Source organism: Salmo trutta, chromosome 16 (genome assembly GCF_901001165.1).
Source record: "Salmo trutta chromosome 16, fSalTru1.1, whole genome shotgun sequence".
Lineage (NCBI taxonomy): Eukaryota > Metazoa > Chordata > Actinopteri > Salmoniformes > Salmonidae > Salmo > Salmo trutta.
The window spans coordinates 8996532-9062998 of NC_042972.1; the positions used below are offsets into that span (position 1 = coordinate 8996532).

The 66467-nt window shown below is 43.5% G+C and overlaps 1 long non-coding RNA gene across 1 annotated transcript; it reads left to right on the forward strand.

Annotated features, from left to right (window-relative positions):
- Window positions 1-41807: 41807 nt before the first annotated feature.
- On the forward strand, window positions 41808-42983 carry LOC115149841 (uncharacterized). Its single transcript, XR_003866971.1, has 2 exons — window positions 41808-41860; window positions 42285-42983. It is a non-coding gene; the product is annotated as an uncharacterized LOC115149841 (long non-coding RNA).
- The last annotated feature ends 23484 nt before the right edge of the window (window positions 42984-66467 follow it).

Consider the following 66467-nt stretch of genomic DNA (forward strand, 5'->3'; position numbering starts at 1 on the left):
ATGGAATCTCTAGAATGGACATTTCCATTCAATTGGAATTATCCATTATTCTAGTCATTCCATGTTCATTTGTTAAGGATTCTGCTGATATCAGAGTCTGAATAGAGCCTGTTCTCTGTTAAGGATTCTGCTGATATCAGTCTGAATAGAGCCTGTTCTCTGTTAAGGATTCTGCTGATATCAGAGTCTGAATAGAGCCTGTTCTCTGTTAAGGATTCTGCTGATATCAGTCTGAATAGAGCCTGTTCTCTGTTAAGGATTCTGCTGATATCAGAGTCTGAATAGAGCTTGTTCATTTGTTAAGGATTCTGCTGATATCAGAGTCTGAATAGAGCCTGTTCTCTGTTAAGGATTCTGCTGACATCAGAGTCTGAATAGAGCCTGTTCTCTGTTAAGGATTCTGCTGATATCAGAGTCTGATTAGAGCCTGTTCTCTGTTAAGGATACTGCTGATATCAGAGTCTGAATAGAGCCTGTTCTCTGTTAAGGATTCTGCTGATATCAGAGTCTGAATAGTGCCTGTTCTCTGTTAAAACTTGTTGGGGCTAGGGGGCAGTATTTGCACGGCCGGATAAAAAACGTACCCAATTTAAACTGGTTACTACTCTTGCCCAGAAATGAATATGCATATAATCAGTAGATTTGGATAGAAAACAATCTAAAGTTTCTAAAACTGTTTGAATGGTGTCTGTGAGTATAACAGAACTCATATGGCAGGCCAAAACCTGAGAAGATTCCATACAGGAAGTGCCCTGTCTGACAATTTCTTGTCCTTCTGTTGCATCTCTATCGAAAATACAGCATCTCTGCTGTAACGTGACATTTTCTAAGGCTTCCGTTGGCTCTCAGAAGGCGCCAGAAAGTGGAATGACGTGTCTCCTGTCTCTGGGCGAAGAACAGCAGGAGATTTTGTGAGTGGTTAGGCTGGGAACAGTGACACTGGAGATGCGCGTTCATGAGAATTCTCAATTTTTTTTCTTTCAGCCTTTGAATTAATACAACGTTGCCCAGTTGGAATATTATCGCTATTTTACGAGAAAAATAGCATAAAAATTGATTTTAAACAGCGTTTGACATGCTTCGAAGTACGGAAATTGAATGTTTAGACATTGTTTGTCACAAAATGCGCTCGCGCATCACCCTTCGGATAGAGACCTGAACGCACGAACAAAACGGAGCTATTTGAATATAACTATGGATTATTTGAAACCAAAACAACATTTGTTGTTGAAGTAGAAGTCCTGGGAGTGCATTCTGACGAAGAACAGCAAAGGTAATCCAATTTTTCTAATAGTAATTCTGATTTTAGTGAGCGCCAAACTTGGTGGGTGTCAAATTTGCTAGCCTGTGATGGCCGAGCTATCTACTCCGAAAAGCTATTTTAAAATCTGACACCGTGATTACATAAAGGAGTTTTGTATCTATAATTCTTAAAATAATTGTTATGTATTTTGTGAACGTTAATCGTGAGTAATTTAGTAAATTCACCGGAAGTTTGCGGTGGGTATGCTAGTTCTGAACATCACATGCTAATGTAAAAAGCTGGTTTTTGATATAAATATGAACTTGATTGAACAAAACATGCATGTATTGTATAACATAATGTCCTAGGAGTGTCATCTGATGAAGATCATCAAAGGTTAGTGCTGCATTTAGCTGTGGTTTTGGTTTTTGTGACATATATCCTTGCTTTGAAATTGGCTGTGTGATTATTTTTGGCAGGGTACTCTCCTGACATAATCTAATGTTTTGCTTTCGCTGTAAAGCCTTTTGAAATCGGACAATGTGGTTAGATTAACGAGAGTCTTGTCTTTAAAATGGTGTAAAATAGTCATATGTTTGAAAAATTGAAGTTTTAGCATTTTTGAGGTATTTGTATTTCGCACCGTGCGATTCCACTGGCTGTTGACTAAGTGGGACGCAAGCGTCCCACCTAGCCCAGGGAAGTTAAGGATTCTGCTGACATCAGAGTCTGAATAGAGCCTGTTCTCTGTTAAGGATTCTGCTATCAGAGTCTGAATAGAGCCTGTTCTCTTTAATTTCCTGAACAAACCAGATATATCTATTTAATCATCGACACACAAAGAAGAATAACAATGCAGTATGATCTGATCTGAGGATAGATTATGAGGAAGGAGCATTTAGCAAGAGACATTAATTAAATTGTGGTAATGTAATGTAGCTAAGTGGTTGAATCTACAGTACCACTGACCTCACTGTAAACCCTTCTCACATTTTCCTCTGGCTAGTCAAGGTTTTATGGTAGAAAATTATTAAGGAGAGACTAATAGAGGTTTTATGGTAGAGAAACACAAAGGAGAGACTACATCACCTCATTTCCCCTTTAAATGGATTGCACCTGAGAAGCATCTCCACTCTCTGTGTGTATCCCAAATAGCACCCTAGTCCCTATATTGCGCACTGCTAGGGCTCTGGTCAAAAGTAGTGTACTATATGGGGAATAGGGTGTCAATTGGGAGGCCTCTCTCTCTCTCTCTCTCTCTCTCTCTCTCTCTGTTGTATGCACATTCTTCCAAGGTTTTTATTTGCTTGCTGGAGTAATTATGACAAAATACAAGACAAAGGAATTTCTGGATGATCAAATACTATCAATAGATGCAACACACACACACACACACACACACACACACACACAGACACACACACACACACACACACACACACACACACACACACACACACACACACACACACACACACACACCACACACACACACACACACACACACACACACACACACACACACACACACCATCTGAGATCAGTAGTCTAGATTGTCCTGCTGAGAAGAAAACAATTATAGTTGCCATAGAGATGCAGCTCCCTTAGTCCCTGTTCCGGTTCAAAGAAGGAGGCTCTGGGGTGCAGACACACAGACACACACACAGAGACACACAGACACACACACACACACACACACACACACACACACACACACACACACACACACACACACACACACACACACACACACACACAGAGACACACAGACACACAGACACACACACACACACACACACACACATACACACAGAGACACACACACACAGAGACACACAGACACACAGACACACACACACAGAGACACACAGAGAGACACACAGAGACATACAGCCACACACATACGCACACACACAACTAGGCAGCATGTTAGCATCACCGCTCGATCTGCAAGGAGATAATTCAGCCACGTCACACGTGATACAAGTCAGTATTCGATGCCCATCCATGTCTGAGGATGCCGGAAGATGACATGGAACCTGGTCACTAGGGGTAACAGTGGGCGCTGTTACCCTCACCTAGCTTTCGGTTTCGCTAAGGGATAGAGGATGGGTGTAAGCATCTGCCTCTGGTGAAAAAGGTTACACGTTTGAATCCAGCGATAGAAAGTTGATTTAGAGATTTTGGTTTAATGCCTATCCCAAAACATTAACCATGACCTTAACCATTAATGCCTAACCTTAATATTTCAGACTTAAGCTTAACCTTAAACACTTAACCCTTAACCTTAAAATTTGACGTTTGGAACAACTTTGAAATTTGACGTTTGAGAAACATGGATGAACGTCTAATTGTGACGTGAGACTCTGAGAGCTAGTTGGATAATTGGCTCTATTAACAAACAACTAACCTCTACATACACATACACACACACACACACACACACACACACACACACACACACACACACACACACACACACACACACACACATTGTAATACTTTATTGACTCCATAGAAGGGTCGTTGATGTATGGACTCTCACAGGAACAAAAATCACCTTCTCCTCCAAACAGTCAGGCTGACCATAACAGCTGAAACAGAGCAGTACCTAGCCAGCAGCCTTGCTGTGGTCTTAAGCAGGCCTGCAATCTGGAGGCCACGTACAGTAATCCTATGTAGGTGCCACCGACTGCCAGACATCAACACCACCAACCTGCATCTGTATCCCAGGCTGACTAGGCGTGACATGAGGGGTTGCTATTTGAGGAGCTTGTCTGCAAAAGCCTGCTCCATTTAACAGTCCAATGAGCAGCCCACTTCCTGCATCAGCACCTCCCACTGGCCTCCCCGTCACAACAACATCTGGCTTATTCGGCATACAAGAAAACACATTATCATCTACATCAAACCAGGCTCCTCTGACAAGATAATGTTTGTGTATATGTTCTGTTGGTGAGAACATCTGTCTCACCAGCTACCAGGTCGACAAGGCGGTCATGTCTAGCAATAACCACTTTGGGGAAAGTAGAAGAAGCTTTTTCAATCACTCCCTTGAGTGCTGTGGCCACCCTTTCCTGCTGTGCTCTCAGGTCGTTGTGTGTTATTATGTGGCTGGGTGTGTTATTATGTGGCTGGGTGTATTATTATGTGGCTGGGTGTGTTATTATGTGGCTGGGTGTATTATTATGTGGCTGGGTGTACTATTATGTGACTGGGTGTACTATTATGTGGCTGGGTGTATTATTATGCGGCTGGGTGTATTATATGTGTCACGGTTGTCGTAGGGTTGAGACCAAGACGCAGCGGGAAAATGTACACTCATCTTCTTTTATTTATGTGAAGAAGGAAAAACACCAAAATCGTATACAAAACACAAAACGAACTTGACAGTCTTGTCAGGCACACATAGCTAAACAAGAACAATCTCCCACAAAATACTAACACAAACACATACCTATTTATAGGACCCTCAATCAGAGGCAACTAGAAAACACCTGTCTCCAATTGAGAGTCCAACCCCCAATTAACTAAACATAGAGATACAAAATAACTAGACTAAACATAGAAAAACATTAACATAGAACAGTGCCAAAAACCCGGAATAATAAATCAAACACCCAACTACTAACACAACCAGCCCGAACCACATAAAACAAATATCCCCTGCCACGTCCTGACCAAACTACAATAACAAATAACCCCTTTTACTGGTCAGGACGTGACAATATGTGGCTGGGTGACCCTAGTTGGTCCTCAGACAGAAGGTTTAGGGCGCGCTGGGTGTGTTCAGGAAAAAGTTTATTCTCTTGTATATATTTCCTGTTTGAGTCCATAAGGAGTACAATCTGCGGTTTGTGTATGTCCTCAGTGGGTGTGGGAGGGTTTTCAGGAGGGTTATCAGGGTGACTGACTGGGGGGGGGGGGTGCTCAGAGGGGGTGGGGTTCCCTGGGCTTGGGGTTCTTCATTTGTCTGTCCTGCTGTGATGTCGGGGCTATGGTCAGGGTCTGGGGTGTAGATAGTGCAGATATGTCTCTCTCCACCTCCAGCACTCCGGGTCTGGTTGAGGGGGTATTGTTGAGCTGGACTATTTTTTGTGCTGACTGGAGTGTGTTCAGCTGCTGTTCCAGCTCCACCTGCTTTACCTCCAGCTGGGTGAATTTATCCTTCATTTCAATGTGCTGGGAGGTTGACTTTCCGCTTGGGGTTGCTCGTCTGTGGGTTTATGTAATGAAGAGGTCTGGTCTGACCCGCCCACTCGTGGTGGGGGTATCTTTCTCAAGAGAGATAATGTGAAAGTCCAGCTGAAACTGTTTAGGGTTGCCCTGTACCATTACTGTTCCAGACTTGTAAACGTTAACATTGGCTGACTCAGAGTCCTTGTTGTCTAGTATCCTGAGTTTCCACCCCTCGTTAACAACCCCCCCTCTTAACAGAGGGGTAGTGTGTTAATATAGCACTGTGCCATGCCAGGGGATGGTCTGTATGGAAGATAAGGTTACTTATGTTCCCATTTTTATAACAGTCAGCAAAAAGTGTCTCTTGATTTTCCATAAGGACCTCATTTTTGTACTCTTTTCGTGCCATCATTTTTTACATCCAGAGGGTACTGTATTGTAATGACCTCTGAACAGTGGGAGGGGGCTTCAAAGGCCTCTGAATTCGGGTGGAGGAGGCTGTGTTGTTGGGCTCAAGGGCTTTGACACCTCTCACGTCACACCTCAGTGTTAATTGAAGTTGCAGTCAGATATGTTCTGTGCTAGCAAGCTTGGTCGCCTTAACTTAGCATTCAGTCCTTATAAAGTAAAAAAAAATCATAGTAATGTATTTTCCTTACTCACTCAGTTCCAGGTCGGATGGTGTTTTCAGGTTTCTGTTGTTTATTTGCCTCTTTGGTAGTAGGAATCCTTCCAGGTCATTTTGTCCAAAATCTGGTTGTAGGCTTGGAGTTTCGATTTGGAGTGACGGTTATGTTGTGGAGGGTACTATCCTATATTTAAAGAAGTCTTTGTATGAACGGCAACCATTAACAAGATGTGCAACAGATTCCATTACCTTTAACTCAGGGTGTAAAATACAGAAGCGATCACGGTTTACAGGGTACCAGGTTATATCTTGTTAGGAAAACTTGCAGTCCTGCCTTAACAGTAAAGGTGAGAATGTCCTGGCCAATGGCAACATTCTGGTACATGGAATGGGAGACAGAGGGGTAAGTACAGCCTCAGAACAGTGACTTGTCCCTGCAGCCTCAGAGCAGTGAGTTCCCCTGCAGCCTCAGAGCAGTGAGTTTCCCTGCAGCCTCAGAACCTGAAGCCCAGGAAGTTATTCTGGGTGTCTGTGGTCAGTGGGACCTTCCTCCTGAAGCCCAGGAAGTTGTCCTGGGTGTCCGTGGTCAGTGGGACCTTCCTCCTGAAGCCCAGGAAGTTGTCCTGGGTGTCTGTGGTCAGTGGGACCTTCTTCCTGAAACCCAGGAAGTTGTCCTGAGTGTCCGTGGTCAGTGGGACCTTCCTCCTGAAGCCCAAGAAGTTGTCCTGAGTGTCCGTGGCCAGTGGGACCTTCCCACCTGAAGCCCAGGAAGTTGTCCTGGGTGTCTGAGGTCAGTGGGACCTTCCTCCTGAAGCCCAGGAAGTTGTCCTGAGTGTCCGTGGCCAGTGGGACCTTCCTCCTGAAGCCCAGGAAGTTGTCCTCAGCGTCCGTGGTCAGTGGAACCTTCCTCCTCCGTAGGTCCAGAAAGAGGGAGGCTCTGGCTAACTCCCCAACATCACTGTGGACCATGTTCAACAGGTGAATCAGTCTGGTAGCAGTATAAATCCCCAACACCCCTCTCTTTGGTGTTGTGTGTTGAAGCATAGCCACTTTCTCACCACTTGAACCACTTTTGTTATTCATTTGCCTGGGAACATTCTAAGGGATATGCACATTTACAAACAGATGTTGAATCTTCCCAGGGCCACCTCTCTCACAGCCTCTAGCTTCATGACCACAGGCGGAGGGGAAATGTCAGTCATGTCAAGCCCGGTAGACTACTCATGGCCAAGATCCTAAACTTGTTCCCCCCACTCGCCAGAAACATTAAACCTATGTCCCAGATAGCTGTATGTTTCGTGACAGGAGTACACTCTGATTTGTTTGTTCATCAGTGTAGATGTTGAGGGCATATCAGTTTTAGACTTATAGCGTACCACACATTTTGTGTCTTTCAAACACGCACTCACACACACACTCTTCCATGCCTCCAGCTAACACGCCACCACTAACGCATCATCCTCCCAACATCCCACAGATGGATTCTGCATGATGTCATCCTGTCCCGGTACAGATTCCTTTAACAAGGCCTAACCACTAGAAAGCCTGTCTGCGTCCCAAATGGATCTATAGTCCCTATATAGTGCATTACTATTGACCAGAGCCCTAAGGGTCAAAGTGTATGTTTAAAGTATAAAACAAGTGTTCTTATATCCTGTGTGGTGTTTTGAATAATTGTTTTATACCCTGAAACAAATGATTGTATTTCAATCACAAAGAGTTAAACGTGTTTTGAATGCCTGTGTTTATGAAGTATTACCCATGAAATACAGTTGAAACAAGATGAAGGTGCTTTCAACTTCAAAGACTGTTACAGCAGTTGCTTTATATTGATTTATATGTTTGAGTCAAAAGTAGATGTCACAGGCGTCGTATTAAAGAGACCAAGGAGCAGTGTGGATAGTGCTCATTCTGAATACTTTAATGAGTAACACTTACAAAATAACAAAAATGACAAACAGTTCTGTCAGGTATAATAACTAAACGGAAAACAACCACCCACAAAACCCAAAGAAAAACAGGCTGCCTAAGTATGGCTTTCAATAAGAGACAACGAAAGACACCTGCCTCTGATTGGAAACCATACTTGGCCACACATGGAAAATGAAACATAGAAACAGAAAACTAGAACCAATTCTCCTAGAAACAAACCAACCCCAAAACACACAAAACAACCCCCCCGCCACGCCCTGACCATTCTACTATGGCAAATGACCCTTTTCACTGGTCAGGACGTGACAGTAGAAGAAGGAACGTTACGTGCATGTATGTATTTTATATTGCTCAAATGTTTTGTTATAATAATGAGACTTTTCACCCTATTCCCAAAATAGTGCACTACTTTTGGGCCCCTGGTAAAAGGTAATGCATTATACAATACCAGTCAAAAGTTTGGATAACTACTCATTCAAGGGTTTTTCTTTAACAGCCCTATGGGAATAGGTAGCCATTTAGGTCGCACATCACTTGATCACCTTGGCCACAGAAAAACTGGTGATAACATTTATTTTTGTGATCAGTGCTTATCAGTGGTTGCTGTTCTCTGGGTGGAAGTGCTGTATTTTTTGTATTTTTATATACAGTACCAGTCAAAAGTTTGGACACACCTACTCATTCCAGGGTTTTTCTTTATTGAATTTACATTGTAGAGTAATAGTGAAGACATCCAAACTATGAAATAACACACATGGAATCATGTAGTAACGAAAAAAGTGTTAAACAAATCAAAATATATTTTATATTTGAGATTCTTCAAGATAGCCATCCTTTGCCTTGATGACATTTTTTTCCTTATTAATGCGTTTGAGCCAATCTGTTGTGTTGTGACAAGGTAGGGGGGTATACGGAAGATAGCCCTATTTGGTAAAAGACCAAAAAGACCAAAGACCAAAAGTCCATATTATGGCAAGAACAGCTCAAATAAGCAAAGAGAAATGGCAGTGCATCATTACTTTAAGACATGAAGGTCAGTCAATATGGAACATTTCAAGAACTTTAAAAGTTTCTTCAAGTGCAGTCTTAAAAACCATCAAGTGCTATGATGAAACTGACTCTCATGAGGACCGCCACAGGAAAGGAAGACCCAGAGTTACCTCTGCTGCAGAGGATAAGTTCATTAGAGTTACCAGCCTCATGAGGACCGCCACAGGAAAGGAAGACCCAGAGTTACCTCTGCTGCAGAGGATAAGTTCATTAGAGTTACCAGCCTCATGAGGACCGCCACAGGAAAGGAAGACCCAGAGTTACCTCTGCTGCAGAGGATAAGTTCATTAGAGTTACCAGCCTCATGAGGACCGCCACAGGAAAGGAAGACCCAGAGTTCCCTCTGCTGCAGAGGATAAGTTCATTAGAGTTACCAGCCTCATGAGGACCGCCACAGGTAAGGAAGACCCAGAGTTACCTCTGCTGCAGAGGATCAGTTCAATAGAGTTACCAGCCTCATGAGGACCGCCACAGGAAAGGAAGACCCAGAGTTACCTCTGCTGCAGAGGATCAGTTCATTAGAGTTACCAGCCTCATGAGGACCGCCACAGGAAAGGAAGACCCAGAGTTACCTCTGCTGCAGAGGATAAGTTCATTAGAGTTACCAGCCTCATGAGGACCGCCACAGGAAAGGAAGACCCAGAGTTACCTCTGCTGCAGAGGATAAGTTCATTAGAGTTACCAGCCTCATGAGGACCGCCACAGGAAAGGAAGACCCAGAGTTCCCTCTGCTGCAGAGGATCAGTTCATTAGAGTTACCAGCCTCATGAGGACCGCCACAGGAAAGGAAGACCCAGAGTTACCTCTGCTGCAGAGGATAAGTTCATTAGAGTTACCAGCCTCATGAGGACCGCCACAGGAAAGGAAGACCCAGAGTTACCTCTGCTGCAGAGGATAAGTTCATTACAGTTACCAGCCTCATGAGGACCGCCACAGAAAAGGAAGACCCAGAGTTACCTCTGCTGCAGAGGATAAGTTCATTAGAGTTACCAGCCTCATGAGGACCGCCACAGGAAAGGAAGACCCAGAGTTACCTCTGCTGCAGAGGATAAGTTCATTAGAGTTACCAGCCTCATGAGGACCGCCACAGGAAAGGAAGACCCAGAGTTACCTCTGCTGCAGAGGATAAGTTCATTAGAGTTACCAGCCTCATGAGGACCGCCACAGGAAAGGAAGACCCAGAGTTACCTCTGCTGCAGAGGATAAGTTCATTAGAGTTAAATGCTTCACAGCGTTCAAGTAACAGACACATCTCAACATCAACTGTTCAGAGGAGACTGTGTGAATCAGGCCTTCATGCTCGAATTGCTGCAAAGAAATACCCACTACAGGACACCAATAAGAAGAAGTGGGACTATCATTTTTTAGTGGGACTATCATTGTTTTTTCAACAGGACAATGACCCAACACATATCCGGGCTGTGTAAGGGCTATTTGACCAAGAAGGAGAGTGATGGAGTGCTGCATCAGATGATCTTGCCTCCACAATCACCCGACCTCAACCCAATTGTGATGGTTTGGGATGAGTTGGACCACAGGGCGAAGGAAAAGCAGCCAACAAGTGCTCAGCATATGTGGGAACTCCTTCAAGACTGTTGGAAAAGCATTCCGGGTGAAGCTAGTTGAGCGTGTGCAAAACTGTCATCAATGCAAAGGGTGGCTACTTTGAAGAATCTCAAGTATAAACTATATTTAGATTTGTTTAACACTTTCTGGTTACTACATGATTCCATATGTGTTATTTCATACTTTTAATGTCTTCACTATTATTCTACAATGTAAATTAAATAAAGAAAAACCCTGGAATGAGTAGGTGTGTCCAAACTTTTGACTGGTAGTGTAAATTGTAGAGAATAGGCCTGGTGTGCACTGTGCCTTGAAGAGCTCAGGTTATCCAGGGCATAGAGATCACCAGCAGACCACATCACAGCAGTGGATGACACAGTGTCATTGAAGGTGACATGTCTGACATACTGTGTACATGCTGGCAGTGATATATACAGCACAGAATGTCAACGCATGCCACGGCCGTGTTTCAAGACCCGACACTCTAATCCACCAGCATTCCAGTTCCAAGAGCTGTGAGTGTGAGGGGACTGACTACGTGTGAATGCAGCTCTGTCCACTGAGACATTCCAGTTCCAAGAGCTGTGAGTGTGAGGGGACTGACTGCGTGTGAATGCAGCTCTGTCCACAGAGACATTCCAGTTCCAAGAGCTGTGACGGTTCCTGAACGCTAGCCACTGTAGCTCTGACCACTCTTACTACAGTCACTGGCATGGAGAGGGAGGGTGCTACTGAAGTGTGTCTAGAGTGTATGACTTACATTGTGATTGTACAGTATATCACGTAGTATATTATATTTTCATATGATACAATACTCCAAGTATGACCCTGCCAGATGGAATCTTGTCGAAGTCAAAGTTGACCATAGGATATCTCTGCCAGGACGTTGACGTCACAGCATTGGACAGCTGAGATACTTGGCTGCATCTCAATAGTTTGACTAACTTGGCTGCATCTCAATAGTTTGACTAACTTGGCTGCATCTCAGTCAATCAATCAAATGTATTTATATAGCCCGGGAAAGGCAGGAACTTAGGAAGAAACCTAGAGAGGATCCAGGCTCTGAGGGGTGGCCAGTCCTCTTATGGCTGTGCCGGGTGGAGATTATAAGAATGCATGACCATTTAAGGCCAGATAGTTCTTCAAGATGTTCAAACGTTCATAGATGACCAGCAGGGTCAAATAATAATCACAGTGGTTGTAGAGGGTGCAACAGGTCAGTACCTCAGGAGTAAATGTCAGTTGACTTTTCATAGCCAAGCATTTAAAGGTCGAGACAGCAGGTGGGGGTAGAGAGAGAGAGAGAGAGAGCAAGTAGAAAACAGCAGGTCCAGGACAAGGTAGCACGTCCGGTGAACAGGTCAGGGTTCCATAGCCGAAGGCAGAACGATTGAAACTGGAGCAGCAGCAGGACCAGGTGTACTGGGGACAGCCAGGAGTCATCAGGCCAGGTAGTCCTGAGGCATGGTCCTAGGGCTCAGGTCCTCTGGGAGGGGAGGGATAGAGGGAGAGAGACAGAAGGGAGCATACTTAAATTCACACAGGACAGCAGATAAGACAGGAGAATTACACCAGATATAACCTCTCTAGGGTAGGGGGCAGTATTTGCACGGCCGGATAAAAAACGTACCCGATTTAATCTGGTTATTACTACTGCCCAGAAACTAGAATATGCATATAATTGTTTTTATTTGGATAGAAAACACCCTAAAGTTTCTAAAACTGTTTGAATGGTGTCTGTGAGTATAACAGAACTCATATGGCAGGCAAAAACCTGAGAAGATTCCTTACAGGAAGTGCCCTCTCTGACCATTTCTTGGCCTTCTACACTCTCTTTATTGAAAACTGAGGATCTCTGCTGTAACGTGACACTTCCTACGGCTCCCATAGGCTCTCAGAAGGCGGCAAAACGTTGAATGATGACTTTGCAGGCCATGGCTGAAAAACAGTAGCGCATTTGGATAGTGGTCGATCAGGGCACGAGCCGACACCATGTTTTTATTTTTTCGTCTTTGAACGAAAACAGGGTTTCCCGGTCGGAATATTATCGCTTTTTTACGAGAAAAATCGCATAAAAATTTATTTTAAACAGCGGTTGACATGCTTCGAAGTACGGTAATGGAATATTTAGAATTTTTTTGTCACGAAACGCGTCGGGCGCATCACCCTTCGGATAGTGTCTTGAACGCACGAACAAAACAGAGGATATTTGAACATAACTATGGATTATTTTGAACCAAACCAACATTTGTTATTGAAGTAGAAGTCCTGGGAGTGCATTCTGACAAAGAACAGCAAAGGTAATCCAATTTTTCTTATAGTAAATCTAAGTTTGGTGAGGGCCAAACTTGGTGGGTGTCAAAATAGCTAGCCCGGGATGGCGAGCTATCTACTCAGAATATTGCAAAATGTGCTTTTGCCAAAAAGCTATTTTAAAATCGGACATAGCGATTGCATAAAGGAGTTCTGTATCTATAATTCTTAAAATAATTGTTATGTTTTTTGTGAACGTTTATCGTGAGTAATTTAGTAAATTCACCGGAAGTTTGCGGTGGGTATGCTAGTTCTGAACGTCACATGCTAATGTAAAAAGCTGGTTTTTGATATAAATATGAACTTGATTGAACAAAACATGCATGTATTGTATAACATAATGTCCTAGGAGTGTCATCTGATGAAGATCATCAAAGGTTAGTGCTGCATTTAGCTGTGGTTTGGGTTTATGTGACATTATATGCTAGCTTGAAAAATGGGTGTCTGATTATTTCTGGCTGGGTACTCTGCTGACATAATCTAATGTTTTGCTTTCGTTGTAAAGCCTTTTTGAAATCGGACAGTGTGGTTAGATTAACGAGAGTCTTGTCTTTAAAATGGTGTAAAATAGTCATATGTTTGAGAAATTGAAGTAATAGCATTTCTAAGGTATTTGAATATCGCGCCACCGGATTCCACTGGCTGTTGAGTAGGTGGGACGATTTCGTCCCACATACCCTAGAGAGGATAAATATAATCAAATAAAATCTCACTTTATTTGTCACATGCGCAGAATACAACAGCGAAATGCTTACTTACAAGCCCTTAACCAACAATGCAGTTTTAAGAAAAATAAGTGTTAAGTAAAAAATTGATTAGTACATTTTTAAAAATAAAAGTAACAAATAATTAAAGGGCAGCAGTAAAATAACAACATCGAGGCTATATACAGGGGTACCAGTACAGAGTCAATGTGCGGGGGCACCGTTTAGTCGAGCTATTTCAGGTAATATGTACATGTCGGTGGAGTTAAATTGACTATGCATAGATAATAAACAGAGAATAGCAGCAGCGTAAAAGAGGGTGGGGGCAATGCAAATAGTCCGCGTAGCCATTTGAATAGCTGTTTATGAGTCTTATGGCTTGGGGGTAAAAGCTGTTAAGAATTCTTTTGGACCTAGACTTGGCGCTCCAGTACCGCTTGCCATGCGGTAGCAGAGAGAACAGTCTATGACTAGGGTGGTAGGAGTTTTTAAGGCCTTCCTCTGACACCGCCTGGTATAGAGGTCCTGGATGGCAGGTAGCTTGGCCCCAGTGATGTACTGGGCCATACGCACTACCCTCTGTAGTGCCTTGTGGTCGGAGGCCGAGCAGTTACCATAACAGGCAGTGATGCAACCAGTCAGAAGGATGCTCTCAATGGTGCAGCTGTATAACATTTTGAGCATCTGAGAATCCATGCCAAATCTTTTCATTCTCCTGAGAGGGAATAGGCATTGTCACGCCCTCTTCACGACTGTCTTAGTGTCTTTGGACCATGTTAGTTTGTTGGTGATGTGGACACCAAGGAACCTGAAGCTACCAACCTGCTCTTCTGCAGCCCCGTCGATGAGAATGGGGGCGTGCTCGGTCTTCCTTTTCCTGTAGTCCACAATCATTTCCTTTTTCTTGATCATGTTGAGGGAGAGGTTGTTGTCCTGGCACCAAACGGCCAGGTCTCTGACCTCCTCCCTATAGGCTGTGTCGTCGTTGTCGGTGATCAGGCCTACCACCGTTGTGTCATCGGCAAACTTAATGATGGTGTTGGAGTCATGCCTGGCCATGCAGTCATGAGTGAACAGGGAGTACAAGAGGGGACTGAGCACGCACCCCTGAGGGGCCCTTGTGTTGAGGATCAATGTGGCGGATGTGTTACCTACCCTCACCACCTGGGGGCGGCACGTCAGGAAGTCCAGGATGCAGATGCAGAGGGAGGTGTTTAGTCCGAAGGTCCTGAGCATAGTGGTGAGCTTTGAGGTCACTATTGTGTTGAACGCTGAGCTGTAGTCAATGAACAGCATTCTCACATAGGTGTTTGTTTTGTCCAGGTGTGAAAGGGCAGTGTGGAGTGCAATAGAGATTGCATCATCTGTGGATATGTTGGGGTGGTATGCAAATTGGAGTGGGTCCAGGGTGTCTGGGATAATGGTGTTGATGTGAGCTGTGACCAGCCTTTCAAAGCACTTCATGGCTACAGACGTGAGTGCTACGGGCCGGTAGTCATTTAGGCAGGTTACCTTGGTGTTCTTGGGCACAGGGACTATAGTGGTCTGCTTGAAACATGAAACATTACAGACTCAGTCAGGGACATGTTGAAAATGTCAGTGAAGACACTTGCCAGTTGGTCAGCTCATATGCATGTCCTGGTAATCCGTCTGGCCCTGCGGCCTTGTGAATGTTGACCTGTTTATTAAAGGTCTTACTCACACCGGCTACGGAGAGCGTGATCACACAGTCGTCCGGAACAGCTGATGCTCTCATGCATGTTTCAGGCTCCAGTGCTTCCCACAGTTGTGTCAAGTTGGCTGGATGTCCTTTGGGTGATGGACCATTCTTGATACACATTGGAAACTGTTGAGCTTGTCAAACCCAGCAGCGTTGCAGTTCTTGACACAAACTGGTACACCTGGCACCAACCGCCATACCCCGTTCAAAGGCACTTAAATTTTTTGTCTTGCCCATTCACCCTCTGAATGGCACACATACACAATCCATGTCTCAATTGTCTCAAGGCTTAAAAATCCTTTAAAGGCTTAAAAATTCTTCTTTAATAACCTCTTAGATGTAATGGCAAAATGTTGATTTCCGCTTAAATAGCCATACCCAAAAGTAACTGCTATCAGTGGGTAATTACATGATTCTGACATGCCAAAACTTTGTATATTTGGAAAGAAGACATCTGGGAGATTATGAGGAAATGATCAGAAAATAGATAGGAGTTACATAGTTCAGAATACACAAGATCAACCACACACAAAATAACCATTTTTTTTATTTTGAAAGTAATCTTTCATTGACAAGCTATAAGTGATTTATTGATTCCCAGAGCTGGAAACACATCAGATGGCTTCCACAACATGTCAACAATATCAGAAAAAAATGGGATTGATAGACCTAACAACTGGAAATGGGCAGATGTTTTAGTAAGTTGTGTCAGGTGTGGTCACGGGTCATTTCCAAGTGTCCCTAAACCTCTCCAGTGGCATATGTCTGTAAATTAAATAATTCCAGTGCTATTACATATTTGCAATCCCTAAATGCTATTTGTTCAGTATAGAAACACAATGTCTACTATATCCTGTTAGGGACAGACGTTCCGCTAGCGGAACGCCTCACCAATATCCAATGGTAGAGCGTGGCGTGAAATACTAATACCTTAATAAAATGCTATAACTTCAATTTCTCAAACATATGACTATTTTACACCATTTTAAAGACAAGACTCTCGTTAATCTAACCACATTGTCCGATTTCAAAAATAATTTTTATTATACGCATATTCTAGTTTCTGGGCAGGAGTAGTAACCAGATTAAATCGGGTACGTTTTTTATCCGGCCGTGAAAATACTGCCCCCTATCCCAAACAGGATATCAACCTCACTCAAACATTGTGGTGGTGTTAAGGGGTATCGAGGGTACATTCAAGTGTCCTTTCAACCTCTCCAAAGTGTCCGAATGTGGTAATTGCACTGTTTTTACACACTGGATGTGCCTAAAAGTTATTGTTCAATTTAAAAACAAAATTTCTACTACACCAACCTCTCTCAAACATTGTGGTGGTGTCTGGGGATATCCAAGTGTTTTTTTGACCTCTCCAAAGTGCCTGAACGTTTAGCCTAGGCATATCCAATGTATTGGTCTCACATACAAATGAACTGTTTACAAAAACAATATAAAAGCAACAGATATACAATAAAAAAAATATATAACAATGTCTTGTTTTACACAAACTTGGTTACTCACGTGTCCTTCACTAAAAAAGCAGAAAATAAATAAGCTGAGCTATTTACGAATGGCATTCGTGTTTGTTTTACATCCCAGGTGTTTATTTTTTATTTTATTTCACCTTTATTTAACCAGGTAGGCCAGTTGAGAACAAGTTCTCATTTACAACTGCGACCTGGTCAAGAGAAAGCAAATCAGTGAGACAAAAACAACAACACAGAGTTACACATAAACAAACGTACAGTCAATAACACAACAGAATGTACGGTGTGTGCAAATGTAGAAGAGTAGGGAGGTAAGGCAATGAACAGGCCATAGACCTTGTTAAGGGGCAGAATGACAGATTTTTACCTTGTCAGCTCGGGGATACAATCTTGCAACCTTCCGGTTACTAGTCCAACACTCTAATCACTAGGCTACCTGCCTAGATAAGGCGGGGCTTTACCTAGCAAACTTATAGATGACCTGGAGCCAGTGGGTCTGGCGACGAATATGTAGCGAGGGCCAGCCAATGAGAGCATACAGGTCGCAGTGGTGGGTAGTATATGGGGCTTTGGTGACAAAATGGATGGCACTGTGATAGACTACATCCAGTTTGCTGAGTAGAGTGTTGGAGGGTATTTTGTAAATTACATCGTCGAAGTCGAGGATCGGTAGGATAGTCAGTTAAACGAGGGTATGTTTGGCAGCATGAGTGAAGGGGGCTTTGTTGCAAAATAGGAAGCCAATTCTAGATTTAATGTTGGATTGGGGATGCTTAATATGAGTCTGGAAGGAGAGTTTACAGTCACCTAGGTATTTGTAGTTGTCCACATATTCTAAGTCAGAACCGTCCAGAGTAGTGATGCCAGTCGGATGCCATTCGGGTGAGGGCAGAAATCGGTTGAATAGCATGCATTTAGTTTTACTAGCATTTAAAAGCAGTTGGAGGCCACGGAAGGAGTGTTGTATGGCATTGAAGCTTGTTTGGAGGTTTGTTAACACAGTGTCCAAAGAAGGGCCAGATGTATATAGAATGGTGACATCTGCGTAGAGGTGGATCAGAGAATCACCAGCAACAAGAGCGGCATCATTGATACATACAGAGAAAAGAGTCGGCCCAAGAATTGAACCCTGTGGCACACCCATAGATACTGCCAGAGGTTTCGGACAACAGGCCCTCCGATTTGACACACTGAACTCTATCTGAGAAGTAGTTGGTGATCCAGGCGAGGCAGTCATTTGAGAAACCAAGGCTATTGAGTCTGCCAATAAGAATCCGGTGATTGACAGAGTCGAAAGCCTTGGCCAGGTCGAGTGCACAGTACTGTCTTTTATCGATGGCGGTTATGATGTCGTTTAGGACCTTGAGCGTGGCTGAGGTGCATCCACGACCAGCTCGGAAACCAGATTGCATAGTGGAGAAGGTACGGTGGGATTCGAAATGGTCGGTGATCTGTTTGTTAACTTGGCTTTCAAAGATTTTAGAAAGGCAAGGCAGGATGGACATAGTTCTATAACAGTTTGGGTCTAGAGTGTCTCCCCATTTGAAGAGGGGGAAGACCGCGGCAGCTTTCCAATTTTTGGGGATCCTTGACAATACGAAAGAGAAATTGAACAGATTAGTAATAGAGGTTGCAACAATTTCGATGGATAACTTTAGAAAGAGAGGGTCCAGATTGTCTAGCCCAGCTGATTTGTAGGGATCCAGATTTTGCAGCTCTGTAGAAAAATGCTTATTGAAATTATCGATTATTGTAGCTTTTATCGGTGGTGACAGTGTTTCCTAGCCTCAGTGCAGTGGGTAGCTGGGAGGAGGTGCTCTTATTTTCCATGGACTTTACAGTGTCCCAAACCTTTTTGGAATTAGTGCTACAGGATGCAAATTTATTTTTGAAAAAGCTAGCCTTAGCTTTCTTAACTGACTGTGTATATTGGTTCCTGACTTCCCTGAAAAGTTGCATATCCTTGGGGCTATTCGATGCTAATGCAGTACGCCACAGGATGTTTTTGTGCTGGTCAAGGGCAGTCAAGTCTGGGGTGAACCAGGGGTAGAGGATGATTAGATTTCACTTTCACCATAGCTTGTTCATGTCATGATAGTCTTTGAAGCAGTCCCTCTCTGCCAGGAAACAAAAAGCCAACTGGCATTTCGGACAGAAGATCTGGCACCCACCCTGTGTTTTGTGCAATGCTTGCTGTTCTTCCTTTTGTCTTTTGGCATGTGTGTTGGATAGTAGCGCTCACCTTGAGTGGGGGGTCTTATGATGGTTGTGAGGTTGCTTTTGGCCCCCAATTCAGCCATTTCCAACAACAGCTGCTCTAAGAAGGCCAACTGGAAGGGAGCGGTTTGACCTTTTTCTTTGTCCATCTGCTTGTGGAGAATGAAAGCATTTACTGTAGCAATGTACACAAAGTTGTAACAAAAAGTCTTATACCACTTCCTGGTCTTGTGGAGGACCTGGTAGTGGCCTATCAGAGCATCAGATAGGTCGACACACCCCATGCTGGCATTGTAGTCCATCACAGAAACAGAAATAGGGACATTCTTCCTCACCCATGCCCATTGGCATTTTTCACCCTCCTTGAGACATGGGCGTTATTGAATGCCTTATGCTGTGTGGTGAGCATGGTTACTTCCCTATTGTCCTTCCATTTCACAAAAAGCAGCTTGTTAGTCCTGATCCAACGTATGGTCCCCCTCTCCTCTGTCTTTGTCATGTTGTTTACCTTGGTCTTGGGGAAACCAATTCTGTTAGGACAAATGGTCCCACAAGCCTCTATTTTGTTTTTCAAGAGGTCTATGATAAAAATTGTCCACAAAGAGCTTATACCCACTGCCAAGTAAGGGGAAGTCCATCAGCTGCATGGCAGAGTCATAACTAAGGCCCTTACCAGTGGGTGTGATCACAGAGGCTGAATCGGCTAGCACAAAGAGCTTGTAGCTCCATTTGGTCGGCTAATTTTTTATATATTGCTTCACGCCAATTCGAGCCTTTGAGGCAACCATGCGCTCATCTATAGATAGATTTTGAGCAGGTTGGAAGTAAGTTTTGCATGCCTCCACCATGTCATGATACAGGGGCTTGACTCTAGCAAGACAATCATACACTGCAGTCCCCTTCTTCTGGTCATTATCCAGATCCTTTTGTGGGTCACTCTTGTGAAGAGTACGTTGGATGGCCAAGAATCAGTTTTCAATCATGATGGAGGTGGGGAACTGGAACCGATAGAGTGGGGACTTGATCCAGTTGTCAACTAGTCTTGATACCTTTACCAGTCCCATGTAAATCACAAAGGACATGTAGTGGAGCATGTCACCCATGGTAACAGGTTTCCAGGACATCTTTCTTTGCCCCCTGCAGCTTCTTGTCCCCATACTTGTTGGAATTACTCATTTGTGTTCCAGGTACAGAGGTGGTAAAGTAGAGCTGAAACAGCTGTAAAGGGGTGTATGTTTCATTACTAACCAACTGTGGGCTTTCAGGTCGTTTGGGTTTAAACCTAAATTGTTCTGGCGCCTCATCATCTTCATGGACCGTATGCCACCTGTCCTCAGTTAAATCTCCCTCTGCCTCTGCCTCTCCCTCTCTCTCTCTACCTCTCCCTCCCTCTTCTCTGTTGAGGCCTAGATCTCCTCCCTGGCACTGCACCTCCAGATGAACTGGCAGAGAGGGGAGTGGTGCCAGGGCCTGCAGTGAGGTGGTTGAAGAGGAGTGGTGGCAGGGCCTGCAGTGAGGGGTGGTTGAAGAGGAGTGGTGGCCAGGGCCTGCAGTGAGGGGTGGTTGAAGAGGAGTGGTGGCCAGGGCCTGCAGTGAGGGGTGGTTGAAGAGGAGTGGTGGCCAGGGCCTGCAGTGAGGGGTGGTTGAAGAGGAGTGGTGGCCAGGGCCTGCAGTGAGGGGTGGTTGAAGAGGAGTGGTGGCCAAGGCCTACAGTGGGGGTGGTTGAAGAGTAGTGGGGTCTTTGTTGAGTTGTGGATGTAGAACCATCAGACAGGGTGATTGACATAGCAGTGGGGGGTGAAGACCTTGACCGGCGGGGGGCGTTTGCTGGGAAGCGGTGGCTCCCAAACATCATCATCCACATCATCGGCATCCTCCACTCTGTGGTGAATGAAATTGTTGTAAACTAAATCTACTAAATTTACTAAACGACATTACTGTGAAGTAAAAACACCAAGCCTAAACTTTATCGGTACAGTGACTCGCATAGAAGGTGTGAAGCAAACAGTAACACTTTGGAGACAAAGATAGAGGTGAGAACCACAAATAAACAATGGCCATGAGAGTTTAGCGGCCTCTCCAAAGTTACAAAGATGAAACTTAGAACAGCAAACAGTGAATTAACATGAAACAGAGACAATAACTACTTTGGAATGACGTAACATTGAAATGACTTGTTACATAGGCCTATGTCAACTAAATCCAAAGCACAAAAAGCAGACAACTTATATAAAACAAAATACATAGAGTAAATGAGCTATATAATGTCCTGAAAATAATTTATTTACAGATCTAAAAGTGGATCCAGTCTGTCTAGAAAGCATTCTTCATCGGCTGTGTTGAAATCCTTGTCCAAATCGCTCCCCTGATCCGATTGCGACGTTAAAGCATCTATGTCGATATACTTATTCATAGCTGTCTTCTTTTTAGCTTCCTGTTCGATAGTCTTAGTTTCAACTGGCCAAGTTTCAACTGGCCCTGATCCGAAACTGGCCAGTTTCAACTGGCCCTGATCCGATTGCGACGTTAAAGTATCTATGTCGATATACTTATTCATAGCTGTCTTCTTTTTAGCTTCCTGTTCGATAGTCTTAGTCTCAACTCTTTTTTTCTCCCCTTGAGTTTTGTTCTAAAGCGATGAAATGAAAGTGATGAAATCTGTTTACGTGTGTTCCATGCGTCTCGTCTCTGAGCCAGATAGCAATAGTTCACATTACGCATAAAAGGTTATAGACCTTGCTTTGTCCTACCCAGGTCAACTGCATATCCCTGGAAAGCTTATCTCATTGGCTACTAGACTGTCAAGGTGCCATAGTAGCCAATCCCTTGTGTAATGAAAGCCTACGGCGCGTAAGCAGGCAACGTCCTGTTTTTCATGCGCCAAGATATAGTCACCCCGTGGACATTCGATGTTGCCGTTAAGTCATACATCAGATAACATTGGTAATAGGCTAGATTTGTTCCTACCAACCTAAGGATTCATTTCATACCCCCCATGTAACTATAGCTCAAACACAGACTAAATGGAAACTTACCTTGTAAGATGTTTGGTGTTTGGTGAAAACATTGTGTAAACATTTCACTCTCGGGGCTGGTGATCAATAACGGTTAATTTTGTTTATGCTTCACAAAGCTAACCGGAATGTAGGTAGCAGCCATCTTGAAATGAAGTCATTGGCTCGGCCTGCCCTTATACATTCGTATGCCCATACATTGTAGTAAGTCACACCAAAGATTTTAAAGCACAGGTCAATAGCCAAGATTCTCAACTTTCCGCAGACACCCTGCTTTTGCAGATAGGGACTACTGTTCTCATACCAGACTGAATTGAATAAAACAAATCTAATAGGGTCCCCAAATATGGGGACTTTATATTTAAGAGGTTAACTGTCTCCTCCCCTTCATCTACGCTGATTGAAGTGTATTTAACAAATTACATCAATAAGGGATCATAGCTTTCACCTGGATTCACCTGGTCAGTCTATGTCACGGAAAGAGCAGGTGTTCTTAATGTTTTGTATCCACCTTCTCCTTTTCCTCCTCCTCTTCCTCCTTCTACTCCTTCTCTTCCTCCTCCCTCTCCTCCTCCTCCTCTTCATCCCCTTCCACACCAACCTCAGCAGCTAATTTACTCTGTCTCTGTGTCAAATGGCATGTGCACGTGCGTGCACGTACACACACACACACACACACTCACGCGCACACACACACGCACACGCACACACACACACGCACACACACACACACACACACACACATACATACACACACACACACACACAGACACACATACACACACACTCACACACACACACAGAGAGTTCCTGAGTACTGGCATGCATGCACCAGCTTGCCACAGGTTGGGGATCCAATACAACACTTCCCTCCCCACATCTCACAGATCTCTGGCTGCCTGTAGATCTCTGGACAGACGGACAGTTACATCGCAGTGCCAGAACAACAGACAACTTGCAGCGACTAGTCTGCATTCACTTCAGGAACATTAAGGTAGTGATAATACTGAAGTGCAATTTAATAGTACAGGCTAGCCCAGCATTCCATTTCCCCAATTGCTCTGAAAAAACATGAACAAAGGCTCCACAAACAGCCCCAACCAGCAATTCATTTCCTCATTAATTTCTTCATTTAATTTCCTCATCGTCATTGTGCTCTGAAAAAACATGAACAAAGACTCCATAAACAGCCAAGTAAATCCTTTTAGAAACAGAATGGCTGTGAATCGCTGGTCGGGGTAAGTTCATCAAAAACAAGTGAAATCGCAAAAATAAAGTGTCTGGACTCTTCTATAGCATGTCATTTACAAAAACTGAGATTTTGGTTGTAAAAAAAAAAAATACTTTTCCTTTAACAACAGTAGGGCAGATGTCAAATAACGCAGTGAGTTGAGGAGTTCATGGTTTCATCCCAAATGGCACCCTAGTGCACTACTTTTGACGAGAGCCCTATGGGCCCATATGGGCCCTGGTCCATAGTAGTGCGCCATATAGGGAATAGGGTGTAATTTGGAATGCACCCCATGTTGTATGAACATTGCAGAGAGATCTGTTCTGGGATGTTACTCAAGGTTATGAACATTGTTTTTCAAAGGCTGCAGTCGAGGTATTGATGTCCGCTTATCTCTGAATAATGTGTCCACGTGACAATGTTTACGCGACAATGTTTCGAGGGAATTCAGAATGTGCAAAAACAATAAAATAAATAAACAATGTTTTCATTTTGTAATTATGTTCTGGAATTTATGTTATCTGATTTGATCTTGCACACATGAGACACATGCATCTCACAGCGAAGATATTTTCCCCCAAAAAACATCATACATGCAGGTATGTCAGCCAGGCTTCTTGCAGTTAATGACCATTTAACATCAGCTGGTCAAGGACACTGGTGTGTGAGAAACAGAGAATTTCTGGGTGAATTTACTGCACCCAGCGTTACCACAATGACCTATATTGACGGTTGGCCTTTGGGTGTGTCGTAATATGTGAGTGCATGGTAGAGTAGTATTGGTTTAGTAATGGTTAATAATGAGGTCATATTTATTGATATGTCCTTTGTTTAACCAGCCAGAGTCCATTGAGATAGGAATCTCATTTTGAAGGAAGCTGTGTTTAAAACAACTTTATTGATACTATCCTCAGTCTGAGATTGACATGTGGAAATATGATGACCAAAGGAAATTGGATGAGAAAGGGTTATTATTAAAGTCCAGTTGAAACTCAACACTCAGCAAAACACACAGACACACAGACACACACACACACACACAGACACACATACACGTACGCACGTACGCACGCACACACACACACACACACACCTTCTCTGCTTAAATTTTAAAAAATTGCAGTCATATGACATCATCACACCATGAATCATTGAAATGAATGATATACTCTTTGATGGTGCATTAGCATAAAGTAGCTGAATGATTACCTTTGACTTGACCAGAAACAAAGAGTCAGGTTTAGGGTCAGGTTTAGAGTCAGGGTCGGGTTAGAGTCAGGGTTAGAGTCAGGGTTAGAGTCAGGGTCGGGTTAGAGTCAGGGTTAGAGTCAGGGTTAGGGTCAGGGTTAGAGTCAGGGTTAGAGTCAGGGTCAGGGTTAGAGTCAGGGTTAGGGTCAGGGTCAGAGTCAGGGTTAGAGTCAGGGTTAGAGTCAGGGTTAGGGTTAGAGTCAGGGTTAGGGTTAGGGTTAGGGTTAGGGTTAGGGTTAGAGTCAGGGTTAGAGTCAGGGTCAGGGTTAGAGTCAGGGTTAGGGTCAGGGTCAGAGTCAGGGTTAGAGTCAGGGTTAGAGTCAGGGTTAGGGTTAGAGTCAGGGTTAGGGTCAAGGTCAGCGTTAGAGTCAGGGTTAGGGTCAGGGTCAGGGTCAAGGTCAGGGTTAGAGTCAGGGTTAGAGTCAGGGTTAGGGTCAGGGTCAAGGACAGGGTTAGAGTTAGGGTTAGAGTCAGGGTTAGGGTCAGGGTTAGAGTCAGGGTTAGGGTTAGAGTCAGGGTCAGGGTTAGAGTCAGAGTTAGAGTCAGGGTTAGGGTCAAGGTCAGTGTTAGAGTCAGGGTTAGGGTCAGGGTCAGGGTCAAGGTCAGGGTTAGAGTCAGGGTTAGAGTCAGGGTTAGGGTCAGGGTCAAGGACAGGGTTAGAGTTAGGGTTAGAGTCAGGGTTAGGGTCAGGGTTAGAGTCAGGGTTAGAGTCAGGGTTAGGGTCAGAGTCAAGGTCAGGGTTAGAGTCAGGTCACATGGTGTGGAAAAGCTGGTCAGGTCCTGGCCCTATGTACAGATGTAGGATCTTAATTGGATCACCCTGTTGCAGGAGAACTTCCAGCATGTAGTGTAGTGTGTTTGAGGTTTTAAAAGGCTTCTAACGTTTGAATGGGTAAGACAAAAGATTTAAGTGCCATTGAACGGGGTATGATAGTAGGTGCCAGGCACAACGGTTTGTGTCAAGAACTGCAATGCTGCTGGGTTTGTCACGCTCAACAGTTTCTGTATGAAGAATCGCCCACCACCCAAAGGACATCCAGCCAACTTGACACAACTGTGGGAAGCATTGGAGTCAACATGGGCCCAGCATCCCTGTATTGTAGAGTCCTGACGAATAGAGGCTGTTCTAAGGGCAAAGGGGGGTGCAATTCAATATTAGGAAGGTGTTCCTTGTCCATATGGCTGTGGATAGCTGCTGCTGCCCTCATCTATACCAGTGATCTTATCAGATGTAGATCAGGGCCTGTACTTACAAATTGTCTCGGAGTAGAAGTGCTGCTCTAGGATCAGGTCCCTCTTCTTCCAGGGGGATGTCTCTATATCCAGCTGTTTTAACTGTGGGACCTCTTATTTACATGAAATCCTAGATATGTCCATTGTTAAATTAAATAGCACAGAACAGAAAAGAGTAATTTTGTTCTTTGTGAAAACTTCCGGGGACTTGGTCTCATGACGACGGTTGTTGTCATTCTGTAACTATGGCAACGTGTCTCTTGCGATCAACGTGACATCTGCATTTTGTCCTTGTTTGTTCTTTGTGAGAATTCTCATTATGAATTTAAGCATTGCCACAAAGTAAGTATTCAGTTGTGTGTTGTGCTCCTGTTTCTCTCTCATCTCGGGAACACTTCAAGATTGTGGTGCTGAAATCGTATTCGCTTCCTGCCCTGAAGCACAGCGTTTAGTTTACTTAAAGAACATGCAGGTCTAGACAAGGAGATTGAAAATAATTTAATCTGAAGCTCTGAATATGTCCCTATACCGACTCAAATGACATTTGTTTATCAGGTTTCCATTGACCCGCCAAAGTTCCCTCTGGGAAAAATAATCTGGGTGCAATTCATGACCTCCGCAGACGGTATCTGTTTATTGTGTTAGAGCCAGTTGTGTAAGTTGCTCTGAGGATGAATTTTCAAGCGGTTCAATGGCAGATCAATGCGTTGTTTACAGTATGTGTAGCCGTGCATGGAGGTGATTTGAGAACACTCTCTCCTCGCCCTCCTTGCAGCACTGGGCAATACATTCATTCATAAGTCTGGCTCTGTTTCACTGTTTAGAGGAGGGATTCATGTGTGAAAGTGTAATAGTATACTGTACATTTTTTGAGAACTTCATTTGAATACACAGAAAGTCCCGAAGCATGGCATCTATGTTCTAGGTCAGCCATATTATTATATATATTATATTACTATATTATATTGTTATTACATTATATTATACTATATTATTATTATATTATATATACTATATTATATTATTATCATTATTATTATATTATATTATATACGCTATATTATATTATAATTATATTATATATACTATACATATTACAAACCCTAACCCTAAAGCTTCAAACTGACATCAGATCAGTGCCTCGGGACATCGTCTAGCCCCCTCAAACTCAACTTTAGACCATGAAGCCAGTTCCACAGCGTTTTTTCATTGTTTCCCTCTAATCAGGCACAGGGATACCAGGTGGGTGTAATGAATTATCAGGTAGAGCAGAAAACAGCAGGCTCCGGACCTCATATGGTTACCCCTAGCCGTAATGCACCTTTCCAATTCAGACTTAGGAAATATATCGATGCCTTTCCTTTGCACTTCTCAGTAGATGGTATTCAGACTTACCATATGCAGGTGAGTAACGGGCTTTTCAGGCGTGCTTCTGTTGTGCGTGGCACTGAATACATTTAATTAAACCGCTGAAAACCCTCCCACTTGCTGGCCAACGGATTTATCTAAAGCCAAGCCTTTAAATACGATGTACCTTTAAGTTAGAATTTTCTTAACAGACTCACTAGAGTACTGTATATGGCAAGAACGATGCAGAATATTAGGGATCAATGAAAGAAAGCCATGTAAATACAGGTATATTCATCTCCCTGTCAGTACCAATTGTTAGACTTAAAAATACTCTGATCTTGTATAATATTTAAGATTAAGGAAGTATTTATGAATAATATAAACACAGATTTGGAGAGCCTTTATTCACAAAATATATTGGTGATGTCACACCCTGATCTGTTTCACCCCCCTTCAGGTGTTGCCCATCTTTCCCATGATCCCCTGTGTATTTATACCTGTGTTCTCTGTTTGTCTGTTGCCGGTTTGTCTTGTTTGTCAAGCCAACCAGCTTTTTTGTCAGCTCCTGTTTTTCCCAAGTCTCTCTTTTCTCCTCCTCCTGGTTTTTGACCCTTGCCTGTCCTGACCTTGTACCCACCCGCCTGACCCCTCTGCCTGCCCCTGACCCTGAGCCTGCCTTCCGTCTTGTACCTTTGCTCCAACTCTGGATTACTGGGTCTTACCTTGATTCCTCATAGGTGAACCATAAATACAGTGGTTTCATTCATGCTGAAAGTTGCCGTATTCAATTGTTCAATCCATGAGATATTGGAGGATGAGAAAGTGTACAATAGTGGTTGAACAGTAGTCCTATAAATCTATCCTAATGATCCTCTAGTCATGGGACTGTGATGACAACGGTCCAGCCATCGTGAACCTTGTGCCAGACTCCAGGTTTAAACTGCTAGGTATGGTCTGCGTTTCATAATGACTCAAATAGGCTACATGTCCGGGATTATTGCACAACTTGTAAACTAGTCAGCCTAACATGAACCACTACTGCTAGCAATCCTCAGCAAATACCACACGAACGTGACAGAGGTAAGAAAGGGAACTAACGATGTAACGGAATGACGCAAAATGTAAGGAAACTAAATCATGGATCCAAGCTGAAAACCAGTCTTGTGGTTTTGTGTTTACTATAAATATTGTCCCTATGTGTGCATAATAAACATATCCTCTGTGTACCCTTACTGTACATGAATGAAAGCAGCAGAAACAGTTCCAAAAGGGTTCTTAGTGGAGGAATTCCCTTAACCAGTTTACATATATTTACATTGATATGTTTGCCATGATTTCAGTCCTTCAAAGTAGTATTTTCTGAGATTGTATTGAGTGGAGAGTAGGAGAATAGAACGGAGTATGAGTGAACCAGTAGTGTATTGTATGGTACACAACAAATTGGCCAGTTTAACCTAGTGTTGTTTATTCAGCATAACTTTTCTAGTGTTTATTCAGGAGATAAATTAACTTAAACCTCAGTGGTGTAAAATAACATTGTTGTTGTTTTAATGACCAGAGTTCAGAGTGACTGAGTCATTTTTACTTTGTAGAGAGTAAAACACTCAAAACCACGCCCATCATTATCATATTTCCCAGCATGCTCTATTAAAGGTTGATTTCAAGAATAGTTTGTTTTAATATCTGTGTTTTTGCATGTACTTTTGTATTCATTAGTTGATACATTTTATGCTACACAAAGATACATAACATACATTTTTCAAAACTAATCCAATCTGTTAGTAGTTGGATTTATTTCACCTGTTACTTAATCTTACCTACTCTGGCGCTCTGAGTTCAGGTTGCAGGTGATTAATAGAGTCTATTGATGCACCTGTGCTTCAATCTAATTAACATAATAATACAAATTCCCATCAAACTCTGTCAGTTTAAGCTAAAGATATGTTTTTTTGCTTGGGCTGTCTCAATCCACCACATCCTCTTATGTCGCATTTGCGGTTGAAAGTGGCAGAGCTACAGCGTTGTTTGTCAGATCAGTAGACATCCTGAAAATCGGTCTTCTCACAAACCGTCTGTAGCATCCGAATGGTTTGGCCAACCACAATCCCACGGGACTCGTCTGAAGTTGGTATTGCTGATGTGCCAAATTCTGTCCATAGTGTCCAAACCGTTTGGGCTACAAACTAATATGACCGCACTATTTTTTTTATAACCAGGTAGGCCAGTTGAGAACAAGTTCTCATTTGCAACTGCGACCTGGCCAAGATAAAGCAAAGCAGTTCGACACATACAACAACACAGAGTTACACATGGAATGAACAAACATACAGTCAATAATACAGTAGAAAAAGTCTATATACAGTATGCGCAAATGAGGTAGGATAAGGGAGGTAAGGCAATAAATAGGCCATGGTGGCGAAGTAATTACAATATAGCAATTAAACACTGGAATGGTAGATGTGCAGAAGATGAATGTGCAAGTAGAGATACTGGGGTGCAAAGGAGCAAGATAAATAAATAAATACAGTATGGGGATGAGGTAGTTGGATGGGCAATTTACAGATGGGCTATGTACAGGTGCAGTGATCTGTGAGCTGCTCTGACAGCTGGTGCTTAAAGCTATGAGTCTCCAGCTTCAGTGATTTTTGCAGTTCGTTCCAGTCATTGGCATCAGAGAAATGGAAGGAAAGGCGGCCAAAGGGAGAATTGGCTTTGTGGATGACCAGTGAGATATACCTGCTGGAGCGCGTGCTAAGGGTGGGTGCTGCTATGGTGACCAGTGAGCTGGGATAAGGCGGGGCTTTACTTAGCAGAGACTTGTAGATGACCTGGAGCCAGTGGGTTTGGCAACGAGTATGAAGCTAGGGCCAGCCAATGAGAGCGTACATGTCGCAGTGGTGGGTAGTGTATAGGGCTTTGGTGACAAAATGGATGGTACTATGGAACGGGGTGACTCTCAGTATCACAGGACATGTCGGAAGGTAACCCAGTACCGGATTATAAAAATGTATGGAAGTATGGAGGTAGTTTTGTGCCAACAAAAAAAGGGGTACAGTGCCTACGGAAAGTATTCAGACCGCTCCGCTTTTTCCACATTGTGATACTTTACAGCCTTATTCTAAAATGGAATAAATAAATACAAATTCTCATCAATCTACACACAATGCGCTATAATGACAAAGCAAAGATAGGTTTTTAGATTTTTTGCAAATGTATTAAAAAAAACAGAAAGTATTCAGACCCTTTGCTATGAAACAGGAAATTGAGCTTAAGTGCATCCTGTTACCATTGATAATCCCGGAGATGTTTTTACAACCTGATTGGAGTCCACCTGTAGTAAATTCAATTGATTGGACATGATTTAGAAAGGTACACATTTGTCTATATAAGGTCCCTAAGTTGACAGTGCATGTCAGAGCAAAACACAAGCCATGAGGTCGAAGGAATTGTTCGTAGAGCTCCGAGACAAGATTGTGTCGAGGCACAGATCTGGGGAAGGGTACTAAAAGATTTATGCAGCATTGAAAGTCCCCAAGAACACAATGCCTCCATCATTCTTAAATGGAAGAAGTTTGGAACCGTAATCGGGGGGGGAAGTGCCTTGGACAGGGAGTTGACCAAGAACGTATAATATCTGAAAATGTAGCTAGACTCTTACCCATATACATGGATGAATGCTTCACGGCAGGCTGGAACCATTTAACTTTAAAAAAAAGCAGTGGAACTGGTTTCGGGGGCCATATTTTAATTTGAGGGGCCCAGCCAGAGACGGTAGAGGAAGTGAGACACCCCACTTGTTAATTATCCACCATCTTTGGCCTAAATATGGACAAACTTCATATTTTATTGTAGTGTATGGTAGATTGAGAAATGTTGAGAAATGACGGCATTGTTGGGCAATATTCTTAAAAATACAGTCTTGGATTTAGGGCAGAACAAAACATATTTTCAAAGCTTTACTTGTTGTTAAAAGCTTGTTGAAAGCATACAGTACCTTCGGAAAGTATTCAGACCCCTTGACTTTTTCAACATTTTGTTACGTTACAGCCTTATTCTCAAATTGTTTAAATTCTTTTTTTTTCCTCATCAGTCTACACACAATACCCCATAACGACAAAGCAAAAAACAGTTTTTTTTTTAAATGTTTGCTAATTTACATTATTTTTATTTTACATAATTTTTCGTTTACACAAGTATTCAGACCCTTTACTCAGTACTTTGTTGAAGCACCTTTGGCAGCAATTACAGCATCGAGTCTTCTTGGGTATGATGCTACAAGCTTGGCACACCTGTATTTGGGGAGTTTCTCCCATTCTTCTCTGCAGGTCCTCTCAAGCTCTGTCAGGTTGGATGGGGAGCGCCACTGCACAGCTATTTTTAGGTCTCTCCAGATATGTTTGATCGGAGTCAAGTCCGGACTCTGGCTGGGCCACTCAAGAACATTCAGAGACTTGTCCCAAAGCCACTCTTGCGTTGTCTTTGCTGTGTGCTTAGGGTCTTTGTCCTGTTGGAAGGTGAACCTGAGCACTCTGGAGCAGGTTTTCGTCTTGAAAACTGGGTAAATTGGGTTGTCGGCCTGTTACCCCTTTCAGTATGTCAGTAAATCCTATGCTTTACAAGCATCCCTAAAACAAAAATATAAAAAATTGTGTTTTTGATGATGCTGTTGCTGTTTCTAAATATTGTTCTCCCAAAGGCTACTCAGGCCTGTTGTTTGGTAGGCAGGTATATCCTACAGTATTTTTCAATCAACACCCCTTGTCTTCATCAACCAACTAACCTTTATAACACTGACTGACAGACTTACCTGGTGTCAATGTGGCGTCAAACGGATGAGCCGCTGACCCTGGCACACATACTGTATATGCCAGTATGTGTGTTGGCATGGGTTGAAATCCGACCCACTGTCCTTTGACTGAAACTCCTCCTACCTCTACTGTCCCATCTGTTCAATAAAAGCACAAACAATATAAAAGGAGTGGCCCACTCTTAAAAATAAAAAACAACAACAAAGATATGGTTTAAACAAGCATTTCGCTACACCAGCAATAACATCTGCAAAACACGTGTATGTGACAAATAACATTTGATTTGGTTTGATTTCAAATGAGCCCTCTTGGATAGATACATGATAACAAAGTTAGCTACTTTTACTTTCAGAGGATAAGAAAATAATACAGGAGAAAGTATTAACAAACAATGCCTTTCTTTTGTTAGGATACACTGAAACAGAACTTAAGGTTTGAAACAATGTTCTCTAAACAGCAGTAGACTTTGCTGTTCATTATCAACTCTTGATAGCAATTTTCCCTCTCCGACAGCAAGAGAATAATACTAGCCTGCTACCCAATGTCCAGAGAGAGAGCAAGAGAGAGTAGCGTGTGTTTGCTCTGCGTGAACAGAACTTTCACAGAAGATCAGAGATAAATATCAGACAGACAGAACATCCTGGTATTTTAGCTCCCACCTCATTTTCTGTCAGCACAGGAAAGATCACGTTGCAGTTTTCTGACTGTTGGATGAAACACCCAGATATCACTCCTCACCCTCGACACTGTCTGTGTCCCAAATAGCACCCTATTCCCTATATAGTGCACTACATTTGAACAGAGCCCTATGTGCAAAAAGACATGTTGTCTTCATTGATCTGGCGAAAGCATTTCACACTTCAGACCATTCCATTCTTGTGGGTCGACTAAACAGTATTGGTGCCTCTGAGCAGTCGTTGGCCTGTTTTGCTAATTACCTGTCTCATACAGTACAATTTGTTAAATCTGAACATCTGCTGTTTCAGCTCCTGCCTGTCGCTGAATCCTAGGCCCCGCGCTCTTCTCAATTTACATCAACAACATAGCTCAGGCAGTAGGAAGCTGTCTCACCCTTTTCCAACTAAACTACTGAAGAGCTGCTTCTTGTGCTTGGCCCTCCTATGTTGAACATAATAAGCGGCTCTCTATCCACTGGATGTGTACCAAACTCACTAAACATGGCAGTAATAAAGACCCTCTTGAAAAAGCCAAACCTTGACCCAGAAAATAGAAAAAACTATCGGCCTATATCTAATCTCCCATTCCTCTCAAACATTTTAGAGAAAGCTGTTGTGCATCATCAACTCACTGCCTTCCTGAAGACAAACAATGTATACGAAACGCTTCAGTCTTGTTTTAGACCCCATCATAGCACTGAGACTCCACTTGTGAAGGTGGTAAATTATCTTTTAATGGCGTCAGACTGAAGCTCTGCATCTGTCCTCGTGCTCCTAGACCTTAGTGCTGCTTTGATACCATCGATCACCACATTATTTTGGAGAGATTGGAAACCCAAATTGGTCTACATGGACAAGTTCTGGCCTGGTTTAGATCTTATCTGTTAGAAAGATATCAGTTTGTATCTGTGGATGGTTTGTCCTCTGACAAATCAACTGTAAATGTCGGCGTTCCTCAAGGCTTCGTTTTAGGACCACTATTGTTTTCACTATATATTTTACCTCTTGGTGATGTCATTCGGAAACATAATGTTAACTTTCACTGCTATGTGGACAACAAACAGCTGTACATTTGAAACATGGTGCAGCCCCAAAATTGCCCTCCCTGTGTTTCAGACATAAGGAAGTGGATGGCGGCAAATGTTCTACTTTTAAACTCGGACAAAACAGAGATGCTAGAACTAGGTCCCAAGAAACAAAGAGATCTTCTGTTGAATCTGGCAATTAATCTTGATGGTTATACAGTCGTCTCAAATAAAACTGTGAAGGACCTCGGCGTTAATCTGGACCCTGATTTCTCTTTTGACAAACATATCTGTTTCAAGGACAGCTTTTTTCCCTCTACGTAACATTGCAAAAATCAGAAACGATGATGATGCAGAAAAATGTATCCATGCTTTTGTCACTTCTAGTTTAGACTACTGCAATGCACTACTTTCCGGCTACCCGGATAAAGCACTAAATAAACTTAGTTAGTGCTAAACACAGCTGCTAGAATCTTGACTAGAACCAAAAAATTTATCATATTACTCCAGTGCTAGCCTCTCTACACTGGCTTCCTGTTAAGGCAAGGGCTGATTTCAAGGTTTTACTGCTAACCTACAAAGCATTACGGGGAGATCTTCCGATTTGGTCCTGCCGTACATACCTACACGTAAGTTATGGTCACAAGATGCAGGCCTCCTTACTGTACCTAGAATTTCTAAGCAAACAGCTGGAGGCAGGGCTTTCTCCTATAGACCTCAATGTTAATGGAATGGCCTGCCTATCCATGTGAGAGACGCAGACTCTGTCTCGACCTTTAAGTCTTCACTGACAACTCATCTCTTCAGTAGGTCCTATGATTGAGTGTAGTCTCGCCCAGGGTTGTGAAGGTGAACAGAAAGGCACTGGAGCAACGAACCGCGCTTGCTATCTCTGCCTGGCCGGTTCCCCTCTCCCTACTGGGATTCTCTGCCTCAAACCCTATTACAGGGGCTGAGTCACTGGCTTACTGGTGTTCTTCCATGCCGTCCCTAGGAGGGGTGCGTCACTTGAGTGGGTTTAGTCACTGACATTTTCTTCCTGTCTGGGTTGGCGCCCCCAATTGAGTTTGTGCCGTGGGGGAGATCTTTATGGGCTATACTCGGCCTTGTCTCAGGATGGTAAGTTGGTGTTGAAGATATCCCTCTAGTTGTGTGGGGGCTGTGCTTTGGCAAAGTGGGTGGGGTTATATCCTGCCTGTTTGGCCCTGTCCGGGGGTATCGTTGGATGGGGCCACAGTGTCTCCCAAACCCTCCTGTCTCAACTTCCAGTATTTATAATGCAATAGTTTATGTGTCGGGGGGCTAGGGTCAGTCTGTTATATCTGGAGTATTTATCCTGTCTTATCCGGTGTCCTGTGTAAATGTTACTATGCTCTCTCTAATTCTCTCTTTTTCTCTTTCTCTCTTTCTTTCTCTCTTTCTCTCTTTCGTTCTTTCTTTCTTTCTCTCTTTCTTTCTTTCTTTCTTTCTTTCTCTCTCTCTCTCAGAGGAGGACCTGAGCCCTAGGACCATGCCTCAGGACTACCTGACCTGATGACTTCTTGCTGTCCCCAGTCCACCTGGTCGTGCTGCTGCTCCATTTTCAACTGTTCTGCCTGCGGCTATGCAACCCTGGCCTGTTCACAGGACGTGCTACCTGTCCCAGACCTGCTGTTTTCAACTCTCTAGAGACAGCAGGAGTGGTAGAGATACTCTGAATGATCGGATATGAACAGCCAACTGACATTTACTCCTGAGGAAAGGTTTCTTCCTAGTTTCTGGCCTTTCTAGGGAGTTTTTCCTAGCCAACGTGCTTCTACACCTGCATTGCTTGCTGTTTGGGGTTTTAGGCTGGGTTTCTGTACAGCACTTTGTGACATCAGCTGATGTAAGAAGGACTTTATAAATACATTTAATTGATTGATTGATGCACTTCTATAAAAAATAATCACATAACGTCACTAATCACATAACCAAGCTGCCGGCTAAGGTTAAATGTAGACTAGGTTTTATTTACCGCAATTGCTCCTCCATCACCCCAGCTGCCAAACTAACCTTTGATTCAGATGTTCATCCTACCCATGTTAGATTACGGAGACGGAATTTACAGATCAGTAGGTAAGGGTGCACTTGAGCAGCTAGATGTTCTGTACCATTCAGTCATCACTCTCCCTTACCTGAGATACCAACCCTTATCCTATACACACAGCACCCGTTCCAAAGCAAACATTCCTGTGCCGCTGCTTTTTTCAGTTCGCTGCAGCTAGCGACTGAAACGATCTACAAAAAACCCTTAACCAATTGTGGATAGGAGGAAGTACTTTCACGGCCGGATAAAAAACGTACCCGATTTAATTTATTACTACTCTTGCCCAGAAACTAGAATATGCATATAATTAGTAGATTTGGATAGAAAACACTCTAAAGTTTCTAAAACTGTTTGAATGGTGTCTGTGAGTATAACAGAACTCATATGGCAGGCAAAAACCTGAGAAGATTCCAGGCAGGAAGTGGCCTGTCTGACAATTTGTTGTCCTTCTGTTGCATCTCTATCGAAATTACAGCACCTGTGCTGTTACGTGACACTTTCTAAGGCTTCCATTGGCTCTCTAAAGCCTTTAGAAAGCAGAATGACGCGTCTCCTGTCTCTGGGCAAAGTACAGCAGCAGAGTTGGTAAGTAGACTGCCTGGGGACAGTGCGCGTTCACAAGACCTCACAATTTTTTTTCTTTCACTCTTTGAATGAATACAACGTTGCCCGATTGGAATATTATCGCTATTTTACGAGAAAAATAGCATAAAAATGGATTTTAAACAGCGTTTGACATGCTTCTAAGTACGGTAATGGGATATTTTGATTTTTTTTGTCACGAAATGCGCTCGCGCGTTACACTTTGGATAGTGACCTGAACGCACGAACAAAACGGAGGTATTTGGATATGACTATGGATTATTTGGAACCAAAACAACATTTGTTGTTGAAGTAGAAGTCCTGGGAGTGCATTCTGACGAAGAACAGCAAAGGTAATCCAATTTTTCTAATAGTAATTCTGAGTTTAGGCTGCCCCGACGTTGGCGGGTCTGAATAGCTAGCCTTGATGGCCGAGCTATGTACTCAGAATATTGCAAAATGTGCTTTCACCGAAAAGCTATTTTAAAATCGGACATAGCGATTGCATAAAGGAGTTCTGTATCTATAATTCTTATAATAATTGTTATGTATTTTGTCAACGTTTATCATGAGTAATTTAGTAAATTCACCGGAAGTTTTCGATGGGTATGCTAGTTCTGAACATCACATGCTAATGTAAAAAGCTGGTTTTTGATATAAATATGAACTTGATTGAACAAAACATGCATGTATTGTATAACATAATGTCCTAGGAGTGTCATCTAATGAAGATCATCAAAGGTTAGTGCTGCATTTAGCTGTGGTTTGGGTTTTTGTGACATATATGCTTGCTTTGAAAATGGCTGTGTGACTATTTTTGGCTGGGTACTCTCCTGACATAATCTAATGTTTTGCTTTCGCTGTAAAGCCTTTTTGAAATCGGACAATGTGGTTAGATTAACGAGAGTCTTATCTTTAAAATGGTGTAAAATAGTTGATTGTTTGAGAAAATTGAATTGTGGTATTTTAGTTGGTTTTGTATTTCGTGCCATGCGATGCCATTGGCTGTTGGCTAGGGGTTCCTCTGGCGGAACGGGGTTCCACTAGCGGAACATCTAGATGCAAGAGGTTAAGCTACAAAATGTTGTCTCTTTCCCAGCTTTCAGGGACTTGGACTTTGACATTTTTGCTGAGAGTTGGAGCTGTTATGTGAACCAAAAACTATTGCTAATATTGTTTGGTGTCTGCCCACTCAAGATTAACATTGTTATCATCTATCACCCACCAGGTGCCCGTGGAGAACTCCTCAATGAGACTGACACCTTGATAAGCTAATTTCCTGATGATACCTCACCACTCATCATACTGGGCGACTTCAACCACCCGACGCTGGACTTCAATTAATTTCTTTACACTCCTTTCCTCTTTTGACCTAACCCTTTCCCACTCACCTCCCACTCACATTGCAGGCAATAAGCTTTACCTCATCTTTACTAGAGGCTGTTTACCTACTAGTCTCACTGTAACCCCCCTCCAGGTCTCTGATCACTACTTTGTTTGCTTTTCTGTTTCTCTCTCCTCCAATCCTACCCACTCAGCTCCTACCCAGATGGTCATTTTGCATTGTATTGTATTGAATTTATTATGGATCCCCATTAGCTGCTGCCAAAGCAGCAGCTGCTCTTCTTGGGGTCCAGCAAAATTAAGGCAGTTTATACAATTTTAAAAACATTACAGTACATTCACAGATTTCACAACACAGTGTGTGCCCTCAGGCCCCTACTCCACCACTACCACATATCTACAGTACTAAATCCATGTGTATGTATAGTGTGTGTGTGTGTGTGTATGTGTGTGCATGAATCTGTGCCAATGTTTGTGTTGCTTCACAGTCCCCGCTGTTCCATAAGGTGTTTTTTTCATCTGTAATTGAAATCTAATTTTGCTGCTTGCATCAGTTACTTGATGTGGAATAAAGTTCCATGTAGTCATGGCTCTATGTAGTACTGTGTGCCTCCCATAGTCTATTCTGGACTTGGGGACTGTGAAGAGACCTCTTGTGGCATATCTTGTGTGGTATGCATGGGTGTCTGAGCTGTGTGCCAGTAGTTTAGACAGACAGCTCGGTGTATTCAACATGTCAATACCTCTCATAAATAAAAGTAGTGATGAAGTCAATCTCTCCTCCACTTTCGCCACCGCAATCTTCGCTCTCTCTCTCCCACTACTCTCCCCTCTTCTATCCTATACTCTCTTCCTTCTGCTAAATCCTTCTCTCTCCTGTCTCTTGATGCTGCCTCTTCGACCATATTCTCCTCCCTTTCTGCATCCTTTGACTCTCACTGTTTCCTTTCCTCCTGGCCAGCCCAACCTTCCCCTTACTGTGTGCTAACAGAACAGGGCTTTAGGCAGCTGTGCGGAAATGGAGGAAAACTAAGCTTCCGGAGGACCTATCATCCTTTCATTCCCTCCTCTGTATCTTCTCTTCCTCTGTATCCGCTGCTAAAGCCACTTTCTATTAGTCTAAATTTCAAGCTTTGCCTCCAACCCTGGGAAACTCTTCTCCACTTTCTCATCCCTTCTTAATCTTACCCCATCCCCTCCTCTCTTCTCCAGACTAATTCTACAGACCTTCTCTCATTCCTCACTTCCATCATCAACTTATCCCTGACCACTGGCTGCGTACCCTCTGACTTCAAAATGGCCAGAGTTGCTCCCCTCCTCAAGAAACCACCACTTGACCCCTCTGACGTCAAAAACTACCGACCGGTATTCCTTCTTTCTTTTCTTTCTAAAACACTTGAGCATGTTGTCTCTAACCAACTCTCAGATTATCTCTCTCAGAACAATTTTCTTGACCCTAACCAGTCAGGTTTCAAGGCAACTTTCCACCCTCTCGGGGCTGGGCATCTCAGGCTCTGCACACTCCTGGATTGCATCCTAACTCGCAGGTCGCTCCTACCAGGTGGTGTGGAGAGGATCTGCAACTGCACCACGTGCATTCACTATTCGTGTCCCCCAGGGCTCGGTTCTAGGCCATCTCCTCTTTTCTCTTTACACAAAGTCACTCGGCTCTGTCATATCCTCACATGGTCTATCCTTTCATTGCTATGCGGATTACACTCAACTACTCTTCTCCTTCCCCCGTTCTGACACCCAGGTTGCGACACACATCTCTGCGTGCCTGGCAGACATATCTGCTCATCACCTCAAGCTCAACCTCGACAAAACGGAGCTGTTCTTCCTCCCGGGAAAGGCCTGCCCTCTCCAAGACCTCTCCATCACAGTCACAACTCCACAGTTGTGGAGGACAGAGGACAACACCCTGTCGGTCTCTGCAAACATCAAAACAGCTCTTGCAGGTTCATGCTCTACCACATCCATAGAGTCCGACCTTTGCTCACACAGAAAGTCTTCCTAAGTTCTCTCATGTCACCCTAGTCCTCCACTCATTCCACTGGCTTCCAGTCAAAGCTTGCAGCATCTTCAAGATCCTGTTGCTTGGCAACAGAGCGACAAGGTGAACTGCACCTGCTTAGCTTCAGACTATGTTCAAACCCTACATCTCAACCGGAGCACTCCGTTCCGCCACCTCTGGTCTCTTGGCCCTCCCACCCCTACGGGAGGGCAGCTCCCGCACAGCCCAGTCAAAGCTCTTCTCTGTTCTGGCACCTAAATGGTGGTTTCCCCTAAAGTCAGGACAGCGGAGTCCCTGCCCATCTTTTGAAAAACGTCAGACACCCTACCTCTTCGAAGAGTATCTTAACAACTCTCACAGTGCCTCCGACTCCCTTCCCACCCACCCCCCACTACCACTAACTTTGCTGATACATAATTTTTTAAGGGAAAATGTACTTGATACGATTGTGATGTGTTATTGTCTCACCTAGGTATCTTAAGATAAATGCACTAATTGTAAGTCGCTCTGGATAAGAGTATCTGCTAAATGACTAAAACGTGAATGTAATTAATGCTTGTACCATGGTTTGTTGTTGTCATAGGCCTCCCTTAATCTTTTATTTTATTAACCCTTATTTTACCAGGTAAGTTGACTGATATCACATTGTCAATTACATTCACGAGCTGGGGAAGATGATGTCTGTCTGTCTGTCTGTCTGTCTGTCTGTCTGTCTGTCTGTCTGTCTGTCTGTCTGTCTGTCTGTCTGTCTGTCTGTCTGTCTGTCTGTCTGTCTGTCTGTCTGTCTGTCTGTCTGTCTGTCTGTCTGTCTGTCTGTCTTTTAGAAAGCACCCTGGAATTATACTCCAACCTGTAGAGAAAGTCTTGATATCCTGCCTGTCTGGCATCAGTTGACATTTTCCATCCTGTTGCTTGACATAATCCTCTTCAAAACTGCACCAGCATAAACAAAACATTTCAGTTGTATAACATTGAAAATAAACTACAATTTACAACATTTAGTACTTTTACATTATGTTTATAACTTAAAATAGGTTCCACCACATGGTGTGAGTGATGTTTAAGCTGAAGGTTAAACATTGAATGAAGATGTGATGACACCGTGAGTAAAGATCGTCTATAAAGGGACTGTATCTTATCTGCCAGATCATTGAATCAGCACAGGAGAAACCCAACTAGCCTCCACTTAGACACAACTTCAGGCCCTATTCAGTCAAAACCTCTAGCCAGGTTTCTGGGATAGGTCAAAAACAATGCACTCTCATTCATGTACTGTGTGTTAACAGTGTGAAAGAAATGAACCCTTATTGCATATTCCAGTGATTTCAGACATGCTTCCTAGCTAGGTTGAAATAATATTGTTTGTATTAAATCTAGATAAGGAAGTTTGCAATAGTTCAATCAGGACGGCTGGTCTGAATGGATCATCACTTTCCATTCATCTAGTAAACTCATATAATTCACATCGCTTCCAATCTCACTCATCAGCACAATGTTACCTCATCAGCATAATGTTACTGCGTCAGCATAATGATACCTCATCAGCATAGAGGGTATATATGATAGTGTCATAGTGTTACCTCATCAGAAAAGCATGTATCTATGTAGTAGCGTCATAATGATTTAAAAATATATTTATATATATATATATATCACCTTTATTTAACCAGGTAGGCAAATTAAGAACAAGTTCTCATTTACAATTGCGACCTGGCCAAGATAAAGCAAAGCAGTTCGACACATACAACAACACAGAGTTACACATGGAGTAAAACAAACTTACAGTCAATAATACAGTAGAAAAATAAGTCTATATACAATGTGAGCAAATGAGGTGAGATAAGGGAGGTAAAGGCAAAAAAGGTCATGGTGGCAAAGTAAATACAATATAGCAAGTAAAACACTGGAATGGTAGATTTGTAGTGGAAGAAAGTGCAAAGTAGAAATAGAAATAATGGGGTGTAAAGGAGCAAAATAAATAAATAAATACAGTAGGGGAAGAGGTAGTTGTTTGGGCTAAATTATAGATTGGCTATGTACAGGTGCAGTAATCTGTGAGCTGCTCTGACAGCTGGTGCTTAAAGCTAGTGAGGGAGATAAGTGTTTCGAGTTTCAGAGATTTTTGTAGTTCGTTCCAGTCATTGGCAGCAGAGAACTGGAAGGAGAGATGGCCAAAGGAGGAATTGGCTTTGGGGGTGACCAGAGAGATCTGCTGGAGCGCGTGCTACAGGTGGGTGCTGCTATGGTGACCAGTGAGCTGAGATAAGGGGGGACTTTACCTAGCAGGGTCTTGTAGATGACCTGGAGCCAGTGGGTTTGGCGACGAGTATGAAGCGAGGGCCAGCCAACGAGAGCGTACAGGTCGCAGTGGTGGGTAGTATATGGGGCTTTGGTGACAAAACGGATGGCACTGTGATAGACTGCATCCAGTTTATTGAGTAGGGTATTGGAGGCTATTTTGTTGATACCTGATGATACCTCATCAGCATAGCATGTATCTATGTAGTAGTGTCATAATGCTACCTCATTGCCGATTAACCTATGGGCTCACTTGTACAACAATTCATTTCCTATCTTTCAACCAATGGGCATAAATCTAGGGGAGTATTTGTATGTCAACTCAAACCTTGTGTCTCCCACTTGGTGTTTTGCAGCAACAGTCTTCAAATGACCTTCCACCTCCCCACCACCACCAACTGAAGATCCGTAATCGGATCCCCGTTCTCCCAGTGTGGGGGACGAGGGGGGGTTCGATGCCAGCTGCCCAGCATAGGGCAACCTGTCATCAGCATCTTGCTCTAAGGAGCATTCCTCTGAGACTAGGCCTACCCCAAACTATTCAATAAAATTCCATGTTGTATTCTGTCTCTGTTTTCATACAGTTAAGCCTATAATTGATCTAGCTGGATTTCAATCTGATTTCAGTGAATATTCTGTACGCTAATGTAATTGCTTTTGTACTTTGATGAAATACCTGGTTGTCAAACATGGAACATGTCTGTTGTTATGGGGCCATCACATTTCAATATCCCTTTTATAGAAAATGCCTGCTGCTCTATGATTTTCTGTGAATATGGTACCGTCTAATAATACTGTTAAAGGTTTACAATAGCTCAATGTGTCCGCTGACTTTTGATGGTTACTCTTTCTAGCCTTAATGCTAAATCATAAACAGAGGTGAAAACACAGTCGTGTTATTATGAAATCAGTCATGTGATTATGAAATCAGTCTTGTTATTATGAAATCAGTCATGTGATTATGAAATCAGTCATGTGATTATGAAATCAGTCATGTGATTATGAAATCAGTGGTGTTATTATAAAATCAGTCACTTTATGACAGTCACATTGGAGAAGAGGCTGTACCTTGTTATTTCAAAGTCAATTTAGTTACTGTTGCACTAAATGAGAAAACATTTACAATACCCCCCAAGCTGTTGACCAAAAAATAGGAAGGTGACTGCTTTGTTGTTATTTGACTCTCAGCATATCCCTTTAATAACAGAGCCCAAAACATGCCTTCTTATCAAATCAAATCAAATTGTCACATGCGCCGAACACAACAGGTGTAGACCTTACAGTGAAACACTTACTTACAAGCCCTTAACCAACAATGCAGTTTTAAGAAAAATACCAACAAAAAAAATTCTGAAAAAAAGTGACAAATAATTAAAGAGCAGCAGTAAAATAACAATGGCGAGACTATATACAGGGGGGTACTGGTACGGAGTCAATGTGCGGGGGCACCGGTTAGTCGAGGTAATTGAGGTAATATGTACATGTAGGTAGAGTTAAAGTGACTATGCATCATAAGAGATGTTAGCAGCAACATCATGTACAAATAAGTTCCAAACAATGAGAAAAAAACAAACAAAATAGCACGGATGGTTAAGAGCCCATAAAACGGCAGCCATCCCCTCCGGTGCCATTACCAGCTCTGATATGAGTTGGTGAAAAAAACAGTCCTGTGGAGTTGGGTCCTGTCCTCAGAGTGCTTTGCAGTACCTCATTAGCAAAACGACTATCAGCAGGGGTCATACACACACACACACACACACACACACACACACACACACACACACACACACACACACACACACACACACACACACACACACAGACAGAAAATCACAAAAAAAACACTATCAGCAGGGGTCATACACACACACACACACACACACACACACACACACACACACACACACACACACACACACAGAGAAAATCACAAAAAAACACTATCAGCAGGGGTCATACACACACACACACACACACACACAACACACACACACACACACACACACACACACACACACACACACACACAGAAAATCACAAAAAAACACTATCAGCAGGGGTCATACACACACACACACACACATACACTCACACACACACACACACACAGAAAATCACACAAAGAAACACTATTAGTAGGGGTCGTTGTGGTCACTGGAGCTGTCTCCTTGGCAGAGCAGCCACGGTTGAGACTTGCAGGGCTTCATTGAGGAACCCGTACAAAAACAAGTGGTTACAGATGGAAAGGCAACAATTATTATTATAATCCATGGGATGAGTCCCAACTGCCACACAATTCTTTATATACTTCACTACTTTTGACCAGGGCCTATAGGGTTCCAGGGAATAGGCTATATAGTTCACTACTTTTGACCAGGGCCTATTGGGTTCAAGGGAATAGGCTATATAGTTCACTACTTTTGACCAGGGCCTATTGGGTTCCAGGGAAAGGCTACATACTTCACTACTTTTGACCAGAGCCTATTGGGTTCCAGGGAATAGGCTACATATTTCACTACTTTTGACCAGAGCCTATAGGGATCCAGGGAATAGGCTGCCATTTGTGACGTGGACCATGTCAAACATGATTACTGGGAGGCATAGTTACATTTGAGGTCACTGTAGTTTGACTCTGTGGGGTTTGATGAAGGCAGAAACACGTCCATAACATGTGCCGGTTAAACTTTGATTACGATCGCTGTCCATTTTCATAACAGCCAGATTACTCCTGGGCTACAGCCCCCAAAGACTCATTATCTTAATGCTAACGACCTTCGTTAGAGTTAGGGTCGCAAAATAAATTCCCTGGTTTCCCAGAAATCCATGTTGGAGGATTCAGGATTTCCTACTTATTCCCTCCTGAATCTGGGAATCTTCCAACTGAGATCTCAGGAAAACCAGGGAATTTATTGAAAGTTCCCGAAGTTCCCACAAGAGAGGTGGATGTAATGTGGCCTCAATATGTTGTAAATCCTCCTCTGTGTGGACTGTTGACAGGCAGGTACTCATGTTTCACAGAGCTAGGGGAGTAAAGCGAGAGACCTTCACGACTTCATCACACTGAAGTGAGTTGGTAAAACAAACAACTCTGGGCCCAAAATAACTCAGACACACACAGAGAGAGAAAGAGAAAGAGAGAGAGAGAAAGAGAGAGAGAGAGAGAGAGAGAGAGAGAGAGAGAGAGAGAGAGAGAGAGAGAGAGAGAGAGAGAGAATGTGTTCGTGCTATATATATTCTCCAGTGACACACACAACCCACAACAAATAAAGTACAACGGTAATGAAGAGGGATTAATGTCTGTGGAGAGACCAAACATTAGCTTGCATTTTGTCTGGATGACAGCCACAGTAATCATTATATGACCCTGTGGACATGCTGACTTGACCTTCAATAGATCCTGGACTATAGACAGTATTCTTTACGGTTGAAATTTATCTGGACAGTATCTGTGTTGTTCTGAACAGATTGGTTGTCTGCTTTTTGCATGCATGGACAATTGCTCAAATGGCTCCTAGGTGAAGTATCCCCTAGGTACAAATCTAGGGTTAGCTTCCCCTTCTATTTATACATTTTAGTCAATTAGAAGATGCTCTTATCCAGAGCAACTTACAGTAGTGAGTGCATACATTTTTCATACTTTTTCATACTGGTCCCCCCAATCCTAACCTTAAGCATTAGTGGAGGAAATGCAAAACTGACCCAAGATCAGTGCCTAGAGGCAGCTTCACCCTACTCTATGCTCTAAGGCATGAAAAACTATGAACAGAATGTGAATCAACAAAGGTAGACCTAGGAGCACGTCTGACTCCACAGAGTAAACAATCACGTAAATCTCCTTCCCTGTGGGCATACGTCATTTTTTTTTAAGTCTAACGTTTGGAATTACAGTTGGATTACAGTTGGCATTCACATATAACAGGGCGCCAGGTAGCCTAGCGGTTAGAGCGTTGGACCAGTAACCGAAAGGTCGCTGGTTTGAATAGCTGAGCGGACAAGGTGAAAATCTGTCAACGTGCCCTTGAGCAAGGCACTTAAGCGTAATTTGCTCCAGAGGCGACATATTAGCGACATATTACTATGGCTGACACTTTAAAAAAAAATGTATAATGAATAATTTCACTGCGCCTTGTATGTGGCAATAAACATTTTTTTTAATTATCATGGGGTGAGTTCCAAATGGTACCCTATTCCCACTAGGGGTCAAAACTAGTGCACTATATTTTGGGACGCAGCTCAAGTCTAAGGTCTTGAATTGCATCAATGATGGTGGATTACATTTGGCCTTCACAGATTTTAGTGAAGTGTATCACAGTATTGAGACATAAAAAACTATCTGTCTATATTTGGCACGATCTGGACATCATCATGACAATCCGTTAACATTAATACACATAACATGTTTTAATCCCTCTAAAAAATCTCAGATCTTGTGTAAACTCTTTGAAATATATCAGACGGCACATCGTCTAGAAATCTGTCTCAGGTTCAGCTTTTGGGTTAACATTTAGCAACCAGTTTCCACTAACAGAGTTTTATTTAAATGTTTTATTATGAACCCAGTCACAACCCACATCAAATGTACATGTAAAATACATATGTAAAAGTATGTACAGTATATGTACACAGTATACTCTTAAAGGGAGTGCTCCTAATCTCAGCTTGTTACCTGTATAAAAGACACCTGTCCACAGAAGCAATCAATCAATCAGATTCCAAACTCTCCACCATGGCCAAGACCAAAGAGCTCTCCAAGGATGTCAGGGACAAGATTGTAGACCTACACAAGACTGGAATGGGCTACAAGACCATCGCCAAGCAGCTTGGTGAGACGGTGACAACAGTTGGTGCGATTATTCGCAAATGGAAGAAACACAAAAGAACTGTCAATCTCCCTCGGCCTGGGGCTACATGCAAGATCTCACCTCATGGAGTTGCAATGATCATGTGAATGGTGAGGAATCAGCCCAGAACTACATGGGAGGATCTTGTCAATGATCTCAAGGCAGCTGGGACCATAGTCACCAAGAAAACAATTGGTAACACACTACGCCGTGAAGGACTGAAATCCTGCAGCGCCCGCAAGGTCCCCCTGCTCAAGAAAGCACATATACATGCCCGTCTGAAGTTTTCCAATGAACATCTGAATGATTCAGAGGACAACTGGGTGAAAGTGTTGTGGTCAGATGAGACCAAAATGGAGCTCTTTGACATCAACTCAACTCGCCGTGTTTGGAGGGGGAGGAGTGCTGCCTATGACCCCAAGAACACCATCCCCACCGTCAAACATGGAGGTGGAAACATTATGCTTTGGGGGTGTTTTTCTGCTAAGGGGACAGGACAACTTCACCGCATCAAAGGGACGATGTACGGGGCCATGTACCGTCAAATCTTGGGTGAGAACCTCCTTCCCTCAGCCAGGGCATTGAACATGGGTCGTGGATGGGTATTCCTGCATGACAATGACCCAAAACACACGGCCAAGGCAACAAAGGAGAGGCTCAAAAAGAAGGACATTAAGGTCCTGGAGTGGCCTAGCCAGTCTCCAGACCTTAATCCCATAGAAAATCTGTGGAGGGAGCTGAAGGTTCGAGTTGCCAAACATCAGCCTCAAAACCTTAATGACTTAGAGAAGATCTGCAAAAAGGAGTGGGACAAAATCCCTCCTGAGATGTGTGCAAACCTGGTGGCCAACTACAAGAAACGTCTGACCTCTGTGATTGCCAACAAGGGTTTTGCCACCAAGTACTAAGTCATGTTTTGCAGAGGGGTCAAATACTTATTTCCCTCATTAAAATGCAAATCAATTTATAACATTTTTGACATGCGTTTTTCTGGATTTTTTTGTTGTTATTCTGTCTCTCACTGTTCAAATAAACCTACCATTAAAATTATAGACTGATCATTTCTTTGTCAGTGGGCAAACATACAAAATCAGCAGGGGATCAAATACTTTTTTCCCTCAATGTAAGCTACACCCCTTACCCGTTCCACAACGACCTTGGTCACACCTGTCTGTGGATTTTTTAACCGATCTACCTCTTTCACAGGGAAACACTACGATCCTGGTTGTTGTGGATCGTTTCTCTAAATCCTGTCGTCTCCTCCCTCTGCCCGGTCTTCCTACGGCCCTACAGACTGCGGAAGCCCTGTTCACTCACATCTTCCGGCACTACAGGGTGCCTGAGGATATAGTGTCTGATCGGGGTCCCCAGTTCACGTCGAGAGTCTGGAGGGCGTTCATGGAATGTCTGGGGGTCACGATCAGCCTTACCTCGGGTTTTCACCCGTGAGTAACGGGCAGGCAGAGAGAGTCAACCAGGATCTGGGCAGGTTTTTGAGGTCCTATTGCCAGGACCGGCCGTGGGAGTGGGCGGCGTTCGTGCCCTGGGCCGAGATGGCACAGAACACGCTTCGCCACTCCTCCACTAACCTCTCCCCCTTTCAGTGCGTATTGGGGTATCAGCCGGTTCTGGCGCCGTGCCATCAGGGTCAGACCGCGGCTCCTGCAGTGGACGACTGGTTCAGGGGTGCGGAGGAGACATGGGAGGCCGCCCCTGTTCACCTCCAGTGAGCCGCGCTTCGCCAAAAGACCAGCGCGGACCGTCACTGCAGTGAGACCCCGGTGTTCGCACCGGGGGACCGGATCTGGCTCTCGACCCGAAACCTGCCCCTCCGCCTGCCCTGCCAGAAGCTGGGTCCGCGGTTTGTGGGGCCATTCAAAGTCCTGAGGAGGGTGTACAAGGTGTGTTACAGATTACAGCTTCCCTCTGATTACCGTATTAACCCCTCGTTCCATGTGTCTCTCCTCAGGCCGGTGGTGGCTGGTCTGCTCCAGTACCTCGTGGAGTGGGAGGGACACGGTCCGGAGGAAAGGTGCTGGGTTCCGGTTGTGGATGTTTTGGACCCAGAACAGCTGTGGGAGTTTCACCGTCGGCGTGCCGCTGGAGCTGCGCGTCAAGGGGGGGCACTGTCACGACTTCCGCCGAAGTCGGCTCCTCTCCTTGTTTGACGTCACCGGCTTTCTAGCCATCGCCGCTCCATTTCTCATATTTCCATTTGTTTTGTCTTGTTCCATTACACACCTGGTTTTCATTTCATAATCACACTGCATGTATTTAGTCCTCTGTTCCCCTCCATGTCTTTGTGTGTAATTGTTTCGTGTTACATGGTTATCGTTACGCGCACGACTGGGTTTTCCGTGTTTTTTGCACACGGTTTGTTTATTTTGTATTACAGTGTCTTGTATTGAACATTTATCGCGCCTTACACTTTTGCCTTGTGGGCTGGAGGTTTTTAGAAGCTGCGTTCTTCTGTTATTTTTTCTACTGCCATAATCAAGTGTGCGCTTGGTCAGGGAGGTGACCAAGAACCCGATGGTCACTCTGACAGAGCTCCAGAGTTTCTCTGTGGAGATGGGAGAACCTTCCAGAAGGACAACCATCTCTACAGTACTCCACCAATCATGTCTTTATGTTAGAGTGGCCAGACGGAAGCCACTCCTCAGTAAAAGGCACATGACAGCCCAAAAATACCTGTGCAGCGACGCTCCCCCTCCAACCTGACAGAGCTTGAGAGGATCTGCAGAGAATAATGGGATAAACTCCCCTAATACAGATGTGCCAAGCATGTCGTATCCTACCCAAGAACACTCACAGCTGTAATCGCTGCCCAAGGCGCTTCAACAAAGTACTGAGTAAAGGGTTTGAATACTTCTGTAAATGTTACATGTAAATGTGATTTTTCAGTTTTTTATTTTGAAGAAATGTACAATAATGTCTAAAAACCTGTTTTGGCTTAGTCACTATGGGGTATTGTGATGTCACTATGGGGTATTGTGTGTAGATTGATGAAGGAAATAAACAATTTAATATATTTTAGAAAAGGGCAGTAAAGTAACAAAATGTGGAAAAAATCAAGGTATATGAAAACTTTCCGAATGCACTGTATATGGCATTCTGCTGGTGACAAGAATGTTGTATAATAATTTAAATTGAAAAACTCAAAGTGTTGAATCCCCTCTCTCCACTGGGATTCTCTGCCTCCAAACCTATTACAGGGGCTGAGTCACTGGCTTACTGGTGTTCTTCCATGCCGTCCCTAGGAGGGGTGCGTCACTTGAGTGGGTCTTCCTGTCTGGGTTGTGCCGTGGGGGAGATCTTTGTGGGCTATACTCGGCCTTGTCTCAGGATGGTAAGTTGGTGGTTGAAGATATCACTCTAGTGGTGTGGGGACTGTGCTTTGGTAAAGTGGGTGGGGTTATATCCTGCCTGTCACAGTGTCTCCTGACCCCTCCTGTCTTAGCCTCCAGTATTTATGCTGCAGTAGTTTATGTGTCGGGGGGCTAGGGTCAGTCTGTTATTTCTCCTGTCTTATCCGGTGTCCTGTGTGAATATAAGTATGCTCTCTCTAATTCTCTCTTTCTCTCTTTCTCTCTCTCGGAGGATCTGAGCCCTAGGACCATGCCTCAGGACTACCTGGCCTGATGACTCCTTGCTGTCCCCAGTCCACCTGGCTGTGCTGCTGCTCCAGTTTCAACTGTTCTGCCTGCGGCTATAGAACCCTGACCTGTTCACCGGACGTGCTACCTGTCCCAGACCTGTTGTTTTCAACTCTCTAGAGACAGCAGGAGCGGTAGAGATACTCTCAATGATCGGCTATGAAAAGCCAACTGACATTTACTCTTGAGGTGCTGACTTGTTGCACCCTCGACAATTATTATTTGACCATGCTGGTCATTTATGAACATTTGAACATCTTGGCTATGTTCTGTTATAATCTCCACCCGGCACAGCCAGAAGAGGACTGGCCACCCCTCATAGCCTGGTTCCTCTCTAGGTTTCTTCCTAGGTTTTGGCCTTTCTAGGGAGTTTTTCCTAGCCACCGTGCTTCTACACCTGCATTACTTGCTGTTTGGGGCTTTAGGCTGGGTTTCTGTACAGCACTTTGAGATATCAGCTGATGTAAGAAGGGCTATATAAATAAATTTGATTTGATTTGATTTGAATCAAGTGTTGTTTTTTGTATCAGTTCATAAACCATGTGCCATGGAAACGGTACATCGAAAATCTATTCCTATTTATTTTGCAACCTGTATGGCACAGCTGTCAACATTTTTGTCCTCAAATTATACTGCTATACAGTTGAAGTCGGAAGTCCACATATACCTTAGCCAAATACATTTAAACTCAGTTTTTCACATTTAATCCTAGTAAAAAAAAAAATTCTTTGTTGTTGTTCTGGGATTGATTTGCACTTTTCGCACCAAAGTACATTCATCTCTAGGAGACAGAACGCATCTCCTTCCTGAGCGGTATGACAGCTGCATGGTCCCATGGTGTTTATACTTGTGTGCTATTGTTTGTACAGATTAACGTGGTACCTTCAGGTGTTTGAAAAATGCTCCCAGGGATGAACCAGACTTGTGGAGGTCTACAATTTTTTCTGGGGTCTTGGCTGATTTCTTTTGATTTTCCCATGATGTCAAGCAAAGAGGCACTGAGTTTGAAGGTAGGCCTTGAAATACATCCACAGGTACACCTCCAATTGACTCAAATAATGTCAATTAGCCTATCAGAAGCTTGTAAAGCCATGATATAATTTTCAGGAATTTTCCAAGCTGTTTAAAGGCACAGTCAACTTAGTGTATGTAAACTTCTGACCAACTGGAATTGTGATACAGTGAATTATAAGTGAAATAATCTGTCTCTTAACAATTGTTGGAAAATGACTTGTATCATGCACAAAGTAGATGTCCTAACCGACTTGCCAAAACTATAGTTTGTTAACAAGACATTTTTGGAGTGGTTGAAAAATGAGTTTTAATGACTCCAACCTAAGTGTATGTAAACTTCCAACTTCAACTGTGTTTATTATATGGCAGACAAACAAGGCCCCTACCTTCTCCCTCTTCCACTTGTCTCCTCCATTTTTGTGGTACTGCTGCAATCAGTTGGTTATAAATTTGGATTGAGCAGGCATTCCCACATATTTTCAACAGCAGCATACGTTACATAACTCCACCATTTCTATTCAGAATATCCTTAATAAATATAGTAAAATATTTCACTTTTTTTCCAATAATGAAGTTTTTTTATTAATCAGTATATTTGAGTTTAAGCTAAATATTTGTTTTGATATTTTTTCTATATTTTCTGGAGGATAAAACTGAAATTGTATCCAGATTTGTATGGCTTGTTTAATGAAAGGGACATACTTTAAACAACATCTCATTTTCAATTGGTCAGAAATTAGAAGTTGTAATCTGTATGAAGGCTATTTTGGAAAAAAGGATGAACCTTTCTTAATAATCTACTGGAGAACCATTTTGGGTTTAAGTATAACTTATGTGAGTGAAGGTTTTAGTGAGAGGTTTAAAGCTTTAATATTTAATAATTTTAGCCCACCAAACACATATTCATTACATAAATAGGCATGTTTAATTTTGTCTGGCTTAGCATTCCAAATAAAATGAAATATGTTTGCTCATATGATTTAAAAAATGAGTTGTCTGGTATTAGGCAGCCGCCATTAGTAAGTAAGTAAACTGTGATAGGACCAAAAGTTAATCAATATATTTTTCCATAATTAGACAAGTATTTACCACTCCATGGTTGCAGAATCATGTCTATTTTTTCAAACGCTCTATTCAAATTGATTGTGGTAAGTTCATATTTTTGGAGATATGAATACCATACGAATACTACGTCACCATCTGCCCATTTTATTGGTAAACTACAAAGTAGCGTAAACACTGTGTTTTTAACAATCCAATACATAATATGGTACACTTATCATACTTAGGTTTTAGTGCAGAGAGGCTAGAAAAGTGATCTTCAATGAGACTGTGCAGGGATCCAGATTGCAAACCTGAGTCATCAGAATACATTGGCACTTTTGTTTTTATCCCCTGGATTTCTAACCGCTCAAATTTTTATAGCTAGCATTTCAATTACCATAATAAATAGATAGGGAGACAACGGACAGCCTTGTTTTACTCCTCTTAAAAGCTCAATGATTTCTGAGAAGTAAACATTATTTACCATTTTACACCTGGGGTTGCTGTACATAAGTTTAACCCATTGTATGAGACATTCACCGAAATTAAAGTAATGCAGGCATTTATATATAAATTCTAGGCGTACTTTATCAAACGCCTTTTCAAAATCTCCTATGAAGACGAAGCCTGGTATGTTTGATATTTTACCTTGGCAAATCAGTTAAGAACAAATTCTTATTTTCAATGACAGCCTAGGAACAGTAGGTTAACTGCCTCATCCATGGGAAGAATGACAGATTTTTTACCTTGTCAGCTAAGGGATTCGATCTTGCAACCTTGCGGTTACTAGTCCAACGCTCTAACCACTTGGCTACCTGCCACCAATATTTCACGAAGTTGAAATGTTTCAAGTAATTGTCATATATTATCTCCAATATATCGTCCATGTAAAAAAACCTGTCTGATCAGGATGAACAATATCTGGTAAAAACCATTTTTATTCTTTGTGCTATGCATTTCGCCAGGATTTTCACAGAAATGTAAGAAACCTCCAGCTTTTTATATGGACTGGATCTTTATACTTACCACCTGGGTCCTGTTACAGTAGTAATTAAATCAAAACTTGTTGAGTACCTGAAAGTCTACAATTTTTTAAGGCGTAATTAAAACATGCTAAAAATGGATCTTAAAGTACATAAAAAAAGGTCTGATATCCCTCTACTGGTATACTGTCAAGCCCTGGTGTATTTCCAGACTGAAAAGATTTTATTGACTGAAAAAGTTCCTCTTCTGTAAGGTGGCCTTCACAGGTCTGTAAATGTGTTAATTTTACATTATTATTTTATTAAGGAAATAAATCCTTACAGTTAACATCATTCAGTGGAAATTAAATCCACTAACATAGCATTGTGAATGACACCCCTTGTCAGCTGATTTAGACAACTAATAAATCAGAAGCAGCAGCACTGGAGGGTAGCACACCTCACCTTATCACACCTCACCACACCACATCACATCACACCTTACCACACCTCACCTCACCACAGCTTACCTCACCTCACCTCACCACACCTTACCTTATCTCACCTTACCACACCTCACCTAACCACACCACACCTCACCTCACCACATCACACCTTATCTCACCTTACCTCACCTTCCACACCTCAACTCACCTTACCACACCACACCTTACCTTACCACACCTCACCTCTCCTCACTACACCTTACCACACCTCACCACACCTTCCCACCCCTCACATCACTACACCACACCTCAACTCACCTCACTACACCTTACAACAGCTCATGTCACCTCACCACACCTCAACTCACCTCACCTCACCTCACCTCACCTCACCTCACCTCATCTTACCACACCTCACGTCACTACACCTCACTACACCTCCCCTCACCACACCTCCCCTCACCACACATCACACCACACCTCACCACACCACACACAACGTCACCACACCACATACAACGTCACCATACCACACACAAGGTCACCACACACAAGGTCACCACACCACACACAAGGTCACCACACCACACAACCCGTCACAACATCACACCACACCACACCATATAACGTCACCACACCACACAGACAACACAACACCCCACACCATGTCACCACACCACACACAGTGTCACCATATAAGGGTTCTGGCATGGCACTAGCTCTCTTGTCGTTAGAGAAATGTGCCTAGCCAATTCCACGACACGCCTGTGAACACAATGACATCACTGCTGCAGCCTGCAGTGCATGGAGGTCACATGCATAATGGTGGTCACCAATGGCACCCAATGGCACCCTATGCTCTGTATAGTTCACTACTTTTGGCCAGAGTCCTATGGGCCAAAGGGAACAGGGTGCCGTTTGGGGCTCAGCCTGGACTTGGCAGGTTAGAAAGGCTGTAAAAATAAGCTATCTCAGGCAGTGGCACAACACAAGATAAGGGATACCTCCTGAATGGCACACTATTCCCTATATACCATACTACTTTTAACTAGGGCCCATAACACCAAATAGGGAATAGGGTGCCATTTGGGATACACCCAAGATAAGAAGAATGCACTCGGACATAACAGTCTCTTGACTCGTATCTGTACGTTATGACAGAGTGAAGCGGAAGTGTAATGAGAGAAGAGCTCTTAGGGTTTTATATCTCATGGTGTGCGTCCCAATTGCCTTCTATCTGAAGTTTGCACTTGCTCACTCCCTCTTGTTGATATAAGAAGCATCGACTTGATTTTAGCAGGGTGACCCGCCAAGAGTGAGCGGCCAAACAGGATTAGTGCTGAGGTTAGGGTTTTGTTTGGCTGCCCACTTTTGGCTGCTCCCGTGACTGCTGGAAATTAATCTGTCAACCAGCCAGCCCTAGTAACTAGAAACACTTGGTATTGTCCAAATTCCTTATAGATAAGGACTTGATGAGTTTGTTTAGAGTGTTGGTGAGTAAGTAGGCTTACCAGAGTTAGATTACAACACCTTCCAGTTTCTGAACTAAGATCTCTGAGTCATGAAGACCTCGGTCAAAAACATATCTGGGTAAACACATAATGTCTAGTTACTTTAAATACTTAGAAGTATTTGATGTGCACCTGATGATTAATTTGAGAGTTTTGATTAGGATTGAACATTTCACAGTAACTTTCCCAGATTTCCAGAATACCTGGTTGCATTTCCTAGATTTTATATCTTTATTTAACTAGGCAAGTCAGTTAAGAAAAAATTCTTATTTTCAATGACAGCCTGAGAACAGTGCCTTGCTCAGGGGCAGAACTAAAGATCTTTACCTTGTCAGCTCGTGGATTTGATCTTGTAACCTTCTAGGTAATTGTCCAACGCTCTAACCACTATGCTACCTGCTGCCCCCGCTTGGTCTTCCAACCATGATTTATAGGAAAATTGGGGAATTGTGGATGTGTGCCCGATAGGTACAATGTCATCCACAGAACAGTAAGAACTAGAGATGCAAACTTCTGATAACTAGTTTTCACTTTCAAAAATGTTCTGTGGATGCCATTGTACCTACCGGGCAGTGCAAGTATTTGAAAGTATGTATTTCACTCAGTCTGGAGTCATGTCACTTGACTTGTTTTGGTTGTGTCCCAAATAGCATCCTATTCCCTACATAGTGCACTAGTTTTAACTAACAGAAACAGAGCCCTATGGGCCCAGGACAAAGACTTGGTTGTGATTAACAGTATAGTAGTAGTGCCTGCAGATTGCCTGTAGATTCTAGTAATCTTTTGCACATGTTCTCGGGTGTATGTAATATACAGGTATACAGTACCTTCGGAAAGTATTCAGACCCCTTGACTTTATCCACATTTTGTTACTTTACAGCGTTATTCTCAAATTGATTAAATTATATTTTTCCTCATCAGTCTACACACAATACCCCATAATGATAAAGCATAAACAGGTTTTTAGAAAATTTTAGCTAATTTATAAAACTTTTTTTTTTAATATCACATTTACGTTAAGTATTCAGACTCTTTACTCAGTACTTTGTTGAAACACCTTGGCAGTGATTATAGCCTCGAGTCTTCTTGGGTATGACGCTACTAGCTTGACACACCTGTATTTGGGGAGTTTCTCCCATTCTTCTCTGCAGATCTTCTCAAGCTCTGTCAGGTTGGATGGGGAGCTTTGCTGCACAGCTATTTTCAGGTCTCTCCAGAGATGTTGGATTGGGTTCAAGTCCGGGCTCTGGCTAGGCCACTCAAGGACATTCAGAGACTTGTCCCGAAGCCACTCTTGCATTGTCTTGGCTGTGTGCTTAATAAGGTTGTTGTCCTGTTAGAAGATTAACCTTTTCCCCAGTCTGAGGTCCTGAGTGCTCTGGAGACGGATTTCATCAAGGATTTCTCTGTACTTTGCTCCGTTCATCTTTTCATCGATCCTGACTAGTCTCCCAGTCCCTGCCACTGAAAAACATCCCCACAGCATGATGCTGCCACCACCCTGCTTCACCGTAGGGATGTTTCCAGGTTTCCTCCAGAAATGACACTTGGCATTCAGGCCAAAGAGTTCAATCTTGGTTTCACCAGATCAGAGAATCTTGTTTGTCATGGTCTGAAAGTCTTTAGGTATCTTTTGATAAACTCCAAGCGAGCTGTCATGTGCTTTTTACTGAGGAGTGGCTTCCGTCTGGCCACTCTACCATAAAGGCCTGATTGGTGGAGTGCTGCAGAGATGGTTGTCCTTCTGGAAGGTTCTCCCGTCTTCACAGATGAACTCTACAGCTCTGTCAGAGTGACCATCGGGTTCTTGGTCACCTCCCTGACCAATGCCCTTCTCCCCCGATTGCTCAGTTTGGCCGGGCAGCCAGCTCTAGGAAGAGTCTTGGTGGTTCCAAGCTTCTTCCATTTAAGAATGATGGAGGCCACTGTGTTTTTGGGGACCTTCAATGCTGCAGAAATGTTTTGGTACCCTTCCCTAGATCTGTGACTCGACACAATCCTGTCTTGGCGCTCTACGGACAATTCGTACGACCCCATGGCTTGGTTTTTGCTCTGACAATCACTGTCAACTGTGGGACCTTATATAGACAGGTGTTTGCCTTTCCAAATCATGTCCAATCAATTGAATATACCACAGGTGGACTCCAATCAAGTTGTAGAAATAGCTCAAGGTTGATCAATGGAAACAGGATGCACCTGAACAAAATTAGGAGTCTCATAGCAGAGGGTCTGAATACTTATGCAAATAATGTATTTCTGTTTTTTATTTTTAATACATTTGCAAAAATTCCAACAAAAACTGTTTTCGCTTTGTCATTATGAGGTATTGTGCGTAGATTGCTGAGGATTCATTTTTATTATCCATTTTAGAATAAGGCTGTAACGTAACAAAATGTGGAATAAGTCAAGGGGTGTAAATACTTTCCATAGGCACTGTAAGTCAGGGTCAAATATCAATTAAACATGGGTGTGACTAATCATTTTGATGTGTGTTTTCAATAAAATGATTGACAAGACACTTTTGACACGGCAGCATGTTCAACAGGGCATTCAATTTGTATAATTTTAAACATAATTCATAAATGCTTGGCTTGGTCATAAGATAATGTCACGTCCTGGCCAGTATAAGGGTTAATTGTTATTGTAGTTTGGTCAGGACGTGGCAGAGGGTATTTGTTTTATGTGGTTCAGGGTGGTGTGTTTGTTAAAATGGGTGTTTGATTTAGTATTTCCGGGTTTTTGGTTGATGGTCTATGTTTATGTATTTCTATGTGAGTCTAGTGAGTATGGTTCTATGTTGAGTTAATTGGGGTTGGACTTCCAATTGAAGGCAGCTGTTTGGTGTTGCCTTTGATTGGAAGTCCTATATTAGTTGGGTGTGTTTGTCTTGTATTTTGTGGGAGATTGTTCTGTGTTTAGCCTTGTGCTTTGCCAGACTGTTTGTTGTTGTTGTTGTTGTTGTTGTTGTTGTTGTTGTTGTTGTTGTTCGTTCGTTTGTTTTCGTATTTTGTTATTTTGGTATTCATTGTGAAAATAAATAAACGTCAAGATGAGCCTGCACGTACCTGCTGCGTTTTGGTCCTCCTTCACCGACGACAACCGTGACAGAATCTCCCACCAAACCAGGACCAAGCAGCAGAAGAAGGAGCAGTGGGATTTTGAGTTGGACTATGGTGAGAGATGGACTTGGGAGGAGATCTTGAAGGGAGAAGGCTCCTACACTTGGGAGGAGATCCAAGCCGGAAAAGATCGCCTTCCATGGGGACAGGTGGTAAGAGAGAGAGAGGAAAGGCGAAAGGCTGGTATGGACCGGGAACGTTTCCGAGGAACACGACTAGCGTTGAAGCGCGAGAGGCACCCCCAAGAAATGTTTTTGGGGGGGCACACGGGTAGTTGGGCTAGGCATAGGAAGAGCCGGAAGCCAGCTACCCGTAGTTATATGGAGGAGCGTATGAGGTGGAGAGCGCCATGTTTCGCTGAGGAGCGCACTATCTCACCCATACGCACGCACAGTCCGGTGCGCGTTATTCCAGCCCCTCGCAGGTGCCGTGCTAGAGCGGGCATCCAGCCTGGTAGGAGGATGCCTGCGCAGTGCATCTGGTCGCCGGTATGCCTCCGAGGACCAGGCTACCCAACTCCCGCTCTACGCACGGCTACCATCAGGCCCATGCACAGCCCAGTCTGCCCTGTACAAGCACCCCGCTCGTGCAGGGCTACTAGTTCCATCCAGCCAAGACGGGTTGTGCAGGAGGTAAGATCTAGACCGACTGTGCGCCTCCATAGCCCTGGGTTTCCAGCTCCTGTCTCTCGTGCGGACCCAGAAGTGCGTCAACCCAGTCCGACTCGTCTTGTTCCCGCTCCACGCACTAGCCTGGATGTGCGTGTTCACAATCTGGTAAGCCCAGTACCAGCACCACGCACCAGGCTTCAAGTGCGTAAACCCAGCCTCGCCAGTCAACAGTCACCAGAGCTGCCCGCCAGTCAACAGTCACCAGAGCTGCCCACCAGTCAACAGAGCTGCCCGCCAGTCAACAGTCGTCAGAGCTGCCCGCCAGTCAACAGTCGTCAGAGCTGCCCGCCAGTCAACAGTCGTCAGAGTTGCCCGCCAGTCAACAGTCGTCAGAGCTGCCCGCCAGTCAACAGTCGCCGGAGTGGCCAGACTGCGCTGAACTGCCGGAGTGGCCAGACTGCGCTGAACTGCCGGAGTGGCCAGACTGCGCTGAACTGCCGGACTGGCCAGACTTGGAAGTCCTATATTAGTTGGGTGTGTTTGTCTTGTATTTTGTGGGAGATTGTTCTGTGTTTAGCCTTGTGCTTTGCCAGACTGTTTGTTGTTGTTGTTGTTGTTCGTTCGTTCGTTTTCGTATTTTGTTATTTTGGTATTCATTGTGAAAATAAATAAACGTCAAGATGAGCCTGCACGTACCTGCTGCGTTTTGGTCCTCCTTCACCGACGACAACCGTGACAGATAAAGATATTTTAAGTTACTAGTACCTAATAAGGCATACAATCCAGTCATCTGTTCTGTGGACTTCAAAGTCCAGTTATCTGTTCTGTTCTGTGGACTTTAAAGTCCAGTTATCTGTTCTGTGGACTGTATCGTTGTAACGCCCTGGCCATAGAGAGGGGTTTTTTGTTCTTAATTTTGGTTAGGCCAGGGTGTTACATTGGGTGGGCGTTCTATGTTTATTTTTCTATGTTGGTTTGTTTCTTTGGTTTGGCCATGTGTGGCTCCCAATCAGGCACAGCTGTAGTTCGTTGTTGCTGATTGGGAGTCACACATAAGTAGCCTGTTTTTCTTTTGGGTTTTGTGGGTGATTGTATTCTGTTAGTGTGTTTTCCTGACAGGACTGTTTTGGTTTATTTTTGTAAAGTGTTCTCTTTTTCAAATAAAATTCTAACGATGAACACATCCTCCGCTGCACCTTGGTCTAATTCTGACGACGGCCGTTACAATAGTCCAGTTATCTGTTCTGTTCTGTGGACTTTAAAGTCCAGTCATCTGTTCTATTCTGTGGACTTGAAAGTCCAGTCATCTGTTCTGTTCTGTGGACTTTAAAGTCCAGTCATCTGTTCTGTTCTGTGGACTTTAATGTCCAGTTATCTGTTCTATTCTGTGGACTTGAAAGTCCAGTCATCTGTTCTGTTCTGTGGACTTTAAAGTCCAGTCATTGAAATGTTGGTCATGAAAACATGAAAGAAAGTATATATGTTTAATTGGGCTTCATATCATACCATGGTTAAATGTGTGTTGTCACTCCAATATGTGCAATACACGTGACTTGAAGTGCCTTGAAGTGACTTCATGATCCAACAGAACTAAAACAATGCCAGGCAATACTGTATATGTCAAAGTCTCAGGGACATAGAGATAACATATCTCTCTAAGTGGGGCTCGTAGCACATCACAGGGACTAGTTTTGCCAAGGCCAGCCGAATGACTTCACCCTTTCACTAAGTCAGTCATAGAAAAGCTTTGCATCTATTGGGAAAGTGTCAAACCTCTGAGCACACTAACCCTAACCTTAACCCTCCTCCCTCTTGGTTTGAGCACACTAACCCTAACGCCAACCTTAATACTCTTACTCCTCTTCCTCCTCCTCTTCTCCCACGTCCACCTCCTCCACCTCATCCCCACCTCCTCCTCCTCTTCTTCCTCCTCCACCTCATCCCCACCTCCTCCTCCTCACCTCTTCCACCTCCTCCAACTCATCCCCACCTCCTCCTCCTCCTCTTCCACCTCCTCCACATCATTCCAACCTCCTCCCCACCTCCTCCTCCACTTCCACCTCCTCTACATGCAACGACGGCACTCGCTTGTTTTGTAGATGGACAAACCAGTTGTCCTGGCAGATCTAAAACTGCATAGTTGTGTTCACAGCCCGCAGTCCCAAATGGAGCCCTATTCTCTATCAACCCTCCTATCAACCCTCCTCTCTAGTGCGCTACTTTAGACCAGTGTTATTCCCTATAAATTGTACTACTTTAGACCAGGGTTAATCAGTATACATTATACTACTTTAGACCAGGGTTATTCCCTATGCATTATACTACTTTAGACCAGGGCTATTCCCTATACATTATACTACTTTAGACCAGGGTTATTCCCTATAAATTATACTACTTTAGACCAGGGCTATTCCCTATACTACTTTAGACCAGGGCTATTCCCTATACATTATACTACTTTAGACCAGGGCTATTCCCTATACTACTTTAGACCAGGGCTATTCCCTATACTACTTTAGACCAGGGCTATTCCCTATACTACTTTAGACCAGGGCTATTCCCTATACTACTTTAGACCAGGGCTATTCCCTATACATTATACTACTGTAGACCAGGGTTATTCCCTATACATTATACTACTTTAGACCAGGGCCCCATAGGGAACAAGGTGCCATTTGGGATATAACCTCAAACAACAGCATGAATGCACCTCAGTAACAGACTGCAACAATTTGTTTTATCCAATGTGTTTTTTTATCAAGAAAATAATCATTTTCTACTAATTAAAGCTATTGGTAATAATACTTCACTTGATGGCAATATTATGGTGGTGTCCAGTCTGTTCTCTGCTGGTGCATCATAGACTGCTTAGTAATGAAGCTTTTTGTTTTTTACACCCACCCCCACCCCCCCGAGTCATTGCATTACTCATGCTCTCACAGTATTATGCAATCAAGCTGTATGCATTAGGTCAGGATTTAACAGTGCACAGAGCTTGAGTTTCCTATTGAATAGTCATCTCACAGAATAAGTATGAGTATTATAAAATGGACATTTGTCATTTAAAATAAAAATAAATGCAAATGTCCAATTCTGCACGTTTCTAAACACCTTATCTACCAACCTTCCACAGGAGGTTGGTGGCAACTTAATTGGGGAGGATGGGCTCTTGGTAATGGCCGGAGCGGTATGAGGGGAAAGGTACCAAACACGTGGTATCTATGTGTTTGATGCTATTCCGTTTGCTCCGTTCCAGCAATTATTATGGTGAAACCCAAGGAGGCTATGTATGCAGAGCACAAGTGAAACAAAGATACCTTGACCTTCATGTCTGTAGGCCTAGTGAAGATAAGGGCATGCATACAGGGAGGTGGAACACACAGTACCGCTCAAGACCTCACTGCAGGGTCAAAGCCCTTCAGCAACAAACACTCTTGGGCACCCAGCTCTGGTCAAAAGTAGTACACTATGCAGGGAATAGGCTGCCATTTTTGGACGCAGGCTTACAGTTCCCAGTTGACGTACCTCTCCTCCGGGCCATAAACCAGGTACTGGAAGACCCCTGCCACGTGATCGAACACTCAGGAGGCGTCTCACCGTGTACGCCGGATGGCCATCGATGACACAGAGAGGAGGGGTGGGCCTGGAAACAGAAGACAAAGGGCTGTGAGACACGGGTTTAATCCTAGACACATGAAAAAAATAAAATAAAAAAAATGATTTCACCTTTATTTAACCAGGTAGGCCAGTTGAGAACAAGTTCTCATTTGCAACTGCGACCTGGCCAAGATAAAGCACAGCAGTTCGACACATACAACAACACAGAGTTACACATGGAATAAAGAAACATACAGTTAATAATACAGTACAAAAAAAGAAAACCAAAAGTCTATAAACAGTGAGTGCAAATGACCTAAGATAAGGGAGTTAAGGCAATAAATAGGCCATGGTGGAATAATTACAATATAGCAATTAAACACTTGAATGGTAGATGTGCAGAAGATGTGCAAGTAGAGATGCTGGGGTACAAAGGAGCAAGATAAATAAATAAATACAGTATGGGGATGAAGTAGTTGGATAAGCTGTTTACAGATTGGCTATGTACAGGTGCAGTGATCTGTGAGCTGCTATGACAGCTGGTGCTTGAAGCTAGTGAGGGAGATATGAGTCTCCAGCTTCAGTGATTTTTGCAGTTTGTTCCAGTCATTTGCAGCAGAGAACTGGAAGGAAAGGCAGCCAAAGGATGAATTGGCTTTGGGAGTGACCAGTGAGATATACCTGCTGGAGCGCGTGCTATGAGTGGGTGCTGCTATGGTGACCAGTGAGCTGAGATAAGGCGCGGCTTTACCTAGCAGAGACTTGTAGATGACCTGGAGCCAGTGGGTCTGGCGACGAGAGTGAAGCGAGGGCCAGCCAGCGAGAGCGTACAGGTCGCAGTGGTGGGTAGTATATGGGGCTTTGGTGACAAAATGGATGGCACTGTGATAGACTGCATCCAATTTGTTGAGTAGAGTGTTGGATGCTGTTTTATAAATGACATCGCCGAAGTCGAGGATCGGTAGGATGGTCAGTTTTACGAGCGTATGTTTGGCAGCATGAGTGAAGGATGCTTTGTTGCGAAATAGGAAGCCGATTCTAGATTTAATTTTGGATTGGAGATGCTTAATGTGAGTCTGGAAGGAAAGTTTACAGTCAAACCAGACACCTAGGTATTTGTAGTTATCCACATATTCTAAATCAGAGCCGTCCAAAGTTGTAATGCTGGACAGGCGGGCAGGTGCGGGCAGTGATCGGTTGAAGAGCATGCATTTAGCTTTACTTGCATTTAAGAGCAGTTGGAGGCCACGGAAGAAGAGTTGTATGGCATTGAAGCTCGTCTGGAGGTTAGTTAACAGTGTCCAACGAAGGGCCAGACGTATACAGAATGGTGTCGTCTGCGTAGAGGTGGATCAGAGAATCACCAACAGCCAGAGCGACATCGTTGATGTATACAGAGAAGAGAGTCGGTCCGAGAATTGAACCCTGTGGCACCCCCATAGAGGCTGCCAGAGGTCCGGACAACAGGCCCTCCGATTTGACATCCTGAACTCTATCAGAGAAGTACTTGGTAAACCAGGCGAGGCAATCATTTGAGAAACCAAGGCTGTTGAGTCTGCCAATAAGATGGTGCACCCATGACCAGCTCTGAAACCAGATTGCATAGCGGAGAAGGTACGGTGAGATTCGAAATGGTCGGTAATCTGTTTGTTAACTTGGTTTTTGAAGACCTTAGAGAGGCAGGGTAGGATAGATTTAGGTTGCAGTTTCGGTCTAGAGTGTCTCCCCCTTTAAAGAGGGGGATGACCGCTGCAGCTTTCCAATCTTTGGGAATCTGAAACGATATGAAAGAGAGGTTGAACAGGCTAGTGATAGGGGTTGCATCAATTTCGGCAGATAATTTTAGAAAGAGAGAGTCCAGATTGTCTATCCCGGCTGATTTGTAAGGGTCCAGATTTTGCAGCTCTTTCAGAACATCAGCTATCTGGATTTGGGTGAAGGAGAAATCGGGGAGGCTTGGGCGAGTTGCTGTGGGGAGTGCAGGGCTGTTGACCGGGGTAAGGGTAGCCAGGTGGAAAGCATGGCCAGCCGTAGAAAAATGATTATTAAAATTCTCAATTATAGTGGATTTATCGGTGGTGAGGGTGTTTCCAAGACTCAGTTTAGTGGGCAGCTGGGAGGAGGTGCTCTTATTCTCCATGGACTTTACAGTGTCCCAGAACTTTTTTGAGTTTGTGCTACAAGATGCAAATTTCTGCTTGAAAAAGCTAGCCTTATCTTTCTTAACTGCCTGTGTATATTGGTTCCTAACTTCCATGAAAAGTTGCATATCACGGGGGCTATTCGATGCTAATGCAGAACACTACCAGTTTTTGTGCTGGTCAAGGGCAGTCAGGTCTAGAGAGAACCAAGGGCTATATCTGTTCCTAGTTCTACATTTTTTGAAAGGGGCATGCTTATTTCAAATGGTGAGGAAGGCACTTTTAAGAATGACCAGGCATCCTCTACTGACGGGATGAGGTCAATATCCTTCCAGGATACCAGGGCCAGGTCGATTAGAAAGGTTTTAGGGAGCGTTTGACAGTGATGAGGGGTGTTCGTTTGACCGCGGACCCATTACAGATGCAGGAAATGAGGCAGTGATCACTGAGATCTTGGTTGAAAACAGCAGAGGTATATTTGGAGGGCAAGTTGGTTAGGATGATATCTATGAGGGTGCCAGTGTTTACAGATTTGGCGTTGTACCTGGTGGGTTCATTGATAATTTGTGTGAGATTGAGGGCATCAAGCTTAGATTGTAGGATGGCCGGGGTATTAAACATGTCCCAGTTTAGGTCACCTAGCAGCACAAGCTCTGAAGATAGATGGGGGCAATCAGTTCACATACGGTGTCCAGGGCACAGCTGGGGGCAGAGGGTGGCCTATAGCAAGTGGCAACGGTGAGAGACTTGTTTCTGGAAAGGTGGATTTTTAAAAGTAGAAGCTCGAATTGTTTGGGTACAGACCTGGATAGTAAGACAGAAGTCTGCAGGCTCTCTCTGTAGTAGATTGCAACTCCGCCCCCTTTGGCAGTTCTATCTTGTCGGAAAATGTTATAGTTAGGGATGGAAATTTCAGGGTTTTTGGTAGTCTTCCTGAGCCAGGATTCAGACACGGCTAGGACATCCGGGTTAGCAGAGAGTGCTAGGGCAGTGAATAAAACAAACTTAGGGAGGAGGCTTCTAATGTTAACATGCATGAAACCAAGGCTTTTACGGTTACAGAAGTCAACAAATGAGAACGCCTGGGGAATAGGAGTGGAGCTAGGCACTGCTGGGCCTGGGTTAACCTTCACATCACCAGAGGAACAGAGGTGGAGTAGGATAAGGGTACGGCTAAAATAACTGGTCGCCTAGTACGTTCAGAACAGAGAGTAAAAGGAACAGATTTCTGGGTGCGGTAGAATAGATTCAAGGCTTAATGTACAGACAAAGATATGGTAGGATGTGAATACAGTGGGGGTAAACCTGTGCATAGAGTGACAATGAAAGTGATATTGTCTCTAGGAATATCATTTAAACCAGGTGATGTCACCGAATGTGTTGGAGGTGGAATTAAAGTGTTCACTAAGGCGTATTGAGCAGGGCTAGAGTGAAATAAGGCAATAAATACTAACCAAAACAGCAATGGACAAGGCATATTGACGTTAGGGAGAGGCATGCATAGCAGAGTAATCATGAGAGTCCAGTGAGTGGCTTCAGGCAGCTAGAGGGCCGGGGCAAGCAGCTAGCAGAAGGGCCTTAGAAGGACGTCGCGACT